This window comes from Alosa pseudoharengus, unplaced genomic scaffold (assembly GCF_046254945.1).
Source record: "Alosa pseudoharengus isolate Yale_2024_CS ecotype anadromous, Long Island Sound unplaced genomic scaffold, YU_APseudo_1.1 YU_APseudo_1.1_scf_14, whole genome shotgun sequence".
Classification (NCBI taxonomy): Eukaryota; Metazoa; Chordata; class Actinopteri; order Clupeiformes; family Clupeidae; genus Alosa; species Alosa pseudoharengus.
The window spans coordinates 30,466,828-30,537,858 of record NW_027468609.1 but is presented as its reverse complement, the minus strand read 5'-3'; the positions used below and the strand labels follow the sequence as shown (position 1 = coordinate 30,537,858).

The 71,031-nt window shown below is 43.2% G+C and overlaps 3 protein-coding genes and 3 long non-coding RNA genes across 12 annotated transcripts in view; all 6 read left to right on the top strand.

Moving 5' to 3' along the window:
• The window catches only part of LOC143122542 (bile salt-activated lipase-like), a 9,492-nt gene extending 5,057 nt beyond the window's left edge, over nucleotides 1–4,435 (top strand). The window contains exons 7-11 of the mRNA XM_076283330.1: nucleotides 1–18; nucleotides 609–795; nucleotides 904–1,107; nucleotides 3,611–3,808; nucleotides 4,032–4,435. The exon at nucleotides 1–18 is cut by the window's left edge and continues 97 nt beyond it. Of these exons, the coding sequence (XP_076139445.1) occupies nucleotides 1–18; nucleotides 609–795; nucleotides 904–1,107; nucleotides 3,611–3,808; nucleotides 4,032–4,212 (788 nt within the window). The 3' untranslated portion in view covers nucleotides 4,213–4,435. The remainder of the gene's footprint in view (nucleotides 19–608; nucleotides 796–903; nucleotides 1,108–3,610; nucleotides 3,809–4,031) is intronic.
• A 2,888-nt stretch (nucleotides 4,436–7,323) lies between these two features.
• Nucleotides 7,324–21,628, top strand: LOC143122541 (cholesterol 7-desaturase nvd). The gene is made up of 7 exons (XM_076283329.1): nucleotides 7,324–7,753; nucleotides 13,583–13,771; nucleotides 14,385–14,563; nucleotides 14,779–14,904; nucleotides 17,184–17,303; nucleotides 20,463–20,639; nucleotides 21,467–21,628. Exons 1-7 carry the CDS (start codon nucleotides 7,324–7,326, stop codon nucleotides 21,626–21,628), a joined length of 1,383 nt encoding a protein of 460 aa, XP_076139444.1.
• An 11,382-nt stretch (nucleotides 21,629–33,010) lies between these two features.
• grin1a (glutamate receptor, ionotropic, N-methyl D-aspartate 1a) lies at nucleotides 33,011–61,521 on the top strand. Of its 5 annotated transcripts, XM_076283324.1 has the most exons (23): nucleotides 33,011–33,259; nucleotides 35,892–36,026; nucleotides 36,606–36,782; nucleotides 40,481–40,543; nucleotides 41,385–41,482; nucleotides 41,890–42,011; nucleotides 43,239–43,413; nucleotides 43,806–43,950; nucleotides 44,216–44,302; nucleotides 44,755–44,890; nucleotides 45,920–46,047; nucleotides 47,129–47,293; nucleotides 47,929–48,047; nucleotides 48,808–48,920; nucleotides 49,457–49,605; nucleotides 50,070–50,227; nucleotides 50,907–51,068; nucleotides 52,352–52,461; nucleotides 52,862–53,007; nucleotides 53,363–53,419; nucleotides 57,065–57,091; nucleotides 57,876–57,986; nucleotides 61,453–61,521. In XM_076283324.1, the coding sequence occupies exons 1-23, from the start codon at nucleotides 33,011–33,013 to the stop codon at nucleotides 61,519–61,521; spliced, it is 2,901 nt and encodes a 966-aa protein (XP_076139439.1). The 5 variants fall into 5 exon arrangements, with proteins under 5 accessions (XP_076139439.1, XP_076139440.1, XP_076139441.1 ...); XM_076283325.1 differs by lacking the exon at nucleotides 53,363–53,419; XM_076283326.1 differs by lacking the exons at nucleotides 53,363–53,419; nucleotides 57,065–57,091.
• Nucleotides 61,522–65,553: 4,032 nt separating this feature from the next.
• LOC143122538 (uncharacterized) lies at nucleotides 65,554–66,624 on the top strand. Of its 3 annotated transcripts, none has more exons than XR_012986716.1 (4): nucleotides 65,554–65,597; nucleotides 65,931–66,053; nucleotides 66,169–66,249; nucleotides 66,533–66,624. It is a non-coding gene; the product is annotated as an uncharacterized LOC143122538 (long non-coding RNA). The 3 variants fall into 3 exon arrangements; XR_012986714.1 differs by having other exon boundaries at nucleotides 65,555–65,597; nucleotides 65,926–66,053; XR_012986715.1 differs by having other exon boundaries at nucleotides 65,555–65,597; nucleotides 65,926–66,053; nucleotides 66,500–66,606.
• Nucleotides 66,625–66,755: 131 nt separating this feature from the next.
• LOC143122537 (uncharacterized) lies at nucleotides 66,756–67,066 on the top strand. Its single transcript, XR_012986713.1, has 3 exons — nucleotides 66,756–66,831; nucleotides 66,878–66,919; nucleotides 67,018–67,066. It is a non-coding gene; the product is annotated as an uncharacterized LOC143122537 (long non-coding RNA).
• A 31-nt stretch (nucleotides 67,067–67,097) lies between these two features.
• Nucleotides 67,098–68,140, top strand: LOC143122536 (uncharacterized). Its single transcript, XR_012986712.1, has 4 exons — nucleotides 67,098–67,186; nucleotides 67,280–67,372; nucleotides 67,484–67,550; nucleotides 67,652–68,140. It is a non-coding gene; the product is annotated as an uncharacterized LOC143122536 (long non-coding RNA).
• Nucleotides 68,141–71,031: the final 2,891 nt, after the last annotated feature.

The window sequence follows — 71,031 nt, the reverse complement described above, 5'->3', positions numbered from 1 at the left end:
TGCACGGGTCTCCAGAAAGTGAGTTGTGATTGTGGGTAGTTGTTTTGTTTTACCATAATGTAGGCCTACATTTTCAAATTGTAAATAGTGTGTTTCTACTCTTCTGAACATTCAAAGCTCTTTACATTCTTGCATTCACTTACACATTCATACACCGATGGTGGAGACTGCTATGCAAGGCGCCAACCAGCACATCAGGAGTAATTTGAAGAACCAGTTACTGAACAACTCTTCTACCTCCTGAACCACCACCGGCCATACCGTAAATAGAGACAGTTTGGCCAACTAGGGAATCGAATGGGCGCCATGTTGAATAACAATATATCTGTAAGGGCCTTTCACATATTGACAAACGTTGATGATAACATGTTATAACGGTGAAAATAGGCGATTTATTTCAACATAGCACATTCACCCCATACGGCTACGCTGTAGTCATCTGACGTTGGTATCCAACATGGCGGAGTTGGCCAAACTGTGTGTGTGTGTGTGTGTGTGTGTGTGTGTGTGTGTGTGTGTGTGTGTGTAAGTGGATGGGTGCAGAAGGGTGTTTTCTTTTCCCTTCCATCGCTTATGGTATTTTCTGATTGGGGGTCTCTCTCCCTCAGCTCCCATTGTCAAAGCCCTGGTCCTCTCTCCTGTCATCGATGGAGACTTCCTGCCTGACGATCCTCGCAACCTGTTCGTCAATGCTGCTGACAGGGACTACATTGCTGGTGCCAACGATATGGACGGCCACATCTTCACTGGACTGGATGTGCCTTCTGTCAATCAGCCTATTCAGTCAACACCCGTGTGAGTGTACAATACTGTCTGCCTACTGTTCTGACAGTATATTTTTTAATCTAACAATTTATAATTATTTTTTGTTTTCTCTCTTTCTCACTCGCTCTTTTACCTTAGGGAGGATTTGCGGGTCCTTGTGGCTTCCTTCACCAAAGAGAAGGGACAACAGGCTGCTGACCTGGCCTACAATGAGTACACCTCTACTTGGGGGAACAGGCCTAGCAAGGAAGAGGTGAAGAGGGCTATTGTGGAAGTGGAGACCGACTACACCTTCCTGATTCCCACTCAGGCTGCTCTCTACCTGCATAACAGCGTTGCCACGTAAGGCTTCCTGATGTAGACTTTTTTGAATGAAATAGTCAAAACCCATGCAGCAAATGGCTTCACTTGCCAGGCACTCACACACTCTCACTCTCCCTCTCAGACACTCAAATACACACACACACACACACACACACACACACACACACACACAGAGAGAGAATGTGCACACAAAATCAAGTTCACCCAGAAATTCCCGTAATGGGCACTATTTTGAACACTATTTTGAGGATCTAAGTGCAATGACTGAAGCTCTTACATTATGCTCAAGTGTAGATAGAGAGACACCAACAACACACCAGAACACACCTCACTATAAGATGAACACACCCATGCGCGCTCAGATGGGTGCAATAGCATTTGCTATTTAAACAACGTGGGTGTGGGACGGGACAGAGACAAATAGGTTGGTCACAAACTTGCAAAGACATTTGTGTTGCATTTGGCACTGGCTATATAATGCACCTAGTGTGAGATAGGGTCCTTCGTCATTATACACTTATTATGACCGCTGCGCAGCGAAGCGGCTGTCATATAGGTTTAGTCAGATTTTTTTTTTTTTTTTTTTTCCGCATGGCCAAAGACCGGGGTACACGAAACTTGGTGGGCATGTAACCCGACATGGATAGCATGGAACCATCGTTTTTCGTTTTGATCTGTAGCCCCCCCCCGCTGAACTGGACCCCCGAAAGGAGGGTAGGGCAGACACAGTTTTCTGTGAATATCTCGAGAACCGTAGGGTTTAGGAGGACCACCTTTTTTTGTATGTTGATCTCAAGGGGCCATGTCAACCCATTCCATAACCACTCATTTCATGTATAGCACCACCTAGTTAAACACAAAAAAGTAAAAATGAGGTGTTGTAATCGCAGGTATCTGTGACCTAACATAGTCAAAACTGCACGAAATTGGATGTGTAGGATCATTATGACACCCTCTGAATGCACGCCAAGTTTCGTGGAATTCCGTTCATTGGGGGCCACACAATAAATTAATTTATGTTACTATACACCAACTGGCCTGTAGGTGGCCGGAGACAGTTTTCTGTGAATATCTCGAGAACCGTAGGGCCTAGGAGGACCACCTTTTTTTGTATGTTGGTCTTAAGGGGCCATGTCAACCCATCCCATTACCACTTATTTCATGTATAGCGCCACCTAGTTAAAAATTAAAAAGCAAAAAATTAGGTGTTTTCATCACAATATCTCTGGCTGACATGGTCAAAACTGCACAAAATTGAAAGTGTAGGATCATTATGACACCCTCCGAATGCATGCCAAGTTTCGTGAACTTTCGTTCATGGGGGGCCTTACAATAAAATAATTTATGTGTACATTTAGTGACCGTACACCAACAGAGTTTTCTGTGAATATCTTGAGAACCGTAGGGCCTAGGATGACCAATTGTTTGCGTATGTTTGCCTCCAGGGGTCATGTTAACCCATTCCATATGCACACATGTGCATAAACAGATACACACGCACACACATACATTCACAGTAATCATACGTATGACACATACTCACACAGTAGACATATGTACGCATGCATGCACATGCACACACACAGGCACATACGCAGGCACACACACAAGCACGCACACACATACACACACATACACACACACACACACACACACACACACCCACACACATAAACATAAACATGTACTCGCACACATGCACACAATTCAAGAATTTCTCAGAATTATGAACAGGCAAGATGGGGGTGGGGTTGTATAAAATTAATTTTACATGTGAAATCTATGAACTAAATGGCGTTATACAAACGGAAGTTCGGGAGGAGCATGACGGAATTTGCCACGCCTCCTTCTTCAATCAGTCAGGTTATTTATTTGCAGTCTACCTGCCGAAGTTACAGCATCGGTGTTACTCCGCTCGCAACCCACCACCTCCCCTTACGCCTCCCGTCTTCCATGTTTAAAGGATAAGGGGGTGTATGGCGGAATTCTGCCCGACTCCTGCCTGCGCAGTCGACTCCGGCACGATTCCGCGAAGCCCTTCAGGACCATGGCCAGAGACCTCGCCAAACATGCTTTTCTATTATGCTTTTATGTATTATGCTTTTATGTCTTTATGCAAATTCAGGAATGTGAACTAGTGAATCATGTTTTGGTACTTGTTGTCTAGCAGATACCAGTGAGAATTGAGTGTGCATAGTGCAATTTAGTGAGACAGTTAGAATCATATATGCCTTTCAGCGTGATTTATTTTTGTGGAAAAAATGTGCTGGACTGGGCGGCGGTCATATTTTTTACCGCTCTGCGGTACATCTAGTTTACTTACATTACACCTATGTATTACTCTTTATGTAGTATAACAATTTTAGGCATGCATGACCTGACCCAGCATCATCACTCTTTCAACGCTCACTTACAATGGACTTAATATCAGTGCTACTTTCTGATGTATTACTCTCCCATTCCCTCTCTCTCTCTCTCCCTCCCTCTCCCTCTCCCTCTCTATGTTTCTGTCCCTCTTCAGGACTGGACGTACCTACTCCTACCTGTTCTCTCAGGGTAATAGAAATCCCGGTTTCCCCAGCTGGATGGGGGCTGACCACGCTGACGACTTGCAGTATGTCTTCGGCAAGCCCTTCGCCACTCCTCTGGGATACTGGCCCAAGCACCGTGATGTCTCTAGATACATGATCGCCTACTGGACCAACTTTGCCAAGACCGGGTATGAGAAATTCATTTTAATCCAATCAATACGCCTCTCGAATTTACATGCAAACTGTGATCATACAATGAGAGACTATTAGGGGAAAACTTAACTTTATTTTACCTGCTAAGATTTAACATTTGAGTACATGAATATTCAGAGGAAATACTGTATATTGAATACATTTCGTTAACTGCTCTCTCTTTCTCTCTCTCTCTCTCTCTCTCTCTCTTTCCAACAGAGACCCTAACAAAGGTGAGTCTGATGTTCCCGTCAACTGGCCTCCTTTTAACAATCAGACCCACCAATATGTGGAGATCAACCACAAAATGGGCAGAAACTCTGTCAAGCAGAAGCTGAGGCTGCGCTTCGTCAACTACTGGACCAATACTTTCAGTGCCTTGCCCACCATTTCTGAGTAGAATGGCCTAGAATCATATACAGTCCATGCCAGTTAAATGGTCTAGCTTCATCAAAGTTTTACTCAAAATCATATCAGCTATTTTTCATTACTCGATTGAAGACAATGAAACAAATGAATGCAATAAAACCACTTAAAACTTTTTTATTGGTAGTTGAGCTTCTTTTGCTGTTGCCCAAAACTCCAAGATGTACTCAGGAGTAAAATGCACCTGCACACAGTGGATATTTAAATAAAAGTGAAGAGGAAGTCTTCTGATATGTCTCCTTGTTTTAATAAGTTTGGTTGGGTAAGTCTAATTATTATGGCAGTATGTACTCCCAGGTTTAACAAATTGAAAGCTAAGTGGCCGAGTAGTCTGCATTTTACTCCTGAGTATATGTGGTTAGCCCTGGATGAGCTATAGGCTTGAGCATCACTTGATCTGAATGCAATGTCTCATGCCTTCAGCAGGAGTCTGACCTCACTGTTCATCCATGGCTTCTGATTAGGGAAAGTCGTTATCCGTTTGAGGGTGATGTTGATGTTGGAGTTGATACAGTCCAGAATGGAGGAGGCATATGAATCAATGTCTGTGTGGGAGGCATGGGTGACCTGAGTTGCGAACACTCCAGTCAGCTCCCTCTGACCACACTTTGACTGTCCTAACTGTTGGTTTCACATGTTTGATGAGTGCATGATCACATGGAACCATGGTAATATAGCCACACAAAGGCATACCCAGAAAGCACATGCAGATGTTGCACAACCACGATTTTGAACATTTTCTACTTTGACCACAATATTTGGACTTATTTTCAATACCAATGCTCAGATTTATGATCATATGATTATGGTAATGGTTGTAATTTGTTCAACTCTCAATGGCACAAGATGTAATAGCACACAGAAAAAACAGCTTTATTGGACATTATTATTTAAAAGAAAACAAATAAACATATCACCTCATGTGTTTGTGAATCTGTACATATAATAATATAATGGCAGGAACTGATTTCACCCACCATATGTGCCTATACTCACTCTTCTAAAATAACCTCCCTGTTCTCTTTGACTAAAGTAGTTTTATACAGTCATAGTAAAGTTCATATTCTAGCTTTCTGTTCTACCATCTGCAGAAATCCACCGAGTTGCTGCATTTTTCCCACAGTATTCATTGGCAATACCAATGCCAGCCTAAGAGATTTCAAGGACTGGAAATCACTAATTTAACTTGGGCACTGCAGCTGATTGAACCCATATGGAATTTAGATGAATACATACACAATTATTGTAATTCATCTCATTTCATGGTAACAATTCTCAAGCACAAAGAGATTATGTTTCTGTTAATACCAGGACGTTGTAAGGTTTACTGGAGATCATATGAGAAGATGTGGTTTCTCCTTTGTTCCACATTACTTGTATTCCACCATTGCAACTATAACAGCATCTACATTACTACTACACAACTACATCTACTTTATTAAGGTATTTTTTAACATGAATAGACTGTTTGTCTAAACATGCTGACCTCTCTTGGATCCTGATCCACCAATGTGATGAGGTGTATTACTGTAACTGAGCCACCTTTTGTAGCAGCTGCAATACGCCAAAACTCCACTGGAGTGCAATAAATGCCTGCAATGCAGGAGGAGAGTGGTGAGGATGCCATTGGTACTGCACCATTTCCTAAACTTATGACATAAATGTTTAATTCTTTATCGTCATTCACAAAGTTTGAGCCATAGTAATGAGCACAAAAGGCAAAACTATGACTAATTTGCGTGGAAGCATCCTTTCCGTATCTATATCTATATTTATTTCTTCCCACTTTGTTTACTGTTGGCAAAAACGTGGATGGTACATTAGGCATAATTCCAATACAAAATGTTAATGTTATAACTAAGAAAATATAGATGGTCTTTATAAAGCCTGACTAAAAATGTGTCAGACTTATATAGCCAAGCCAACTCAATAGAAATATTAAGTAGCTTTAATTCAGTTTATGGTCAGGTAGGCCTACAGTAGAAAGCAAATGCCAGCAGCGGTTTGCATATCTCTGAATGGGGCTCTCTGTCTCTGAGGAGGCACGATATGCCCTCCCTTCGACCTCTCACCTGAGTGGGGCGTGGCGATCATTACTTCAAATGCTGGCTGTTATCCTACCGATTCACTCTCCACACGTTAACACCACATGCCTTGGCGCACATACCCGAGCATCCCCTTCGAATACACGCGACCGTCGAGGGACTGCCAAAGACGCGATCAGGAAGGTCACTGCTCTGGGAAACGTAAGGTCGTCTTCTTATTGACTAGATTTTGATATATTTCTCGTGCAATTCTCTGTCTAGTATCCAGTGTGTTAGTGATGCCTTTCCTTTACATAAGAGCTTTACTCGTTAATCCATGTAGTCTATCTGGGGTTATGTGCGACTTGGTCAGTGAATCTATATAGGAAACTGTAATACCTTCATTGGCACGATGCATCTTGAGTTCAGTCCGGAGCTATCTTGTAGGCCTATGCATAATATTGACATTTGGCACAGGTTCACAACAGCCTTGTGAAGTTCCATTGTAGTCACATCCATTTAAACGAGTTTAAAGCATATGACGATGGCCTCTGGGGTCACACCATGAAAGTTTTGAAGAAGATCCACCCTCCGATTCCGCTCTTCAATTTTTTTTTACATAATATTCAGTTGATATCCATGGGTGAAAGATGTGCCAGTAACACATAATCCAAGGTGTTATCTATGGGACGCTGATTGTAGTCAAATTGTGACTTGTATGTATTTGTCATTTCAGCACCATTTCCTAAAATTTAGATAGAAATGCAAAAGAGTGTCGACTTCTCTGTATAATAATAATAATGTTGGGCTACTAATCATTTTTAGCTTACATGTAATGCGTTATGCTACATCTCTATGTTATAATACATCTTAAAGTTATTTATTTACAATCTTTATTGAAACTGAGATTTTTCCTCTAGTGGAAGTTGCTGTGGTCTTCGGTAGCCCGCTGCTGGTGACAGCATAACACAGGGTGACACACTCTATGAACGGAGGGAACGGAGGACATCGGAGGTTGCCCTGAGCACATAAACACAGACACGCGCACTGATTATCCCGCCATGGAGAACCCCAGTAACACGCTGCTTGGTAAGGTGGCCGCAGTGGTCGTGATCAGCATCACGGCCGCCCTCGTGATGCATGTCCAAGATCCATCTGACACTATCCTCGGAGTCGGCTACCCAGAATTGTGGCGGAGGACAGGACTAGCGGGCGCGCCAGCAAGAGCCGCAACGTGCATTCTGGCAGGAGTCTTACTCCTCACATTGGGATGGCTGTACAGGCTACTATTCGCTCCTCTGGAGCTCCTGCGAACCCCCGATGAGGTGGGCTATATCGCTGAGGACGGGCGCTCCCGTGCTCAAGCCGCTAATGAGGTGAGACGGCGGCGAAAGACCGGAGAGCTGCCGCCCGTTTATCCAAACGGATGGTACAGAGTGCTGGATTCTCACATGCTAGAGAGAGGGGATGTCAAAAACGTGACTGTGCTCGGTAAGTCTTTTAGCTCTAGTACCGATATGTTACACATTCTAGTGTAATATATGTGCTACAAATAAGCATTATCCTGCAGACATTCAGTGAGACAGTGATTCATTGATGTTATTCATAGTAAAAGCATGGCCGAAAATGATGAGTGTGTTAAGACGCTCGCATCCCGCTGTGTTGTGCGACTGCCTCCCTCAGCTGAAGCTTTTGGTGCGTACAAGTACACCCAGGATAAAAATAGCATGTTTTGTAACCAGGTCAGCACAATAACGAATACTAGCTACTTTTATTCTGCTGATTCGCAAACCAACCGCAGTTAGCCAGCAGCTGGCTTTCTTGCCACAGTGATACAATAAATGTTTCATATTCTATTCCATCATGGTTATCCTCAAACTAGGCCTATGTAACTGCACCTGCCACACAGGTGTAGATGTTGCTCCATCTCCTGAAATATTTGAATGCCTCTAATAACTCACAGAAAAAAAGGTTTGAAATATGAGACAAAATAAAGTGAGCCTGTTTCTATGTGAGCATATTTTCCTTTCTGTACGTCTGCTTGGTAAACCACACATATGTATGCATTGTATTGCATTGGTTGGTAATGTTCAAAAGGCTCAAAATGCAACTACAAACTGGACTTAACTTTGATTAAATAGAATACATTCTACGATAGAATGACACATTTAATTGAAAAAACAATAGACATTATTGTTAAAAAGAAAACAAATAAGCATATTATCCCATGCGTTCATTCATTTGTAGAGAATAGCAGGAACTGATTTCCCTTCCAATACTGACTCCATGGCTACAGCCTTGGGCATTACAGTCTATTGCACATGCTAGTTCAAATCAATAGGTATACTTGGGTGTACTAAGGACTAAGGTTCCTCTGTCGGAGTACAGTCATTGCTGTCAATCACAACAGTGAGTTTTCTTCCTCGCTCACCTGCACATTGGTTCTGCTGATAGGGTAACAGAGTAACTTAACTCATGCATCGATACTGTCACAAGACTTGATAATGATAATATCATGATTCAGCAATTCTGCCAAAGATGAATCTATGATACATCATGAATACACACCAACTTGTCTCACATCATGTGGGTTGTGGCCTGATGGCCTGTGAAACTCCCATATCAGCCCCATCCCTCATCTGATGCTCCTTCATACACGATACGCATACAGGTCTGAGGGTCAGCTACCCAAGGTCTGAGCTATTCCTTGAGTTTATCAAGTACAGTTGCCACTACAGTATGTTAGAGCTGTCTACTTGCCAATGATTAGCTTTCCAATGTCACAACCCACAGTAGTTTTTTTGGTACTGTATTGTCAGAAGACTACTTTTGCTGCACCAGTCAATACAAAAAACCTAATGTTGTATTTAACAAAACCTGTTTAACAGACCTATACCGAGATTAGTAAAGCTACAATTAAGTTACCAAATAACAAGATGATTACCTTCCCAACAGCAGAAATAGCGCCACTAAATGTAGATGTTCATGCCTTCAACTTTCTGAGTTGTCACATTCATCCTTGCCACTCTCAACAAGTTCCCCATCTTTAACGTTACCAGGTCAAACGATAGCTTAGTCATCTAGCTAACTCATCCAGGGCTGGTAACAGGAGCTTAGAGTGTATGCATATAGGCAAGTTGAGTTGATAAACAGATTTGTAAGGATGTTTTTCTTGGATTTGATGTGTGTAACTGTGTATGGTAGCTGAGTCACTGGCCATTTTTAAAAATATATATTTTAGTTTATTGGAAAGAACAGTCAGTTGTAGGAAAGGAGGAGGATCGTGATATACGCCCTGAAATGATTCATAACACATCAGACATTATGATTTCTAGAAAGTTAGGGTTGTGTCTTAGAAACCATGTGAATCTTACTGAGAGATGAGAAAGGCAGAGGTGGTTGACCAGAATGACACAGTAGTCAGATTTGGCTGTGGTCAACAGATTGGTCAGTTGCAAAACTTTTTGTCAGGATTTGTATTGACTGATGACTGAATCACTGTTTCCTTTTTTACATGTAGTGCTTTCAAAATCTATTTTGTTTTGTTAATAATGTTCATTCAACAGTGTTCTCTATTTCACATTCCAACACACTATACACAGTAACAAACATAGAGATGTAAGGTTTCTGTGCATGTCAAAGAGTGTGGAAAGAGAAAATGTGCATAATCATTATGAGCTGTCTTCAACATGCACATGAGTGATGACAAAACCAGAACTTTCTCATTCAGTCCACTTGGTTCTTGTTGGAATAATTAGCTTTTTGTTGGTGCGCTTCATTCCATGTCCATTGTTCGCCTTCACTGTGGCTGTCTGTGGCCAAGTTGCCACAATGCATACGATCACCTTGCAAATCCTGTTGCCTCACTAGTGGAAGTGTCAAATAAATGGTGATTGTTGTTTGGGGAAGGGGGTGACTAGGTGATGGTTTCTTGGAAACTATTCTTTTTGGTATCCAAGACTCAGTCTCCTTGTGGATAGAGGAGTTAATTTGTGTTAGAACACTTTCAAAGCGAAATACATTACTGTAACAGTAATTACTGTAACAGGTGTTGTGTTTCATGAGTTGTGATTAGGTTAGGGTCAATGTTCTGAATAAAATATGGCAAATTATGTGATGTACACTGGTAACAACAGTAAATATGAGTTCTATAAGATAAAGTATTACATGTTATGATATATATTATATATATTGTGTATTATTTTATCATTCAAACCCTTTTGCTTTTGCATTTTGATGATGAATATCCAAACTATCAATCAGGGTGATGACATTTTGCACAATTCGTACATTGATGTTTGAATTTACCGGAATGTCTGGGTATAATTTCTTGGATATGATAAATTGCCTTCAGTCACCCAGTTTTTGACCATGTGTCTTTATAGATTGCATGTTTTTTTCCGAGTCCTTTCATATTATATGTAATGGTAATAGACAGTTCCATTCAATCTGTCAGCCTCTATACCTTCCATTCAAGCTGTCACACTTCCATTCAAGCTGTCAGCCTCTATACCTTCCATTCAGACTGTCAAGCCTGCCTGTTAGCCAAACTCTTGCCCAGTTTACAGGCTTGTTGTCACAGATTAAGGCTTCTGTCCTGTGCATACTTAGTTTCACAAAGGTTACTCTCGGTCAGATGTGAGACTTCATAACAAGAGTCACTTTCTATACAATTGGCCGATGTAAGCTCTAGCTGTTTGGCATCGCTCGCAGTGTTCACATTTCGCCCACACGTTTTCTCATATTTCATGCCCATCAGGGATTCGTCTGTGTCGGTAATAGGACCACAGCTTTCTCTGTGCAAAAAAACTGAGCACTCCCACTGTTGTTATCATGGAAGCACAAATTAGCCATGCCTGCCGCTACAATGCAACAACAACTCCGAGTTAATTATCATGGTAATAATGCACTGGCATTGTTTATTTCAGGGGTGTTTTGATGAGATTCACAAACGGGGGAAAATAAGGGCTGTTTTGTTCACCAGAGTTTGAGTAGGTAGGAGAGAAGAAGAGAAGAGGGGAGTAGGTGAAGTGGAAAAGGACAATATTAAGAAGTTTGGAAGTGGGAAAGAGATAGAATAAAGTAGATGATAAAAGGATAGAGGGAGAGGAGGTACCCAAAAGCAGAGGTAGAGGAAGGGAAAGGACACCCACACACACACAGAGGAAGAGGGGCCAAAATTCAGCACCTGCTGTTCTCGGCAATGAGTATTTATTTCCTAGTAGGTTGTGAGCCAGGTTGTAGTGAGCAGTTTATATCACCTGTGTTCAGATCCAGAAGACACATCCCTTCATTCAACGTAGAAAACATTTAACTTCAGCCTTTTTAACAGGAAGACTGTCTTTATTCAGTCCTTTACAGTGCTAACACCTCAGTGCACTTAGCACTAGATTTCATAGACAGCATCCTCGCCTCACCCTTCTTATAGTTAGGTGCCCCTGTAGCGTGTGATTTGATGATTTCATCATGTTTATTGGGGCTGCATATATTGCAGCAATGATGGCCAGACTTGTCTGCTTCATCCTCATTCATTTCATGTTACCCCCCCTCCTCCTCCTCCTTCTCCCTGTCTCCTTTCTCTGTCTATGCTTCATTGCCTGATATAAGTGTCTGTCCCAGATTTGCCTCATCCAAATCAAACTCGAGTCCAAGGGACTCAGCTTTCCCTGAAGATGACAAAGCCCAGTGGATTCCTATTGATCATCTTTGTGTGCAGGAGAACCCACTCTTCATCCCCTTGACCAAGTGCCACATTAAACCAGCAAGAGCATGAAATGCCTAATGGTCTAATGACAGAGGTCAAGTATGGAATTGGATTTGAGGGAGTAACGATTGTGTTCCATTCACATTTATGTGCCCATGTCCTGTGCTTGTCCTATTTATAGTGCCAGTGTTATACAGAGGGGTATTATAGGCCTACTGTAGCCCTACTCTCATGTGTTGTTGCATCCTTGCTAATTAATTAGTTTTTTTCTGTTTTAATGGGAGGGCAATCTCTCTTGCTTGCTTGTTTCTGCAAATGTTGGTGAGCCCAGGCCACGGTTCCTGCTAATCTGAGCCCTAATCTGGGTGTAAGCTGAGGCCTGCCGAGCTCACGCTGCCAGTGGCCAGCACAAACTTTGATCCACCTCGATCTCCCACCCGGAGTGCATGCACACCGCACGTCTCACTGCTCGTCTGTTTAATGTCCGCTGGGCACGGCTTTGCATCGGGAGGACATGCACAAACATTATGTGCCCACACAAAGACATGCATCGATGAACACACACACACATGCAGTGGTGAGACACAGGCTCGCCAAACTAACTCCCAACAGATTTGCTTAACAAATTGCCTATGTTTACCATCAGACTTGAATTTAGTTTGAGTGTAGCATTCCACTCACTGTGGCTTCCAGAGTGTCCCATGTACCACATGCTGTGATTGCCTCAAGCCAGGCAATGCAATCGAATTGCATATGAAGTTTTTCATTGTTGCCACAATGATTTAAATTTGTTGGACAACTTGTAGGCTACCATAATGGGAGTATGCCTTTTTCTATGTGACTCTAAAATCTTTGAAAGATTTTTTTATTTGGATTTTGTTTATGTGGATAGGAGAAGCAATTAAATCTGAGTGTCCTCATCTGCACTCCTGCACTTGCAACCCTGAAGTATTATATATTAGAAGGGCAGTTTAGAGGTTCTGTTGCCCACCTGTGTTTTATGACATCAAGCTCGTTCATGTACCTAAAGTGTACTTCAGGAGTGCTTTGGGCAACTGAACTGCGAGGAATTGGACACTTTGGCTCTGTCTCAAACCGCATACTTCCATCAGTACACTGCTAGAGTACACTGAGAGCGTTGTGTCCACTTTTCGATGGTTAGTATTGTCCCAATATCTGCACTATATAGTATTTGAAGTGTGCAAGTAGGTGGTTTGTCGCTTTAAATTAGTGTCTTTAATGAGTGCCGGTGCTGCCACTCGCAGGTGAATAGAGGTACTGCATAGATTGCATAAAGACAAACAGGAATGCAAAAAGGAGATGCCTCTGGGCTGACTCCAAGCACACGTCGAGTCAAGTGTCTATTTAAAATGCCTTTGTTGCAGCATATCAGACTTTCTCACAAAGAAAATGTGGTTTCACCCCCACTGGGCCTTCTTCAGGAAATGTATGTTATGTTATGTAATGTAATTTATGTTATGAGTCATTAGAAAGGGCCCTACAGACTTTATTATTGTCATACTTGCAGATAATGTGTTGTTAGTTGAATAGTTGAATGTGGAGCAATGGCATATTAATGAGAAATGTACTTTGCCTCCCCACCGTCTGTCTCACAGGAGAGCAGGTTGCTGTGTTCCGGGGTCTAGATGGGAAGGCGTATGTGGTGGACGCCTACTGCCCGCACCTGGGTGCCAACTTGGCAGTGGGAGGGCGTGTGGTGGGCGGATGCATCGAGTGCCCCTTCCATGGGTGGCAGTTTCGGGGTGAGGATGGGAAGTGTGTGAGGATCCCGTACGCTGAGAAAGGTGAGAACTAGCGCTTCTTCTCATTTCTGTAAAACAAATCCTGCTGTATGATAATATGAAGCAGATAACTTGTTGTGCAGATGTCTATGTCAGTGTGTTTATGTGAGAAAGTACCATATCAATGTCAGCAATTGTATCACCCATTTGTATCTATTTTATATAGATATCTATTTATATTCCTTTTAACCCATTTACTCCTAAAATGCCTGCTAAAAACGCCTATAGAATCCTATGGCATTCTAGACTAAATAACCTTATTTCCTGAGGGTTTTCTGAAAACATACTAAAAATTGTCAACGTTTACCAAAATTTAATATCTAAGCCTCTGTAGCACCTAGAAACATGAAATAAAAAGCATGCTGCGCTACGCAGCATCCAGCGGGAGGGTCAATGTTGCGCTACGCAGCATCCAGCAGGAGGGTCAATGTTGCGTCATGCAGCATCCAGCGCGAATGGGTTAAAGTTCTACTCATCCAAGTTTACAAAAATATCACGATTAATTCACTACACGTTGTGCCTACATTATGCATTCAACCCCTTAATTAAAACACTGCTAATCACGATATCTGTGTGCTAATTTATGTGGGTGTGTGGTGCCCTGTGCTGTCCTCAGTGCCAGAGTTTGCTAAGGTGCGCTGCTGGCCCAGCTGTGAGATTAATGGGCAGATCCTGGTGTGGTTCCACTGTGATGGGGATGAGCCCGGCTGGAGAGTGCCGGAACAGAGGGAGATCACCCGGGGCGAATGGGTCTACCGCGGTCGCACCGAGCACTTCATCAACGCACACATAGAGGTAGGATGTGTGTGCGTGTGTGCGCATGTGAATATGAGTGTGCGTGTCAGTGGTATAGCTCATAGTTTCAAACCAAGTATTCAAAATCACACATGGCCCTCGGACAGATACAACAAATCCTGAAAGAAAGAGAATTGACACGACACAATGGAATAATGAGGAACTGAGAAAATTCATTGATAACCATTGCGAGTCTTGGTTTGTGTCCACTGCAGGAGATCCCAGAGAACGCTGCGGACATCGCCCACCTGGCACACCTGCACACGCCTGGCATTGTGAGCGGGGTGGACCTGCGCTACACCAACAGCAAGACCTGGGAGTTTGTACGACATGACTGGAAGGTGAGGGAGCGGTGTGGGAGAGACATGTTCGCTCTCATCTGTGTGATGTATTCATCATATTTAGACTTTGTTGTCAGTTGCATTGCTTTAGTGTCATGCAGTTCTGAGAAGAGACTATAGCCCATAGAGTATCACAATGTAAGAATTCACCCTTTCATCAATTTTCAACATACTTGGTATCTATTTAGCACTAAGGAGGTACCCAGTTCACCAGGAACAGAGATGAAAGGGTCACATTCCAAGTCAGAACCACAAAGTAACATGTACAGTACACTGTAGAATACCATATCAGGCATTCTGGGTGCACATTGGCATGAACAGAGATGCAATTCTACCTATTATAAGTCTGCATATGGTATGGTGCAGTAGTACAGCAGAGAGCAGTATGGTGCAGTAGTACAGCAGAGAGCAGTATGTTGCAGTAACAGCAGAGAGCAGTATGGTGCAGTAGTACAGCAGAGAGCAGTATGGTGCAGTAACAGCAGAGAGCAGTATGGTGCAGTAACAGCAGAGAGCAGTATGGTGCAGTAGTACAGCAGAGAGCAGTATGGTGCAGTAGTACAGCAGATAGCAGTATGGTGCAGTAGTACAGCAGATAGCAGTATGGTGCAGTAGTACAGCAGAGAGCAGTATGGTGCAGTAACAGCAGAGAGCAGTATGGTGCAGTAGTACAGCAGAGAGCAGTATGTTGCAGTAACAGCAGAGAGCAGTATGGTGCAGTAGTACAGCAGAGAGCAGTATGGTGCAGTAGTACAGCAGAGAGCAGAATGGTGCAGTACAGAGAGCAGTATAGTGCAGTAGTACAGCAGAGAGCAGTATGGTGCAGTAGTACAGCAGAGAGCAGTATGGTGCAGTAGTACAGCAGAGAGCAGTATCGTGCAGTAGTACAGCAGAGAGCAATGTGGTGCAGTAGTACAGCAGAGAGCAGTATGACGCAGTACAGAGAGCAGTATTGTGCAGTAGTACAGCAGAGAGCAGTATTGTGCAGTAGTACAGCAGAGAGCAGTATAGTGCAGTAGTACAGCAGAGAGCAGTGTCGTGCAGTAGTACAGCAGAGAGCAGTATGGTGCAGTAGTACAGCTGAGAGCAGTATGGTGCAGTAACAGCAGAGAGCAGTATGGTGCAGTAGTACAGCAGAGAGCAGAATGGTGCAGTACAGAGAGCAGTATAGTGCAGTAGTACAGCAGAGAGCAGTATGGTGCAGTAGTACAGCAGAGAGCAGTATGGTGCAGTAGTACAGCAGAGAGCAGAATGGTGCAGTACAGAGAGCAGTATTGTGCAGTAGTACAGCAGAGAGCAATGTGGTGCAGTAGTACAGCAGAGAGCAGTATTGTGCAGTAGTACAGCAGAGAGCAGTATAGTGCAGTAGTACAGCAGAGAGCAGTGTCGTGCAGTAGTACAGCAGAGAGCAGTATGGTGCAGTAGTACAGCAGAGAGCAGTATGGTGCAGTAGTACAGCAGAGAGCAGTATGGTGCAGTAGTACAGCAGAGAGCAGTATGACGCAATACAGAGAGCAGTATTGTGCAGTAGTACAGCAGAGAGCAATGTGGTGCAGTAGTACAGCAGAGAGCAGTATGGTGCAGTAGTACAGCAGAGAGCAGATGGAGAAGTCAGACATAGTTAGTGACATAGAAAATTAAAAAAGAAAGAAAACAAATTAAAAGAGAATAGAGAGAAAGATAGAATATAAAAGCAGAGAGCAATGTGTGTGCAGTAGTACAGCAGAGAGCAGTATTGTGCAGTAGTACAGCAGAGAGCAGTATAGTGCAGTAGTACAGCAGAGAGCAGTATAGTGCAGTAGTACAGCAGAGAGCAGTATCGTGCAGTAGTACAGCAGAGAGCAATGTGGTGCAGTAGTACAGCAGAGAGCAGTATGGTGCAGTAGTACAGCAGAGAGCAGTATGGTGCAGTAGTACAGCAGAGAGCAGTATAGTGCAGTAGTACAGCAGAGAGCAATGTGGTGCAGTAGTACAGCAGAGAGCAGTATGGTGCAGTAGTACAGCAGAGAGCAGTATGGTGCAGTAGTACAGCAGAGAGCAATGTGGTGCAGTAGTACAGCAGAGAGCAGTATGGTGCAGTAGTACAGCAGAGAGCAGTATGGTGCAGTAGTACAGCAGAGAGCAGTATGGTGCAGTAGTACAGCAGAGAGCAGTATAGTGCAGTAACAGCAGAGAGCAGTATGGTGCAGTAGTACAGCAGAGAGCAGTATGGTGCCGTACAACACAAAGCAGTATGGTGCATTACAGAAGAGTGGCGGTTTGGTTTGTGTCTCTCTCAGGTGGAGTGGAAGCCCGAGCCGGAGCCCAACAAGCACTGCTCCCAGATGCTGGTGAAGCACGCACTGACCGTGTTCGGCCGCCGCTGGCCCCTGCTCGACCTGGATGTGGTGGCGAGACAGGTAAAACAAAGACAACAACAAACAAAAACAACAATATGGATATCCCCAAGGCCTCTGTACACTCATAGCCTGTACACACATACACACCATACATACGCGCACATACACACACACAAACACACACACACACACACACACACTCACACTCACACACACGTCCACACAGACGCCCATGCACCAGCATACACACATTTATTTCTGGCCAGGTGTATTGTTTTTATTTATTTTGTGTCCACACTTATTTCCACCTCAATGCACTTTACTTCTGTACTTCACATTTCGTGTCACTGGACTCGTGCCACTCTACCAGAATGAATTACTTCCTACACATAACACACCATAATAAACCATAGTAAACAGCCCTCTTGCTGGCCTCTTGCTGTGGTCCACATATGAGCTGCTTATAGCTCAATATTTTTTTTATCTGAACCATTTTTTACTAATGCTGACCTTTCAGAATGACCCCACAGGTTTTGATGTTTTGACCCGTGTGGCCTTGGACGGTTATTTTTCTGAACACCTCATCGTTTTCTGCAGATTAAGTTGGTGAAAACAAGTGTGTCAGTAACAAAAAAGAAATGGCAAATGTCTACTTGTTAAATTCTGATTCTTGTGTAGTCTTATAATAGCTTAGTCAGTGACTATGGTAAGCATTTGCTTTTGTACTGACTATATTATTTTCACTGAACAGCTGCGCTATTAAAAGATAAACTAAAATAAAGATAATTTATAGGAATGTGCTTAATATAACTGATATAACTTTCTGAAATAAATATAAAAAACCTTTAACGTTGAAGTAGTTGGATATTTGATGTGCAGCCATAATGCATGTAAAAGCCAGGGGGAGACAGTGAGCTGCTTCTTGTGGATATCCCAGATTGCTGACAGTCACTGAGGGCTGCTGCAGTTTCTTCTGCCGGTGCAGTTGCTCTGCTGTAATGAGCTGTGATTCGTTTTTGTAAATTAGATTTCTTCATTGATTGCAAATTCTAACTCTGATTTATTACCCGGAATTATCCATACATTAATATAGTCTATCATGGGAAAATATTGTGAAGTTAATCTGAGGTAACGAAGTGTGAGGTCCAGCACCACCAGTACCATAAGGCCATCTCGTCTCTACACTGAATTACAGTAAACACAGGATAAATACTATCCTGTCCTAAAGGCCAAATCCAGTTGGAATTATCCTTATAATGACGTCAGAAGCATCAGAATTTAACACGGAATACAATCTATCCTAACCCAGAAGTTCAAATGTTCTCTGTTAAAGGAACACGCCAACTTTTGGGGACTTTAGCTTATTCACTATATTCCCCAGAGTTTTCATTCATTTCATTCAGGCAAAGCTCTGCTCCTTGGGGTTTGAGGAAGTAACACCTGAGCTTTTCAGGTACTGGCTGCAAATCACTCTGCCTAAGTAGCAGTGCTTCGCCTGAATGTGAACATACTGTAGTACCAAGTATACGCTTACAAAATGGCTCTGTCTCATTTGACATTGTTATTTGTACATGTTGTAACTATACAAATCACAGCATGTAAATAGGAAAAAGTTGGAATTATTTTGTTCAGGAGATATGGTGAATAAGCTAAAGTCTCAAGAAGTCGGCGTTTTCCTTTAAGGAAACATATAAGTAGAATCAGACAATAAGTCAGACTATAATGTGTATTTATACACGTATATGTGTATAAATATGGCTGAAGTTCATTGGTTCCTCTTATAGGGTTCTACTTTTGAACCCAGTCATTAACTATACACCCTGCTGTGCCAACCATTTTATACTCATACATTTCCAGCCCACTGACAGCTGACTACTCAGTTTAGAGCTAGAGGGATGGCAGTGTTGTCACCCACCCCCCACCCCCCACACACACACACATACACACACTACCCTCCCTAGTTCCACCTGTCTGCCTCTGATTTAAGCCTGGATTCTTGGTTCAGGATTTGGGAGCTATGTCTTGCTGCAGCAACAGCAGCTAACAGCATCTTAAAGCAAGTCTACAAATCTACTGCCAAAACTAAACCCCAACACTGTTTAATAGCCATCAACAGTATTTTAAGAGCCTCCTGACAGCTCTCCTGACTCATGTGGGCACACCTCAGCCAAATGTTTCCATCCATCAGCTTAGTGCTGTCAGTACTGTCACATATACCATATGATGGAGGCCAATTTGACCTTGTCATTTCGACAGTCTGATCATATATGTTTGTCCAGTTTAGAAGTATTATGAGTAACTCGTCTACTTTACTGTGCCACTGTGGTCATCATCACCTGGACTGAATAAAAATAACATTCTTAAAAAAGCACTCACTGGGCTTCTTTGCCTGTTCTGGTACAAAACAACCCATCTGAGTGGGCTCCACATCCATAACTTCTCATCTGTGCCACCTTTGCTTGTGTCTTACTTGTCTGCCTTTACAGCAGCCATGTTTGCCAAGACCAGATCTACTACCATGTACCAACCATAAACAATTCTTTATAGTCCTGTCCTAAATGAACTGTTTATGGGCAAACGGCAGCCCAGCATTCGCATCCATCAGCTGAGCGGTTCCAGCCCTGTCCCATATATTGTGCCTTTGCTGGCTTTACCGCTTTTGTGCTTAGACATTGCGATCAGGGCCCCTTCTAATACTAGCTTCCCTCTCTATGGTGATGCCAGCCTTTCCCTCTGGTATTCTGAGATGGGCATTGCCAACTTACTGGCATATTACCTCCCAGCTGAGGAGGCTAACAAGAGAGCAGGTTACATTGCCATTTTAGTGTTGTGACTTTACTGTAAGTGGACATCCAAATGGCTGTGCTTAGAGAGAACATAACAGAAAATGTGTCAACTGAGGAACACAAGGCTCATGCTTTGGTCAGCGTGTGTTTTACTCAGTGTTTAAATGTCTAAAAGTAGTGCTGCACTCTTTGTTTTACTCCTGTACTGTTTTTAGAATAGTCATGCTCAGTTACTTTCATTCTGTGTGAACAAATGTTGCCTAAAGGCACTATGGTCTTCATCACCACATATGCTCAATTTTTTAGCTCAAGCATTTCTTATTTGTTTGTGTGTGTGTGTGTGTATGTGCGTGTGTGTGTTGTGTGTGTGTGTGTGTGTGCGTGTGTGTGTGTGTGTGTGTGTGTGTGTGTGTGTGTGTGTGTGTACTTTCAGGTGGGCCCAGGCATTGTGTTCCTGCTCTTTGACCACAGTTTCCTGGGCCACGGGGTCATCATGCACTGCGTGACCCCCGTGGAGCCGCTCCTCCAGTGTGTGTCCCACACCATCTTCTACCAGAGCAGCATCCCCCCTCTGGTCCCCAAATTCATCCTACGAGCTGAGTGCATACAGGTAAGGCACACATACAGTACACATGCACACACACACACACACACACACACACACACACACATACATACTGAGAGAAACACACACACAAACACATGAGGGAGAGAGAAAGATATATATATATATATAGAGAGAGAGAGAGAGAGAGAGAGAGAGAGATAAAAACACACACACATACAGACAATTGCACACACAAACCGAACATACATACACTAACATGATAACTCACACAAAGGCTCACAATGCCTACAGAATGCCACAGTCCAGGTCATCCATATCTGACACGCGCACACCGCCCTCACCAAATGAGGAGCCTGCTGCTATGACACCACCTCATTTATAAAGTGTCAAAGGAGGCACTACAGAGTACACACATTCAAAGGTACACGCAGACTGCAGTGCAGACAATGATAGTTGAAGAGGGAGCTGAAGGGAATCCACAGTCGCACGCTGTTTTAAGAGATCCCCAGAGGTCTTGGGCAGAAATCTCATTTTGTTTTGACAAGAAACCCTCTCCGGTCAGAACATCCATTATTCGACGCCTCATCGGGCCACATGCGCAATCGGCCTCTTGAGAAACAAGTTGCCGTGCCGGCACAAACCGAGCCTGAATCACCCACTTGGAATTGTAAGCTGTGAACGCTAGCAGGTTTTGTTCTTTGGGATTTGAGGTTATAGGTTTTCCTTGAGATAGCGTTCCATAAAGGCAGCACCTTTTTGTGTGAAAGAAAGGAATAGCTGAATTAAAGCATGAATGTACGAGAGGTGAATGGGGGTCGCCATGGGGTAAAATGTCCTTTGAAACTCATCCATTGTGCTGTGTCTGGCAGTTTGAACGAGACGTGATGATCTGGAACAATAAGACGTACATCTCCAAGCCCATGCTGGTGAAGGAGGACTCAGCCATTCAGAAGCACCGCCGCTGGTTCAGTCAGTTCTACAGTGACAACAGCCCCCGACTACGCTACCAGCACGACACAATGGACTTCTGAACATGCTCTGGAGGTATTTATGTCGATCTATCTATCTATCTATCTATTTATATATATATATATTGATCTATCTATCTATTAATCTATCTGTCTCTCTGACTGTCTGTCCATTCATCCACATGTAGATAGATAGATAGATAGATAGATAGATAGATAGATAGATAGATAGATAGATACTTTATTGATCCCCAAGAGGAAATTCAACGATCCAAGGATTTCCAAGGGGAAATTCAAGTGTCCATCCATATAATCATCAGTATCCTTGACGAAAACAATACGCTGTGGGAATGCACTGTACAGTATACTGAAGTAGATCAGTAAAAGTTTAGGTGCTTTGCCTTGAGAGACAGGAGATTTTGAATGGAGGCCCCTCAAGCACACTGTGTGGGAGAAAGTGCTTATTCAATTTCCAAAAGGAACTATAGGCCTTAGAAATTCAGTTTCTCATAAAACCTTGTGGAAGACAGTCAATTGCACTACCCATACTATGTCTATACACTCCCACAGAGAGAGACAGAGCCAGTGGCCAAGACAAATACAATTCTGACAAAAGGTGGAGAGCAGAGAGAACAAGATGAATGACATCCTAAAGAAGGCTAAATGAACTGCAATGAAAGGGGACCGACTGTGAGACTGAAAATGAGTGAAATCCCCGTTTTTATCAGCAGAGAGCATAAAGAGCCAGGCGAGATAGCTTTTCTAAACCTACATTGATTCCATCTCACCTAACACCGAGCCCATTAAAGCTAATGGCTAATTATCCGTGGATCGTGTGAATAGGTGCGTTGGGGATTACAAAGAGTCAAGAGTAATAAAGCGAACACACTCATATATTTTTTGCTGCCGTAATTAAAGCTTAATTGCAAACCCGAGCTCCACCACTGAGACACGTATCCAAAGTAAAGTTACTGTTTCTCCCCACTGCTTCCATAGGTGTGTGATGGAGCCTTCCAGTGGACTTTTGCATCCCACTGGATCCAGATGCTGTTTGGATGCATTTTTACAAAAAAAAAGACTTTTGATGACTGAGGGTGAACAAAAATTACTTGTGAAGAGGACGATCAGATATCTCTAAGGGAGATGAGGTAGGAAAGGGTGTTCACTAGGAGTGTAACAATGTGCCAATGACAAAATGCTCAAATTAGGTGATCTAAAATGAATTATACAATTGAGTTTCCCATCTTAAACACAAGAATGTAACCAAAAAGTTTAATTTTAGAATGTTGCATACCAGAGTAAAAGCACCCAGTTGTGATTGCATACTGCATTGAATTGCAAAATCATGAAGTTGTGCAATTATTATATTTCAAACCGTTGCACTCCTAGTATCAGGCATCTCCCATATTTGATACCAAGTGCAAGCTTCCCTCACAGTGGGGATTAGGAGAGGGGGTTGAGGATACTTTGAGAACCTAATAGTCCTTGTTAAAGTGCCTGAGAGGCCTAAGAATCCGTGGACTGCGATAGCATCTTGGCCTGTTTAATACAAGGACGCATCAAAGTCAGGCTCCCTTCAAGCACCATGCTACATGTTCAATCTCGAAAGCCATCCCAAAGAAACAGATGTCATGAATCAGCCTGAGAAAATCAAACAGCTTCAAAGCCAGCAGAAGATATCTGAATGCCAAGATTACCTCAACCTTCTCGCAAGCCTGAAGGACTCATTGCACAAAAATGACACTGACCCTAATAAGCTGTTTCAGCAAAAAGTGTGTGTGAGAGAGAGAGAGAGAGAGAGAGAGAGATAAGTGGTTTGACGATGAATTTGTATGTGTACGATGTTACTGTCAATGCTTTTGCTGTAGCTACAGGATCATAGGTCATGTCAGCTATGCATGTCTTGTTTATTTGTTTGATTTCGTTCGAGCCGAAGAGGAAAACAACATGCGTGCGCTTTGATCTGAGCGTGTTCACTGCACTGCTGTCATCACGCTCAGTGACCCACGACGATGGACTCTGTTCCATCCCGGTCCCCTGACGGCCACACCTCATCACAGATCTGTGAAGGGGGCTGGCGCGAAATGGGCACAGATAAGCCTTAAAACACGACGTCACTCAGTCCTGGGCCATGCCCAGCAGACTGCCCTCCCCCACTCCCCGAGTGCCCCATAAGCCAGCATTCTTTAACCACACCAGGCGTGTTTGTCCTGCAAAGTCAGACGTGTTTGCTGTCCAGCCCCTGGGGGGCATGGCATGGCACTTATCTAGAGTTAGCAGGGCGGCTGATAGCGGATTGCATTAGCCACACAGAAACCTGATAGCGCAGGGCTAGTCCAGCGCTGGAGTGGGCACCTGAATTGAATTTCAGGTTAAACATTAGTTAACTCTATTAGGCATGAGGCCCATTGCTGGTCAAGAACAAAGCCTCTGGCAGACATATTTGCACCATCTTAGATTCAGATAGATTTAGGTATATATAAATTAGATTTAGACATGCATTACATGGATAAAATATATGTATTGTTTGACATAAGACATATAGTAAGTAGGCACATCTTTCATATACAAGAATATTAATCTTTGACAATATGAATATACAGGCTTTCAATCATTACATGTAATAAGAGTTAGTATGCATAATGAAATTATAGCAACAACAAATTTGGAGGATGTAAATTTAACCCCCATATGTTGAAAGAAATACTACTATAAACTAAGAGGTCATCTTGTTGGAAAAAAGATGGCAAAAAGATGCACTAATGATGACCAGGTAATGCTTTTGTCTTTGCTTAGTCGGAACTCTCAGAGAATTCTTGTCAGCCAATGAAATAAGTTCAATAAGTGAATGTTACTTATAAAACAATGAATCAATTCATAATGCAAATCTGCTTTCGGTTGAAGTTATAGTAGTGAAAAATGACAGAGCTTTGCATAACACTTCCTATCTCTTGAGTATTAATTCTTCTGTATAGACAACTAAGGCCTCCAAATCTAATGTAGCTTCTTCTAAGACCTGGATCACCTGTCATTTGTCTTCAGCTAACACGCTGCCTGCATCCAAATCCCCAGCATTTGGAGCAGGCTGGGCTAATGGGCTAACATAACTCACTTTGCTGCACAGGCTTCATGCCAATGAATATAATCAAGTGGGTTGAAGAAAGGAGGGAAGAGGGGTGGAAATCTCTTTGCCTGCTCAGCATTCATAGCAATCCTTGAACTGCACTTTTATTTCTGGATGATGAACACTGGTTGGAAGAGATATAGATGACCATTTACTGTTTTGAGATTTTTAAAAAATGGTGCTCTGTCATCATAATTGTACAGGTGTCTTTGAAATGACTTGAGTCATTATGAAAATGAGTTTCAAATAGGATGGGCCAACCTGCTGATCAGGCCTATATAGAGGAGATAGCCATGACGTTTGTCAAAATGCAGTAACATATAACATTGTTGTATCTTGCTAAATAGTTCTGTGTCCCACACATTGTCATGTTACAGTAATTTCCAAAGTTTGTCCTTCACCTTTCAGCCACAAAAATAAGTTGTAAGGGTGCCATTGTTTTATTTCTATGAAGTTTCCAGTCATATTGGCTTCTTAGCTGCAACGTTACTCAGAAACGCATACATGATAATACCACAGTGAGTGATTTAGAGATGTTTGAAAGACTAATAGTTGATGGGAAAAACAAATGCAGCTTGACTGATAAGAAGTTTAAGTCACTGAGGCTGTTTCTTGATTTTTGTGCTGTTGACTGTCTGTTTGATTTTCATCTAATTAAATCTGTGAAAAACTTTGTTCATGTGAAGACTGGGTGATGCTGTACAAATCAATGATCTAAGGCTTTAAGCTGTAACTGCATTTCTGTAAAGTGCATTTCCAATGTATATGTCTGCATGTGTCTCTACCGAAGCAACCAGAGCACAAAACACGACTGCTCAAATTCTCTTTAACAGCAGCCACTATGTAGTGGCTAATTAAGCTTGATGGTGCAATGGGAAGAGCATGTTCAACACAAGTCTACATCATTTATGCTGCCCTCATAGCAATATTTAAAACATTTCTCTGAAAGCCTATTATTATTGCAGATTATTTTTGTAAAAGCCTAGACATAACATACTAATGCTATCATTAAAACAATCTCCTCACAATGTATTCTGTATTTAATATTATATCTGTATTAGGATCATTTCTGAATAAAAGTTCCTATGTACATTTCTGTCTAACTGCCAGAAATGCTGCATGCTGCTAACCATTCTAACAAGGCCGTATGTGTGTTAGAAAGGCTCACATACTCCTGTGCTGTTTCTAACAACCACTGCCATAACTGCTGTTGTTGGTTGCAAGTGCCAGTATGATGATAATGTTGTTAGTGGGAGCTGCCAGCTCTTCTCAGTGGCGGGCCTAAGGGCTTATCACACCTTATCACTGTGAGTAGCGGAGGGCCAGGAGGAGGCTTTTAATGAGCGAGGCCCCTCCTTACGGCTGATAAGCCAGAGAGAGTGCCGGCATCCCCGCCAGCTCGCCTGCTTCATTAAGTTTGGGACACGTTTTAATTAAAGCATGCGCTTCGCCGAAGTGCTGGTGCAAAGTGTCCGGAATATTTCCACGCGGGAGGGCCAGCAGTTCAGCGGAAATCTCCTGAGGAGGTGAGAACTTTTTTTTTTTGCCGTGGTGGTGGAGTTTTAATCGGACACAGGAAATGAGAAACGGCAGTGACCTTGACACAGGTGACCAGGAGAGTGGTATGTCGGAAAAGGAGACTGCTTGTGTCTCAGTGGGAGAGTCACCTGCTGCAGAGGTCTGTCTAACAGGTCACCCCCCACCACCTGATAGGCAATCACACTGCGGACTGCAAGCACCATGGTTGTCCTCCAGAAGAAGTCTGCCTGACCTGGATAGCCGGCCAAAAGAGGACACCTCTGATCAGGGAAGCATGCGGCAAGAAGCTGTCCCTGGCCCGGAGTGTCCTCTTTCAGTGGGCAAACTGGGACACCCAGACATGAGCTCGAAATCGCTGCAGCGCTTAGTCACGGCCAGCCTACTTCTAGAAGGCCATGTCTTGACAGAAGACGCCGAACCAGTGGACTCAGCAATTAGGCTAACAGATGACGTCCAGCAGAGTCCTACAGCTCTTGTGTCAGACATGTCTAGGAATGAAGATTTGATTGGCGGTTGTGATGATAGTGCCCAGACAGATGAGTGTCCAGTCTGCAACGAGCTGTACAGGTCTGTGGGCACACACCGGGCGGCTTTGCTCAACTGTGACCATACGCTGTGCGAGGACTGCCTCTCCAAGATGGTGCGTCGCACGGCTGACCCGAGCCGCGTCCAGTGCCCGCTCTGTCGCCAGCGGACGCCGCTGCTCTGCTGGGAAATCCGCCAAATGCAGGAGGAAACCGTGCCCTGCGGAGCCGTCATGGTCGACATGGACCTCGCTGACCCCTTCCTCGACTCAACAGTGTCGTCGTCGTCGCCATCGTTGTCGTCTCGCGCGGCGCCCAGCTCCCGGTTCTGCGCGGCTCTGGAGCGGCGGCTGCGCGCCCGCGCTGAGTCGGAGGTGGTGTGCGGCTGCTTCCGGCGGCCCCGCTGGCTGGCGTGGGCCTTAGGGCGAGCACGCCGACGCTGCCGCTGCTGCCACGTGGCACTGCTCCTGGCACTGGGCGCTGCCGAGCTCGGCCTTCTCCTGCTGGTCTTCCTCCCGGTCGCCATACTCGTGCTTCTCTTCACACTTGTGGGCAGATAGAGGCCGGCCCGGGTCATGGCCAAAAGGGACATCCAGATGAAAACAAAACTCAGACGAAAAGTGAAATTAATTGTGCATTCTGAGAGTTAATGTGGACACACCACAGGCAGAGTGGAGGGAGACATTTTCTATCATTACATATTTTGTTTTGTGAAAACACATAGCTGAATGCAGAAAAGAGAAGAATTTCATTATATCTGGGTGACATTCCCAAACTCCCGATTCCCAAATGGTTCCAAAATACACCTATGTCCAAAATGATCCAGACTGAGAATGAATGTAGTTGCTCATCTGTCTTCATTCGTATTAATGTATGGCCATCACATTTACATATGTGCATTTCGTGAGTCTGACACGGTCATGTCACATCAAATGTAAAACATCTAGGCCCATGTGGGGCTATGCAGGGCCAAAAGCCCATAAAATAGTCCACAATATTTTGCCCCAGCCAGAGAAAACATGTGAACTGCTTTGGCAGCTGCTTTTATTGTGCCACTCTCATGCATTCTCCTCTTGGTGCAATATTTTGCAGATCCTCAGATCTCTGCCTGCTTTTCTTTTTTTCTCTCTTTCCTTTTGCTGTGGCCTAGTTTGAGGCAGAGTTGTTGCAGCTTTATAAATATCCAGTGCAACCTTAAGAAATTATCTAGTTATTTCTGTGTGGATGACGTGGGCTTGGGCTGAAAAAAAAAAAGTGAAGCCACTGCCCTCTGAGTCAGTTGGCCTTGTTTGAACACAGTAGTTTCTTTTCTCTCTCCCAGCTTTGAGCTGGCCTGCACGAAACCAACATCCTGTGGTGCCAGTCTGAATTTCACCCCACGGGGGGAAAAAATTATCTTTTTTTTTTCATTCAAATGATTATCTCACTTTCTGCCGACTAACTGAGAGATTTGCTGCAGGACTGTTAGCATGCCATCTAAACCACTGTGTTAGTGGTGATGACCAAGGCACTGATGGGATGTATGGACTGGGCCATCAATAATGCATGTCCACTTCATACACTACATGGGAGACATCAGCCCACACACGCAGCCATGGGAAAGGCTCTCATCCATGCCTTCATTACTTATGTTGCATTGCAATAACTCGTCCCCCTCCCCCGCAATCAGACCCATACTATTTCAGACATGCACTACTTCCAGGAGGCTTCTAAACTGGCAAATAGTGTAGTGATGGGTCTTCTCTTGCCTTCTTAAGCCTGCCTGCAAGGGAAGGTACACAGGGTACACAGTCTCAGTTTCAGACCACCTCTCGTAGGTTTTTCTATTTTCATACGACACTATTCTCTCATGCCAATAGTTTTGTTATACAGTGAACTGTAGTGTAGGTCGATAGTCATTGCCCTCAGGGGCTTGTGCATGTATTGTGTATCTGTGACCCATCTCTCTCTCTCTCTCTCTCTCTCTCTCTCTCTCTCTCTCTCTCTCTCTCTCTCTCTCTCTCTGTGTGTGTGTGTGTGTTAGTGTGTGACGGTGTATTAGTGTGTGTGTGTGTGTGTTTGACTGATTGCTCTCTATGTATAATTGTGCCTGTGACCATATGTTTATCACCATTCAACATTACTCACTCCCAGTGTGACAGTATTCACTGTTTTGGCTTCTCTCTGCCTGTTTTCACCACTTCTACACTTTAAGTGTTTTGTTGTGATGGAGAGCTTCTTCTTGGCCGGGGACTGTGTTACATAATGGCTGCATTGCAGGCAACCCCAGCTATATTGATGTGTGGAGTGTTTGGGGAGGCGGAGTGCAGTTGAAGCAAGCGCAACTGAGGCCAGTGAGAGCCTTGATGCGCGGCCAGCCCTTTGTGTGGCTCGCACAACAGGCAGGGCTCTGTCCACTTAGTCACAACAATTTATATGAGCAGTGAGAGAGCCCGCCTCGGCTCAGCAATGACCCTGACCCAGACTCAGCTCAAATGCAGGAGATAGCTCGGCTTGAATGGTCTCTGTGTGGCAGTTTGGGGGTTGTGGAAATGTAACATTGCGTTTAAAATCACAGCCATAACAATCACTGATATTCCCTTTGGTCTTTACCACTAGACTTTAAGTGTGGTGGCCTACTGGATAAACATCGACCCGTACAACCCCAAATCAGAAAAAGTTGGGACGTTGTGTAAAATGCAAATAAAAACAGAATGTGATTATATACAAGTCTTATAAAACCATAGTTAGCAGAAAAAAGGACATAGACAACATATTTTGACTATTTTATGGAAAATATATGATCATTTTGAATTTCATGCCAGCAGCATGTTTAAAAAAAAAGTTGGGACAGGGAATGTCCACTGTGCTGCTTCACCTCTTCATTTAACACAATTCTGTAAATATTTTGGAACTGAGAAGACCAGTTGCTAGAGTTTTGAGAATTAAATTCCTGCCCGGTATAGGATTTCAGTTGTTCAATAGTATGAGGTATTCTTAATCATGTTTTTCATTTCATGATGCACCTAATTTGACAGGTCTGGAATGCAGACAGGCACCTGGACTCTGGAGAAATATTGTTTAAATATGTGCAAAATGCATTTTGGCATTGTTTTCCTGAAATGTTCAAGGTCTTCCCTGGGAAAAGAAACATTGCCTGGATGGCAGTATATGTTGCTCAAAACCTGTATACATCATTCAGAATTGATTGTACCTTGCCAGATGTGCAAGATGCCCATGCTGTAGGCACTAATGCACCTCCACACCGTCATAGATGTTGGGTTTCGAACTGACCACTAAAACAAGTTTGATAGGTTGGATACTTGGATAGGCCCTCTTTTTAGCCCAGATGAGTCCATGATTTCCAAAAAAAATTGCAAATTTTGATTGGTCTAACCACAGGACCTTTTTCCATATTACCTCAGTCCATTTTATAGAAGCTCAGGCCCAGATAAGACGGTGGTATTTCTGTTATGTCTAAATACAATGTTGGCTGTTGGCTGCATGCAAGTTTACACTAGCATTTCTTGAATATCAAACTGTGCTCATAGACAATGGTTATCAGAGGTTTTCCTGAGCCCATACAATGATTTTCTTTACAGAAACATTGATGCAGTGCCATCTGATGTCCAAAAGACCACAGCCATACAATATTGTTTTTCAGCTCTATCCCTTGTTTGCAAAGATTACTCTGGGTTTTCTGAGTGTTTTAATTATATTACGTCCTGTAGATGATGATATTTCACAATTTCGTGTTAAGAAGCATTAAAATTACATTGTTTCATTTGTGCACACAGGTTTACACAGAGTGATGCATACCCCTACATCTTTACTACTAAGAAACTTCTTAAACCTCTTAGCCTCTCTGGGATGCTGCCAGTTACCCTAATTAGTTATGAAACATTCTTCCTTTTGTTTTCTTTATCATTACACAACTTTTCCAGCATTTTGTTACCCCCATCCCAACTTTTTTGAAACATGTTACTGGTATCAAAATTAATATTTTCCATAAAATAGTCAAATTTGTCATATAATGTATGAGATCACATAGCTTTAGTAAACCATATCTTTGCCCTGTAAATATATGGCTTATTTCATGTGGGGGTTAATTTATAATTTAACAGGCTGTAGATGAATTGTGACCTAAATTTCCAAATCCTCTTTCATTTCGATTTCAATGCGGTCCTGACATTCACATAATCGCCCGCCCATGAGTCGGTGGCAGGGGGTTTATTTCCCGCTAAATGAAATATTCATCAGGTATTGATTAGCCTACACGTGTATAATGCGAGTATATCGCATGTGTGTGTGTGTTTGCACAGGGTGAGATTAAATCCATAGGATTCAAAGGTTCTTCTAATATAAAGTGCAATTTTGTGTGGGAGGATGAGCGTTTTAGCGCGCGCGCCTGTGTGTGTGTTTGAGGGGGTTGAGTGGGTGGCATAACCCACACTCTGGCGCTGTCACTCAGAGCTGTGGTTGTTCTATCACCTTATGTGTGTTTATTTTGGCAGCTGATATGTGCTGCCTTTAACGGAGGCATTTCACACGTCAACAGGAATGTCAGATTATCTTATTAATATTCCCTGTCGCCGATAGCCACAGATTCAGATTTCTCTGAAACTTCACACTCACGGCAGAGATGCTTGTTTCCTTGGTAACCACTGCTTTTTTGCCACCGCTACTGATTTTTTATTTATATGTTAAACTTTGACTCTCACCTGAGTCATCAGTCAACTCAAAATGATTTTCCATGGATATTTTCACATAGATACTGTCAACATCTAAATATATGAAAACTCAGTTTTCTCTGAGAATGTTCAACAAGGCGTGAGCAAATGCTTTAAAAGGAAACGCTGCGAAATTATTCAAGCGTTTCCGCTCTCTTCTTTTGCTCTATATAATTGATTTTGTCAGTCTAGAGAGAAGACATTCACTGGAGTAAGGACTTGCAAGTTTGTGCATGATTGAGAAGTTTTAAATATGGATGACGTGGTTGCATAATTGATCTGCCTTGAGGATGTGGAGACGCCTCCCACCAATGACAGCTACAGCGGGTTGGAGGTGTTTAGCCTTTGCTCGTGCATGCGCACGCGTGTGTAAAGATGTAGACCATGTAGTCAGAGGTCTATACACTGTTCGACTGGTATTCAAACAATTTACTCTACGTTTTGCTCATGAATATAAATAAAGGAAAATATTTCTCTGCCTGTCTCTCTCTCTCTCTCTCACAGACACACACACACACATAGAGAGAGAGAGAGAGATAGAGAGAAGAGAAGAGAGAGAGAGCTACTACGGATTTATACTAGTTTCCAAGGCTGGGTATGCATTCCAGTGGAAGGAACAGATAGCCTACCGTCCATCTGCTGTTTTATGGGAATGCTGTGGGGGGGGGGGGGGGGGGGGGGGGGGTAAATCACACACAATCACCAGTGGCAAATATGGTTGATCTGTGAATTGGGCTATGTTGATGTAATTCACTATAAAGACATCATATAATATCAAGTGTTCTCCAGTTACAGTCTAAAATGTTCATGATTTTATAGAACGAGAGTATACTTTCATGTATTTCTTTACACTTTATTGGCAAATCAGTCCTTGATGCTGAAGGCATTGGACCTCCCTCGCCTCGCATGTAAATAAAACGACACTCGTCCTTTTTCAATGATATGCTTCATTTACTGAATATAATGAGCATTCCAGCAGAACGCCAACGCGTAAAAACAGGAGGAGGTGAGGGGTGGTTCGAACACGGGTACGCGCATTTTCTGGCGCGGGCACAGCTGTCAGCACCAAGGACAGCAGCTGAGCCCGGAGCACCGCATCAGTTGATGTGATCACCTCTCTGCTGCCAACGGACAGAGAAACCGGCGATACACCGCCGGCCAGAGGCGCATTCCATGCGAAGACACTGACTTGAAATAGCATATAACTTGCCTCAGCAACAAGAAGGGATACAGGATGAAACAAAGGACAGAGTCTATCAGGATGTTGAAAGGGAGCGAAGATGCAGCCAGCTTGTGCATGGAGAGACAGTGGTTTGAAGTCTAGAGCCATGCACATTCCATCGCAAACGGAATAGCTTAATTTCTTACAAACTCTATTGGTGTCTTTTTTAATTTCCTTTTTCTTCGTTCTTTGTGTGAGCATAGGGGACGGCTTGCAATTGCGGTTTACTAAGGATAAACCGTGCCGTCTAAAGGCTATTCTCATATACCCACCGACAGTAGTGGGCGAAGCAACCGGGGTGCTCTCTGCGCGCTACTCGCTCACACAATGCGTCTGTTTTTGCTAGCCGTTTTCTTCTCGTGCTCCTGTGTGCGGGGCGGCTGCGAACCAAAGATTGTGAACATCGGGGCCGTCCTCAGCCAGAAGCGGTATGAGCAGGTGTTCAAGGATGCGGTCACGCAAGCTAACCAGGTCTACGGCAGGGACAAATTCAAACTGACTGCAATCTCTGTCACCCACAAACCCAATGCGATTCAAATGGCGCTTTCCGTCTGTGAGGATCTCATATCAAGCCAGGTGAGAATGTGACTAGTGTTGGTTTCGGCTTACCCCACAATATTTTTTATAGACTGCTCTGTTCTTATACACATCAACTCGTCATACTTGACGATACATACAGTGATGATGACACTGGAAAGTAATAGTCAATTAGTTTTTGTGATAGGCTAATGTGGTATCCTAGTTACCGTCCTGAAAGCATTGGAACAATGTCCTCACTCATGCATAATCTAGCTGTGAGAAGAAAAGACCAGTTTGGAGTGAAATAACTACGACAGAGAGGTTTGAGATTCATTACGCGTTGTCGTGTTGAATACTAGTGAAGGGCAGTTGAGGTCGGTGCCGTTCCAGAAGCGCCAATAAAACAAATACACACGCACACGTCTTCGAATCTCTCTCTCTCTCTCTCTGACAGTGAGAGGGGGTAAGCCGTTAAACAGTCTTATATTTTATTACAAGGGTGGTTAAGACAAAGACTGCGAAAATACGCATCAGAATTAACTATATAATATAATAATCTTTGGGAGATTAGATACTCTCGTTGAAATAGACAGAAATGCTATACTGTAGCCTACTTAAAGAAAATTAGTAGATGATAATTCTTTATACAGTATATAAGGAAAATCCTGAAGGATGTAGGAGTGGGTCTGATCAGTTAAATAGCCTACTGATAGGGCTTTGCAAGTAGATTCGCACAAATATGCTTATATCATTACTGATACATCAGTTACGTAGTAGGCTACAGAATAAGACCATGAAGATACAGTTCAGAGCAAGGGAATCAGTGGTAATAGTCCCATACTGAGCAGGACGCTTGAGGCGGCTTGCCACATGTCACCCAGCTATACTTCTTACCGAGCAGCTGTAGACTCGATGGAGCGCGAGGAGCAAGCTAACTGTGAAGTGATTGACGCATTCGCAATTATAGCTTTACGCCGCAGTTGCTACCTCCACAGCCCGTGCCATACTATATTGCGACGCAAAAAAAGAGGCCAACATGGCCGCATCTGCAGTGGTAGGTTTGTGAGAGGTAGGAATGAGTTGGGGAATACAAGATGAGGTACCTCTTAAATGCGAGGCAGGCGACAGCAGTTCCAACGTGATATTGTTCCTCACAGCAAGTCTGGTGACAGCTTGTGTAACACAATCAGACAAGACGTTGGAGTCAAGATGTAATCTACACTTTTCACTGAGCTTAGCAGCATACTACATTTTAATTGACCAGATGCTTTGCTAACACCGTCTTAAAAATCTATCTGAGTCACTGTCTCTAGGTCTATTTAGCCACAGAACCATGAGGAGAGCACATATGTGTAGGGAGCATCTCTTGCAGAGTCTGTTCAGACAAAGCATTCCTTCATTAAAAGCTTGCCTCCACCAAATCAAATTAAGTGCTGTATTTTAAGTGTTCTTTACAGCAGTGATCTCATTTAAAAGAGCTGAGGGAAGCATTTCTCTCCCTCTCTCCCCATCTCTCTCCCCATCTCTCTTTCTCTCCCCACAGTTTTTGTGTGGTGCATGGTAGTAGTTAGTCATGGTTTAGTTATATTTTCTGTTCTGTGTGTGTGTGTGTGTGTGTGTGTGTGTGTGTGTGTGTGTGTGTGTGTGTGTGTGTTAGAGAGAGAGAGAGAGAGAGAAAGACAGAGAGACCGGTGATGAGGCGCAAGAGTGTGTGTGTCTGTGTGTGGTGTGTGTGTGTGTGTGTGTGTGCGTGTGTGTGTGTGTGTGTGTATGTGTCTGTGTGTCTGTGTGTGCGTGTGTGTGTGTGTGTGTGTGTGTGCGTGTGTGTGTGTGTGTGTGTGTGTGTATGTGTCTGTGTGTCTGTGTGTGCGTGTGTGTGTGTGTGTGTGCGTGCGTGTGTGTGTGTGTGTGTGTGTGTGTTTGTGCGTGTGTGTGTGTGTGTGTGTGCGCGCGTGTGTGTGTGTGTGTGCGTGCGTGTGTGTGTGTGTGTGTGTGCGCGCGTGTGTGTGTGTGTGCGTGCGTGTGTGTGTGTGTGTGTGTGTGCGCGCGTGTGTGTGTGTGTGTGCGTGCGTGTGTGTGTGTGGGGCGCTATCTCTTGGCTCAGCGGAGGGGTTTGCTGGGCTGTATGTGTTGGGATGGCTTCTTCATGGCAGATGGTAGATGCCCGTAAGCTCCCTCTGGATGAGGAACTGTGTTTGAGGCCCAACCATACGGCCCAGCTTGCCTACAATGCCATCATGGCTTTGCACTATGCCAGTGCATTCCACCCCCACACAACCTTTCTGTTCTTGTTTTTCAACTTTGTGCTATGACTGAGATTGCCTTTCTCCAGATTCCCCCATTTCCTAAATGTTGATCCATTGGTTCATCTTTAACATCTGTAACTCAGTCTAGGAGAAACCCAATGCAATTGTCAGCTATGTTCTTTATAGCTTTTGGTCTTGTTTGTTGGTCAGATTGCCACTATTTACTAAGAGCCTGTAAACAGAAAAACAGTCAAACAGTCAAAAGCTGTCATTTCTGTCGGTCTACGCTCGGCGGGTGGCTGGTATTGAGTGGTTTCCCGCTGAAGCGTTCTCATTTGTCTGCGTCAGTCCTGGCCCGAGGTGGCCCTGGCGCGATGCCGACACAGTGGCTCCACAGAGGTCGTGTCGGAAGGTGTTTATGTCTGTCTGACCGGTGTACGCAGGTGTACGCCATCCTGGTGAGTCATCCTCCACAGTCCAATGATCACCTCACCCCAACACCCGTCTCCTACACGGCCGGCTTCTACCGCATCCCCGTGGTGGGCCTAACCACCCGCATGTCCATCTACTCCGACAAGGTGAGTCACAATGGAAAGGAGGAGAGGAGAGCGGGGGAGGGTGAGGAGAGGAGTGGGAAAAAGGGATACTAAGGACAAGAAAAAAATGAGACTTGATAGAACTGGAGAGGGGTGAGGAATTAAATGGGAATTAGCAAAAGCGGCAAAGAAATGAATAAAAATGTTACTCACTGGGAAGGCTGGGTTGGACTGACAGTGAGAATTATAATTGTGGAGAAAAGAGGAGAACGAAACTGTGGATAGCTGAAGGACAGAGACAAATTAAAGCAATTTATTAAGAAGAATGGACAAAAGAATGGACAAATTCAAAAAAAGTCTGCTTGAGAGTTTCAAGCAGAGATTCCTCTCAGGCATAATATTGTTCAAGGACATCTTTGTCTGTGAAATAGAAATGCTCTCTACCCAGAATTCTAATGTCCATGTCTCTCTGGTACCCTTTGCTATTCTCTATTGTCTTTCGGAATTAAGTTACCAGAAAATTCTCTCTCTCTCTCTCTCGCTTTCTCTCTCTTTCTCTCACTCTCTGTCTTGCACTATTTCTCTCGGTCTTTCTCTCTCTGTCATTGTTTCTCTCATCAGAGCATCCATCTGTCCTTCTTGCGAACTGTCCCCCCCTATTCACATCAAGCCCACGTTTGGTTCGACATGATGCGCGAGTTCCACTGGAATCACATCATCCTGATCGTCAGCGATGACCACGAGGGTCGAGCCGCCCAGAAGAGACTCGAGACGCTGCTCGAGGAGCGTGAGACCAAGGTGAGACATACCTGCGAACACGGGCCGAACATACGCGTGTTTGGGCGTACACGCCAGTGTGTGCGTGTGTGCATTAACGTAACTATCTCAAAGGTCTTCTCTGTTACGTAGTTATTTTCTTTTCTGTTGTGTGGCCACATCTTTCTTCTTGTTCTCCTATTCTCTCTCCCATCGTTTTTGTAACTGTTGGCTAACCCTCTATTGCTAGAGGCATCAACAGCGTCTTAATGTGGTCCTAATCTGAGGAGAGTCTGTACATTTTTACCCATTTCACATTGCTTTCTGCCATAGTCAAATTCTCCTGTGTCTTTCCACTACGGGAGCAGAATGAAAGAGTTACTTAAACTGGGGCTCTGCAAACCATCAGTGACTCCCGACAGTTTCAAAAACATCTCAGTCTCTCTTACAACAATCTTATATGGCATTTAGGGACAGTTGTTAATGGGCAGCATATTGTGTCATACCATTCTTCACAGCAAAATATAATGCGAGCTATCAGCAACTTATGCAGTCAGCTAATTTCTGTATGAAACAGCTGCTGTTGTTCACGTGGAGTAGCTGTCATGAGAAGGATGTGTGTGTGTGTGTGTGTGTGTGTGTGTGTGTGTGTGTGTGTGTGTGTGTGTGTGTGTGTGTGTGTGTGTGTGTGTGTGTGTGTGTGTGTGTGTGTGTGAGCGTGCTAAGGGAGGGGGTGGTGGTGGTGGTGGTGGTGGTGGTACAGAAGCAATGTTTTGTCTCAGGGCTGAGCCGACAGTCATGACTTGAGGTTATCTGACATCATGTCAGCTCCTAGCTCCCTCAGGATAAGCTTGAAAACGTTTAATCAAGACAGGGACCTTCGTTAATTACAGTGGGCCAACCAGCCCCCCACCCCACCCCAACTCTGATGGTTATTTATGTCATTAATAGGATGACGTGTTGGGTTTTATTCAGTCGATGCGCCTCTCCCCGGGGATGTTTTCAGACAGAGCGTGGCCTGGTTGAGATGTGAAGCAGAGATGAAGGGCCATCTCATGAAATATGAAGAGCTGCTTTCGGAAAAGCAGTACTCTCTCTCTGCCTAGATGCAGGGTGCTGCGCGGAAGCAAAGTACAAACATTTTTGGTGCATTTCTTTTTGTTTCTGGGGCATCTTCCCATTTCATATCGTACATGGAAGAAGAGGAGGTATACAGCTCTGGAAAAAATGAAGAGACCACTGCACATTTTTTTTTTATGTCATCCTACGGTTGTTGAGTGACATTCGAATAAGTTGACGGTCATATTCAAAATTAAGAGACCACTGCAAATTTGAATATGACCGTCAACTCATTCAAATGTCGCTCAGCAACCATAGGATGACATCAGAAAAATTGTACAGTGGTCTTTTCATTTTTCCAGAGCAGTATATCAGTGTTCACTTCCCAGTGATCTGAGAATAAAAAATAAGCCATGCTATTTCTGGAGCAGAGTGGGTATGTATATGGCCAGAATACAGTGTACCGTGGCAGCTATAAAAAGATGGGAGATACACGCAGTAGGAATATGAAAATATCTTATTTCAACTCTATACTACAGTATGTATTTGTTCTTCACACAGGAGCTTCCTAAATCATTTTTGACTGAGTGCTCTCTCCATGTTGTGTAAGGCATTGTGCCATTTCGCTTATATGACTCATGGTCTGTCAGTCAAGGAAGGTTTGCCCCCAGATCTTATCCACCTACCCTGACACTGATAGACAGCAAGAGCAACCCCAGATCAGATGGGTGATTCAGGTATTATGTAAGGGAATGGTGAAAACACTGTGTGTGTGTTTATATAAACAGTGACCTTTTATAATGCCACAACGAGGGGTTTTGGACAAATATCTTGCTACTAGATGCTTAGGAAGAGTAGACAGATAATTGTAGGTTCAGGGGTTCATTTTTTGAAGAAAACTATGTATATTTAATATTGACTTTGCTGTAATATGTAGGTTAGCTTTAATCTTTAGCAAATGACTGTAAGGCAGACATTTAAACACCATATGTGTTCCCTGGGGCTTTGAGCCATAACAGTGGCGCTGAAGAGAAGAACAGATCCCATTGATAGACATTCTGGCTTGATAGCCTGTGTTTTGCTTGTCGTTCTTGTACAGGTTGTGGACGTCACATTCAGCGTTGGAATCTGCATAAACTGCGTTTTGTGTGGACGCAGAGGAATTCTGCGACATGATTTATTCAGGGCCGTTTAAGCTGTGTATATGCAAGCTCTCCATTCCTCTGGGACTTTAGCCCCCTCTTAACCGAATACTATTCATTGCTGTCTGGTAGCTGCACTCTTTGCATCTCTTTAGATTGTCAAGGAGTCCCAAAAATGTCTCATCTAGGCTGACAGCCAATGGGTTAGCTGCAGTGCGTGGCCTTAATATAGATTTCAGTGTTTACATGAGATGTCAAGTTGAATAGCTACTTGCACCTTCAGGAAATTGTTGGAATACGTAACTAAACCTAGGAAAATGAAGTGCAGCTCTGTTAAATTATTCTAATCAGCAGGATTAGAGAAGCAAAGCCACCCAGCCATCAATGCAGTCAAAAATAGATCCCACATTAATAGATCCTATTTAATATTGATTTCAGAGAAAACAGCATATATTATATTCTCATTGCAGTAGTCAATGACTATAAGGCAATAGGTAATGTTTAGTTATATCCATTCTATTTTGGAAAAAACAGTGCAGTATCTGATGAAACAGAAACTGACTATTTTTAGTTCACATACAAAAAAATTTTTGTTTCAAGTGATGGGCGCTCATGTTTCCTGACAGTGCAGCTCCACCCCCCCCCCTCCCTAAAAACTGTTTTGTGGTCCAGCATCAAAGAGCCTCTGGCAGGTATCATGTCAGGCTACCACAGCCATATGCATGGCATTTGTTTCTGAAAATAGAGCCACGTACAAAAGTGTACAGTAAGCTATGGCACGGGTGGAGGTGTCTGGGAGCAGAACAGATGTTTTGATATATATCCCATCCACAAAATGGTCACTGTTTGGCCTTTGAGATTCCCATGACGTCAAAGTGTTCTCAGGATGGGACAAGATGGTGGCGCATTCGTGCTCTGTCTCCTCCTAGTCATGGAGACTGTGCTGTAGGAAAGCCACGCACACACACACACACACCCACACACATACACACACAAGTATGCAGGCACACACACACCCACCCACATACAGCTACATGCGGACATTTTTGGTGGTCTGCCGACTAGTGACAGGCCATTACTTTGTTGATTCATCTCTGCGTATCCAGACCTTAACGTGCACCGTATTGATAAAGCTGCGGTTGAACCAAGGCCTCCTTAATCAATTTCCCTTTGATATTTTATTACTGTCATCACGAATGACAAATGCACTACTCAAGAGCTTTTCACCTTGGGACACTTTTCGCTTCCAGTCCACGTTATCTGCACAGTACTCTGCAGCAGACATTGTCAGTTTCATAAAGATCGCAGGCCTGACAACCCCCCCACCCCCCAACACCATAACTCAGACCTGGCATCATATCAAAGGGTATCTGTGAACCTGTGGCAGTCTTTGATGTCTTTTGCAAGCCCCAGTGTTAGGAATTCCAATTTGGCACAGAACAATGGGAGATTTTGTTGGATGCTTTGCTGCTCTTCATTTCAACTGTTTATAATACTCTTCTGTGTCTGCATATTTTCTCTGTGCACATTACTCATCAGAATAAAAAAAGGAACTATGAAAACCTCGACCAACTGTCCTATGACAACAAGCGAGGACCTAAGGTATATTTGCATGGTCAATGCACGCCGCCCACCAACTTTGTAAAAGTAGCAACTAGAATCCAGCCCAAACCAGTCACTGGCCAACCCACAACTGCCCTTATCACTGCCCTTATCTTGGTAGCACGTTTTTTTTTCTTTTTTTCGTTGAGACATTTTTTTCCAACCCTTATGATTTCAATGAAGAATGGGTTTGTTTTGAGCGATGATTATGATTTCGATTATGAAGGAAAAAAAAGGAAGCTACACTCCGCTTTGATCATTATCATTTTTTTGTTCCTTTAATGAAGGAATGCATGTCCTCAAGTTCACCCAGAGAACAAAAAAGTTTGCAAGCCTTATGGAGATCCGGTAGTGTTAGGATCCAGTATTTTCCCAGATACTACCGCCTCCCCCGTTTTTTTGTAGCACTTCCTGATTTTTTTTTAGTTTGGGGAAATGCAGTCCCCTCACTTCCTCCTCTCTCACCACCCTTTCACCTGGTTTCCTTTCCGATTGCATCGGTCTTATTTTGATTCCTGGCCTCTAACTTGCACGTCCTTCTCTGGAGCCTTGACAACCTTCAGTTTGCATGCAAACAGAAAAATAAAATTGCAGATTTTTTTCTCTCTCTCCCCCCTCCAAGGCTTTTATTTTATTTCATTTTTCCGTTTTTTTTTTGTTTTTGTTTTCCGTTGAACCGATTCCCTTGGAACTCTGTCCCTTTTTTCTCTCCCCTCCTTTTTCCAACACCAAAAAAAAAAAAAAAAAATCGAATCAAGCAAAAGTGGTTCAGAGGTCTCGGTTCAGAGGTGGTGGGTAAGTAGACCTGCTTGACTGATTCTGTGCCCCAATCACCAAACAGGCAGAGAAAGTCCTCCAATTCAGCCAGGAGACTAACTTAACCGCTCTGCTGCTGGAGGCCAAAGAACTGGAGGCACGTGTCATCATCCTGTCGGCCAGGTGAGCACCATGTGTAGTGAGGACCATAAGACACTGCACTGCCCTTGTGGTTTTATGAGGACCCAATAAATCAGGTCACTTTTCATACACACCTACCTGACACCAATGAAACAGATCACTCTTTCTGAGGTCCACACACACACACGCATGCACACGCAAACACACACAGACACACATCGTCGTTTGATGACAACTCCTATAAAACACATAGCTTCACACTCCATACACACATGTCTTTTGAGGACTATAAAGCATATTCATTGATGTGTCGATCTTGTGAGGACATATCATATGAGTGGATATATCAGTGGACATATGTAGCTCTCATAGAGACATACATTCACAAACTAGTCCCACATGGTTTCTAACTTGTTCTGCTTCTTAAATACATGCCTGTCTGCTTCCAGCGAAGAGGATGCTGCTTCAGTATACAAGGCTGCACGCTTCCTGAACATGACCGGTTCTGGCTACGTGTGGCTGGTGGGAGAGCGAGAGATGTCCGGTAAAGCACTGAGCGAAGCCCCAGACGGTACGTATGGCCTTCTCTCTTGAAACAGTCCACAACGACATCAGAAAAATAAGCCCGGAGAGAGAAAAAAAACACAAAAAAAGAAAACAAATGGTGGCCTTTTTCTGATGTCCCTTCATTGTCAGCATCATACAGAGAGACATCATGCCAGGGAGCATAATCGTCCATATGGTGTGAGTGGGTGTCTGTTGTGTGTGTTAAACGTTTAAACGTTTAAACATTGGATATGTTTAAAGGTTTTAAACGAGCCACCGTTGAAGACACTGTAGAAGCTCTGGCTGAGTGTATCTGATGGAGTGTGTTGTGTGTGTGTGTGAGGTTTTTCAAAGAACTGTTCTTTGACTCAGCATCCTTGCTGGTTAAAATAACCTCCCATATGTTTTATTTCAATTCAAAACATATGCACGGGGAGATCTGTCTGTCTGAGTTTTGAGTAGAATACTGTGTGTGTATGAAATATTAATAGACTGGCTCTCATGAATTTATGAAGGGTCTTTGTCAGTCCCCTACTTTGAAGTTCTGTGGTAAGCGATAACTGTCCTTTCTCTGTCCTTGAATACTACACTAGTCTGTGTGAAGTCTGCACTTTTTTGTGGTCACTGTCTCTCCTTTAAGCACCCAGTCACTCAAAAAACCCTTCTTTCCGAGTCTCACGTCACGTCCTTGTCTAAGCACTAATGGTATTTAACCGTTCACTGTGCAGATTTTTATTGTAAATGTTTATGAAAATGTGTTGATGGTGTAGGTGTTGATATATTGAGACACTACTGGGGCCATTTGCAATAAAAAACTCAGCTGAAGTTGGATTTGAATATGAAGTATATATCGCTTTGGATATATTTCATAGATAAATGTGTGCTGGTCTTTCACTGATGCACTGAGGTGTCGACCCTCCAGATATATCTGGTCCTGTGATGAAATCCAACCTCAAGGGTCTGTGGTAGCCATTCTGGACAAAACACTTACAAACGAAACCTTTGTCTGATGGTCTAGCGAGCTTTCATCTGGTTGTCTTTCCAATCCCCCATGAATTAGAAAAACAACCGATAAAAAGACTCACCAAATCACAAAATGGAGGTCAACCCTTTGTCCTGTAATGGTTGTACAAGAGACCCTATGAGTTTTTTTCTTTCCACTTCCCCCCATGTCATTGCAAAGGGGTGCCTGAAGGTCAGCCCACGGGAATTGTGGGTAATTTGCTTGTTTTCTGGTGTGGGCGTATGGCAGGTCTCATTGGCCTGCAGCTGATCAACGGGAAGAACGAGTCGGCGCACATCAACGACGCAGTCGCTGTGGTAGCACAGTCCATCCAGGAGTTGTTTGAGAAGGAGAACATCACGGAGCCCCCGCGGGGCTGTGTGGGCAACACCAACATCTGGAAGACCGGGCCGCTCTTCAAAAGGTCAGGCCACGAGCATGGAGAAATGTCCGCCTTATTAGGAGCACATATGAACCTGTCTATCACAAGTCAACCGTGATGAAGTTGCACTATTTTTAAACCCTGTACAGCACGGGTCATAGCTGTACATTACTGTATGTCACACATATTGTTTGTGTTTGTGTATGTGTTTCTGTGTTTGCGGTAAAAAGATGAAGCAACTGTTTGTTTGTCTGTCTCTGTGTGTGTAGCCTTCTTGTTACTTGTGATTTATAACCTACTATCAGGTCTGTGGCTGATAGGTGAAGGTCATTCATTAATCTCACTCTGTTATGTCCTCACAACCCCTCCCCACACACAGACACACACATACATACACACACACTTACAGACATTGGGTAATTCTTTTCTGTCAGGGTGCTGATGTCATCAAAATACCCAGAAGGCCTCACGGGACGTGTGGAATTTAATGATGATGGTGACAGGAAGTTTGCTCACTACAGCATCCTCAACTACCAGAAGAGCAGACTTATTCAAGTCGGCATTTACAACGGGACACAGGTAAGGAGCACCAGAAGTTTTGCCAATATGCCCTACTCCACATTTATCTAAAATATTATTGATCGTCTTAATTTGTTATTGCACAGTCTCTTCCAGCCTCCAGCTTCCCTCTTCCAGCTTTACATTCTGAAAGCATGTGGACCAGACAAAGGACATTTAGTAATGTCCTTAACACTAAAAACATTGGCGACATAGAAAAGAGATGTTGATCGAATCATAATAACCTTGGTTAAAGTAGGCTAATATGGTTCTTCTTGGTCTTTAGGTGGTGTTGAACAAGCAGAGGAAGATCATTTGGCCCGGAGGACAGACAGACACACCAAGGGGTTTTCAAATGTCAACTCGACTAAAGGTAGCTAGAATATTTTTACTGCAGGACCTTACCAGCATTCAGTCATGATTACACAAATGCTATGCTACTTATGTTTAGCACATTTAAACATGTTATGTTGGGGATGGTGACACTTTTTGACGGTTTTGATTATTGCTGTGATATCCTGTGTCAACGATACATTTATTGAATCCAACTAATAATGATAATAATACATTCCTGTCACACCTTCCAAGAAGCAAAGACCAGTATTTCTGGTCATCTCTCACAGAGCTATGGCTGTACACTTGGACTGCTGTTAGTGGCTCGTATGATGTATTGCACATGCAGCAGAGAGTGGATATCTGAAGGTCAACTGACATCGAACTGCCGCTGTGCAAAACAAGTACTGCCAATCTCACTGCCTTGTTCTCTCTTTCTCTCACATCTCTCTCTCTCTCTCTGTCTGTCTGTCTCTCTCTCTTTCTGAGTAGATAGTGACTATACACCAGGAGCCTTTTGTGTATGTGAAACCGACAAGTCTGGAAGGAACATGCAATGAGGAGTATACACCTAATGGAGTCTTAATAAAAAAGGTGATCTGCACTGGGCCGAATGAGACCATCCCAGGTAACATCACAGGGACGTTTATGATATCACTGTGCTTTTACTACGCCCGCCATTCCAACTGGAGATGCATACATATATATGCAGTAGGTATTTATATATGTATGCATGCAGCAGCGTGTGCCATGTGCTGTGTGTGTGTATGTGTGTGTGTGTGTGTGTGTGTGTGTGTGTGTGTGTGTGTAAGTGACCATGGTGGTGGTGGTGGTGGTGGTGCGCATGTTGTGTGTACATGGGTGCATCTGGGATTTTTCATCAGGGGAGGTGGGGCTCTGACCTTGTGTGAGTGTGTGTGTGTGTTTGTGTGTGTGTGTGTCTGTGTCTGTGTGTGTGTGTGTGTGTGTGTGTGTGTGTGTGTGTGTGTGTGTGTGTGTGTGTGTGTGTGTGTGTGTGTGTGTATGTGTGTGTGTGAGAGAGAGAGAGAGAGAGGGTGTGAATGTGTGTGACATCTTGTTTGCTCTCCTGCAAACCGCGTGCTCATTTGCTTTGCTGTGTTTGCCATCGATCATAGGTTTGTATAGGTATGTAATGTGTGTGTGTGTGTGTGTGTGTGTGTGTGTGTGTGTGTGTGTGCGTGCGTGTGTGTTGGTTGTGTGTGGGTGTGTGTGTGGATTTAATCATGTTAAGTATTTGTAGAACCAGTGTGGTGTGTCTGTGTGTGTGTGTGTATGTGTGGTAAGGCAAGGTAAGCACTTATGTAAGCTGTGTGGGTTGTATCTTAAAGATAGAGACAAGATTAATTTCTCAATTTGCCCCCCGAGGCAGAATGTGAATTTGAGAAAAACAATTGCCTCTATTTATGAAGAGTGTGCGCCTGCTTAAACCTATCTGCACGATTGTATATCTGGTTGGATTTGGGTATATGGTTGAATGTGTGTGTGTGTGTGTGTGTGTGTGTGTGTGTGTGTATGTGTGTGTGTGAGAGAGTGTGTGCACCATGTGTGTGTGTGTGTGGTCATCCAATCATTAAACCATCCCAATTTGAACCTTCAGTTTGATGTAAACTGCAATCCCTTTCTGGTTTGATTATAGGACGCCCAATTGTACCTCAGTGTTGCTATGGTTTCTGCGTTGACCTTCTGATTAAGCTGGCAATGACCATGAACTTTACCTATGAGGTGCACCTAGTAGCAGATGGTAAATTTGGAACACAGGAGCGGGTGAGTCACCATGAAGGACCGGATATGAAGGATTTAAACAATTTTGACAAGGCTGTTAGGCTGTGAAATTAAATTTTCATGGTTAATATTGAGCAGATGATTAAAATCGTATTTGACAACCTGTACAGTAAACATGCCGATGGTCTTGACACTCCAATATCAACCATGAGCTTTAATGAATTGTTGTAGAGTAACATGACAGCTGTTTGTCTTTGACTTTCAAACGCTACGGAAAATCAATACCCTTTTTGTGGTAGCTGCTAACTGCCTGCTGTTTTAAAGTGTTACTCCATCTTTGAGAGAGGACTCTCCTAGCACATAAGCATGAAGCATGTATACCTTGAGAGCCATGGAAAAGTAGTGATCTGATCAGTGCTCCTGCCATGGTGTGGAAAGGAAGTAAAAAGAGATATGATCCATCCCTCTATCCTGGAGTGGCTTGGTGGTGAGATCCAAGCGTGTGTTGACATGCCAAGATCCTTTAGATCTTTCAAACAAGCAAGATGGGTTGCATGCCGCTTTTCCTGAAACAATTCCACAGATAGAGCCCATACTGAGAAACGCGCATTCAGCCCATTTGTGCTTGTTTGAATCTTGAGAAGCTGAAAAAAAGATTTTGTAAAAAATGCTGAAGACTCATCAAATTTCATCATGTATCACTTGACATCTCATACATTAACATTGTAATTAATATCTTTAGTATACTAAGTGCAACAGAAAATGATAGGGCAATAATAGTTTAAAAACAGTTTCAGAAATTACAGTTAAAATTCGGAGCCTTCCCTTGGTGTGGGAGCCTAATAGACCTCTGAAGTTAGCCTACAAAAATGACCCAAAAGCTGCCATCTTTGCCCATATAAGCAGATCTGAGTATCATCTTTGCCCATATAAGGAGATCCGGATCTCCTTGTATGGACAAAGATGGCACCTTTGGGTCCTATTTGTAGGCAAACTTCAGAGGTCTATGGGAGGTCAATCTGACTTGAAAAGTTTTAACTTCCTTTTTTATATCTCCCCACCAAAATAGAAGGCCAAGTGTAGCAATTTGATAGGTGACTGTAAATCCTCTGTTTCTGTGTAGGTGAACAACAGCAACAAGAAAGAGTGGAATGGAATGATGGGTGAGCTCCTGGGTGGTCTGGCAGACATGATTGTTGCTCCGCTCACAATAAACAATGAACGAGCCCAGTACATAGAATTCTCCAAGCCATTTAAGTACCAGGGCCTTACCATCCTTGTCAAAAAGGTATCAAGGTTTAATTCTCTTCATTCATGATTTCTGTGTGTTTTTGTTTGGTGTTGTACATATTTTAAAGGGATAGGACCAAAAACCAGCAATGAAGCATCACTTTAATCTAGTTTGTTTCAAAGGATGGATTTCAAAGATTATACTGGATTAACAATATACAAAAATGCTATTATTTTACCAATAATACTGTAAAATACGGATGCAATTGATTGTATAACTTGTAGAAATCTACTGTCCTTCTGCCAGTGTTCAGACAAAGAAACCTTGAACATTCCATATAAATGACTCTGGTGCACTGCACTGTGGCAAGCCAACTGGCACATATATGGGATGAGCCAACTTTTTTATGAACAACTTCACACAATTTTTTTTTTTATCTGATCAGAAGTATGTGTGTGATGAAATTGGTCTGAACAGCACTTGCCACTGCCCGATCGTGCTCTTTGTAAACAGCAGAAGGAGTCTCCAGTGGTTTACTCAACTCCTACCACTGGTCCCTCCATCCATGTCCTATTCTGTGTGTGTGTGTGTGTGTGTGTGTGTGTGTGTGTGTGTGTGTGTGTGTGTGTGTGTGTGCACTAGGGGGCGCTATGCATGGGAGGGGGCCTAACTTTGTGTGCTGTGTGTTGCAGGAAATCCCTCGCAGTACGCTGGACTCGTTCATGCAGCCCTTTCAGAGCACACTGTGGCTGTTGGTGGGTCTGTCGGTGCATGTGGTGGCGGTGATGCTTTACCTACTAGACCGGTTCAGGTACAAGGGGGAGATTATGTGTGTGGACGTATGTGTGTGCGTGTGGATGTTTGTCTGTCTGTCTGAGTTTGTGTGTGTGTGTGTGTGTGTGTGAGAGAGAGAGATAAGAGAAAGAGAGAGATAGAGAGAAAGAGAGAGAGAGAGAGAAAGAGAGTGGATAGAAGCCTGTGAGACAAGCTCGACACACATGGCACATTGGTCTGTGTGTGTTTGTGTATGCTTGTATAAGTGTGAATGTGTTTGTATGAGGGTTTGTGAGTGTATGGTACACATGTGTGTGTGTGTGTGTGTGTGTGTATGTGTGTGTGTATGTGTGTGTGTGTGTGTGCGCGTGCGTGCGTGCTTGCGTGTCTGTGCTTAGGGGGGGTGAAAAAAATGTCTTTTTTTTGCTAAGCCTCAGGACCAACGCTGGCCATGCATCATTGTCACTGTCGGCGTGGAAATGGGGGTGTTGGTTGACTGCGCTCTGTGAGGCCATTCACTTTATTTCCTCTTCCCCTGGCACTTATATCTGTCCCCTTTGTCTGTCTTTTATTCGACTTCTTCCCCTCTTTCTAACTCTCTTTTGACCTCTGTCTGTTCATCTGTGTCGTTTCTCCTTCTGCCTCTCTGCTTTAAGGGTCAAAGGTCGTGATGTCTGGAGTCTGACAATCTCTTGTCTAGTTTGTTAATCTATCATTTTTTTCTTTCTTGAGTCGTTTTTCAAGAGTTGTTCTCACGCGATGTCACTTGTGTTCTTTTAACTCCAATCCCCCTCCAGCCCATTTGGAAGGTTTAAAGTGAATAGTGAAGAGGAAGAAGAAGATGCCCTCACGTTATCGTCAGCCATGTGGTTCTCATGGGGAGTACTACTGAATTCTGGGATTGGAGAAGGTAGCCAACCAGAAATGGCACCCAAGTCTGTTGCCTGATCATTCTCTTTTGCTCTCTTGGTTTTGCCATTAAGGAGACCATCTCCTCAAATATCATATATCAGAGGCCACTGCATATTTTTCCTACGGTTGCCGAGTGACATTCAAATGAGTTGGCAGTCATATAAAAATTTAGAGACCACTGCAAATTTGAGTATGACCGTCAATTCATTCGAATGTCACTTAGCAATAGCAAGATGTGCAGTGGTCTCTTTTTTTCCAGAGCTGTAGATGATTGCCATATAGCCAACAAATTTCACAAACTCTGTCATTACCTTCAGTGACCTTCAGAGTTCTTTGATGAGGTTTCTAGTTAAATGGGGCAGACAGGTGTGAAGATAGAGCACTTTGCAAAAGGACAGACAGCCCATATGTCACAAGTAACAGCTTAAATGTCCTATTCGCTTGGGTAACCCTCTCTAATGTGCGTCTGTGCATTGGCTGAGCTTTCTCCCAGGCATCCGCAGGTCTCTCAGTGTGCCCCTTGTCTGTGCCCAGGTGCACCCCGCAGCTTCTCCGCGCGAATCCTGGGCATGGTGTGGGCAGGCTTCGCCATGATCATCGTAGCATCGTACACTGCCAACCTGGCTGCCTTCCTAGTGCTGGATCGGCCTGAGGAGCGCATCACCGGCATCAATGACCCAAGGGTGCGCATTCCCCGCTGTCTGGCCCATTATCCACTTTATCATCTGCACCTTCAGCACACTAGCACACACTAGCACCTCCTGATTATCACAATCATCACAATTAGCAAATCGGATCTTGACAACTGAGCCGCATGTGGTGATCTGGGTGCAGCTCCTTATCACTGAAGTGAGAAGGAAGATGACAGTATAATTGCTACAGTTCCAAGTCTACCCCAAGTCAATCAAATCAGATTGTTACTCCTCATTAAAAATACAGTCATTACAATTACATACTCTAGCATAGCACTCTAGCCAATGCTATTATAATTATGTAGTATAGACTGGACTCACTAATCATTTTCACAATATATCTACTGTAAGTTACCAGGAGCTAGCCATAGTTTTGAATCCTAAATAATTGTTTCTTGCTGTCTTTTCCCCTATTATTTCAAACAAATACCATCCAAAACAATTCCGAACCGCAGCTGAGGAACCCGTCGGACAAGTTCATCTACGCCACAGTGAAACAGAGCTCGGTGGACATCTACTTTCGGCGGCAGGTGGAGCTTAGCACCATGTACCGCCACATGGAGAAGCACAACTATGAGAGCGCCGCCGAAGCCATCCAGGCTGTGCGGGACAAGTGAGTCACCGCTGGGTCGACACGTGGCAGTCTGGCCGCACCGCCTGGCCCGGTCAGTCGGTCAGTCGAGGGGTCCTGGGCCTCGCTGGGATCGCAGGGCACAGCGGCAGCACTTACTGCCAGCTAACCTGCGCTCCAGGCTCAAGACTCAGCCCAGGAGAGGCCTACCTATGTCTCACTCATACTAACCCCAAATTTAGCAAAAGGAAAAAAGCTGGGAGATTACCCCGATTTTTCAGGGTTTTCACAGTCCCAGCCAAAAAAAAAATATATGAAATAGCAATTGGCATGGAGTCCAATGGGGGACGACACTTGGACGACGTGTCATTTCTCGTCCATCGTTGGGTTTTTACTCTAAATTTCTTTCATTTGAAATTGAAACCAAATGTAAACAAAAACGCATCCTATTGAGACGGTGGAGGCGGACCCCAAATTGGGTAGCACACACTCATGCACATACACACAAACAACAACATCATCGGCGTGCCAACCCAAGGCGGCGGTGACAGGGTGGGGAGCGGGGGTAAGCCGCGAGGCCGTAAGTGTGTCTTCTTCTTCTATTTCCTTGTTACTCACTGTACTGTTGCATCGTAACTCCCCCTCCTCCTCCTCCTCCCTCCTCCCATGCCCTCCAACTCCCCCCACCCCCAACCCCCAACCCAACCCCCCTGCCCCACAGCAAGCTGCATGCTTTCATCTGGGACTCTGCGGTGCTGGAGTTTGAAGCCTCGCAGAAGTGCGACCTGGTGACCACGGGAGAGCTGTTTTTCCGTTCGGGCTTTGGCATAGGCATGCGCAAGGACAGCCCTTGGAAACAGAATGTGTCCCTGGCAATCCTCAGGTCTGTCCCAGCCGAAGCTGCAAAAAAGTACAACATCGCAAAAAAAAAAAGTTCCCACTCTTGTAATCCATTTTTTTGTTTCTCTCTCCTTTGTGTTATTTTCTTCTCTTCCTCTTCTTCTTTGTTTCAGAGGTGAGAGACTCGAGTTACATAACTTGACTCGAGTCTGATTTAAGTCGCAAGCATTGATAAAAGACATGACTTTACTTTGACTTGACACCTGCCTTAGACTTGAAACAAATGACTCAAAAGGACTTGACTTTCTAAATGAAATGTTTGCATTGCTTTAGACATTGAGACGATATGTTTTCTTCTTGAAAAATTATTGAGTGATGATTAGTGCAATGTATGCAACCCTGGCAACTTGCCAGTATGCAGTAGAGACACAAAGGGAAGCCCTGCACTTTAAGACTCATCCAAAGAGAATCTAGATTCATAATGTAACCCTGTGGTACTTGGCGGTGTGTGTTGAAGTAAAAACACTGACTGAGTAGAGAGTGTGAAATTTTAATTATTTCATAATTCAGTTTTCTCTGCTTTCTGTCATGCCTAACAATGCCCCTTATCTGTTCTAAAAACACCAACCCACAGCCTCTTGGGACGTATTGCTTAACAAAATACTGTATGCATTCAGGCAAACTGGAAATACCAACGGCTTCAATGTTTCCAAACACTGCAAAGCAAAATTGAGATAAATGACGTGCATGAATATATTAGTTAGTTTTAGAATATTCGTTTTAGAATCTGTGTAGATCGTCCATGTGTTACATGACTTGACTTGTGCCTTGACTTGAGTAATGACTTGACTTGACTTACTTGACGAACTCGACTTGTTTAATTTTCAGCTCAGTGATTTGGGACTTACTTTAGACACGTGTGTGACTTACTCCCACCTCTGCCTTTTAACCCCTCCCCTCCCCACCCCTCCATCCTCACCTCTTTATCTCTTTCTCATCGTCTTTCTCTTTTTTTACACCCCCCTTCCCCCCTTCTCCCACCCCACTCTGTCTGCCTATGAATGTTATTTTTGTGCATTGGTATGTGTGGCTAAGTGTCTCAGCTGTCATGTTAGCATTGTGTGTGTGTGCGCGTGTGTGTGTGCGCGTGTGTGTGGGTGGGTGTGCGCGTGTGTGTGTGTGTGTGTGTGTGCGTGCGTGTGTTTTCGTGGCTTTGATCGTGGGTGAAAGAGCATCTCATGGCTGCTCAAGCGGGTATATTTCTGGATCTTGAAAGTAACCTCTGACTCTTCTCCCCTCACCCCCCACCCCCCCCACCCCCTACAGTTCCCATGAAAACGGCTTCATGGAGGACCTAGATAAAACCTGGGTGAGATACCAGGAGTGTGACTCTCGGAGCAATGCACCAGCCACACTCACCTTTGAGAATATGGCAGGTATGGTCGTCCTCTCGCGAGACAGAGTAATCTAAAAGAGATTGGACAAAAACTGCAGTGGTAAGGTACTGTAGCCATTTTTTGTCCAATTCCTTTTCCCCTTTTGCTGTTGTTTTTCTTTATTTCTTTGTCGCCGTGGGTGTTGTAACATTCCGTGATCTACTTTGAGTCGTATTTTCATGTCAGTGCGAAAATATGCCGAACTTGCATGGCTTTACAGCAGTCGCTGTTACTGGATTGTGACCGTGGCAATCGATAAAGACGCTCCCTGTGCCCGGGTGGCACAAAACAACAGTTGTTCTCTCGATGTGTGCTTGTGCGCCGTGCCCACGTCGGTGTGTCTGTGTGTGGTGTGCTGCTGTCTGACAGTGTCACCTCCCTCACTCTCTCCCCCATCCAGGCGTATTCATGTTGGTGGCTGGTGGCATTGCGGCGGGGATCTTCCTCATCTTCATAGAGATCGCTTACAAGCGCCACAAAGACGCCCGCAGGAAGCAGATGCAGCTGGCCTTCGCGGCCGTCAATGTGTGGAGGAAGAACCTGCAGGTAGGGCGCTCTCCCTCTCAACCCCCTCAGGAGGGAAGCCTCTCTCCCACCACCGCTCGCTCTAACAGGGGGCCCTCAATGCCTCCCTTTCTTCCTGTCCTTTCCTGCGGTCCGGGGGTCCACGAGTTTCGCTGTTCGTTCCAACTCCTGTTGGCTAGCCCAGTGTGGAAAAAGCGTTTTTTTTATAAATTCCCACTGGGCCATGGCCAGTTCTTGGAACAGTCGTGTGGTCAAGGCTGCTCTGTTCTGGTGAAAGACCAAACTGTGGCAGTTGCAAAGCCTGAGGCAACCTCGGAATTATTTAGGCTCCAGTCCTGTCCAAAACTGGAGCACTGTCTTTTGTTTGTCCCAACAGGACAGTAAGGAACCTTCTGGAAGTCAAGTTTTGGGCGCAGCTGCAACGCCATCTTTAGTACGTAATACACAATAAGCTAAGCAATTCTGTTGCCATATCACTTGAGGCGGAAAAAAATTCATCAAGAAGTGAATTAAGCTATTCTAACTGTAAATGTCTGATGAAATTGCATCTTCAAAATCATGGCTGTTCATTTTGTTTTTGCTATTCTCATTTTGAAAGATTGGGCTACAAAACAGACATGTGATGACACATCGCACATCGTTAACACCACATTAACACTGCATAAATATAACAGTTGTCATCATAAGTCACCAAAACGATTAGCTAAGATATTCCCTCACTGTTTGGAACGAAATCACATAAGAGTCAAACAAACAAGACTACACACATTGGCTGTTAGAGAGAAAGTAACTGTCGAGTTTTTTTCAAGGCAACATAGCACATAACGTATCAACATAACACAGCTGATGAAGGCTGTTATCAGTGGTAATCCACAGACTGTTTTGGCCTGATAAGTCAGATTCTTTGGAGCGAAGTGAATAAACCTCAGCCCCGTATGTAATTACTGCTTTAGCTCAAGTCCCGCAAGCGCCTCAGGTAGGCTGCCATCAGAGAGGTTAAAAATAGAAAACCAGGCAGGGAGAGCATTTCAAACACAGTGGCAACGTTGTGAAAGCCCATCTATATTTTACAGAAAATCCATTAAAATCGCACATCGCTTCTGGCTCATCAAGCATGTAGAAAGAAACGGAGAATAAAGATGCTATAGCCACCACTGATGTATGTGCCCAGCGACTTCTGCTTTATCTATCCGCTCTCCCCGACCCCAATCTCTCCGGCGGGGCAGGGAGGGATCGGAGGTCTCTCCCCTCCTCTCCATCCTTGTGCTATTTCTGGCCTCTCCCACTGCTGTTCTCTGAAGCAGCAGGAGAAGAGAGAGGGGGTGTGCAGGGATGGCGGTGGAGGCAGAAGGTGGGGGTGGTGGTGGGGTTGTCTGAGAGGAAGCAAGTCAAATAGCGTGCACTTCGACACTGTGCTATCAGTGGGCGGGTGGGTGGCGGGAGTCAACCAGCCGCACGCTGGGTCTTTTGTGCATGTCTGACAAAAGGGCTCCCCTGCCGCTACTGTTGAGCGGGCAGTGGGGCCCGAGACAGGTAAGGAAATCACAGTCTCTTGGCTGCCTCAGGGCAGCGCGAGGTCTCCACTGGATAGCGTCTGTCTGTCTGCTGCCTCCAGTCCAGCACATACTCTACGTGTGTGTCTCTGTGTGTATTTTATCTATGTGTAGGCAGGCACACATTTGTCAATTAACAAATGCATGTAGCCTCCCTACCTGGAGGACAACCGCGCACAAACTGCTGACCTGTGTGACACTGCATGCTCCTGAGGTAGTTGAACAAATCCCTTCTAGTATGTTGGAACTGGATCTCAGGTAGCGGAGACATCAGTGTGGCTACAACTGCAGATGCATCTGGAGTTGGGATGCAGTGTAGCGAGCAGATCAGCAGTATGCATGGTCTCTTTGTGTCTCTGGGAACTCCCCAGTCAGTCTAAACCATCTATTTGACTGCTTGTGTCTCAGTGTCTGTGTATTTACGTGTATATATCTGTCGGTATGCTTGTGCAAATGGAAGCTCATTTGCACTTGTGTACAATGAATTATACGTAATTCTATAGGACTGGGTACACTTCTGAATAACCTGTCTCTTTTCCTGTCTAACTGTCAGCACCAGGCTTTGTCAGCTTCGCTTTACTGTGGAGAGGTCTCAAAGTGCATGTGTGTTTCTCAGCTGTTGTCGTCCCCTGTGTCAATAGCACCCTTGCAAATAACTAGCATTTTGTCCTGAGCAGCAGTTATTCAGAAGTGTACCACTTGAAGGAGTGGGCATGGGCAAATTGGAAACAAGCCTGCTGAAGTGATGACATTTCAACTTCATTGAATCGAAAGGGTCCAGAGAGCTACAGCCCAGTTAGCATTACACAATGCTTCCTTTTGCATTTGTACATGCTAATGTGAAAGGCAGAGAGCAGTCATCAACTGCTGATGCCTATGACTGGCTATTCCAAGTCCACAGTAGCTTGCCTGTTGGACTCTAATGGCTCCCCATAACTAAGCTAACATCACAGCTAATGGCTACCTTACACCAAACAACTTTGACAAGATTTGGGAAAGATTCTTGAAAGATTGTAGTCTTTCAACTAATGCCCCCCCAAATCTTGTCAAAGTTGTTTGGTGTAAGGAGGCCATAAGACGCACACTTGAGGCTATTTTCTAAATTCTCTACATTTGCTAATTAGTTTCCTGTGGTTTCTTCTTCCTTTGAATAGCTTCAGCTACACATTAGCTGTATCACTTCAAGCTATATGGACCACATCCACATTATGACTCATCATTTTACTAAGATGATGAAAGGAAGACAGTTGGTGGAAGGAGGAAAGCAAAGAAGGAAGCTAATTTAGAGGATTGGAACTAAAGCCTAGAGTTCTAATGGATCTTAATTAGTGTACATGTGTCACAGCGTGCAGCTTCCAATTGGTGTAGCATGCGTGGCAGAGCCAGGACTGTGCTGAAGCAGCACTTCGCCATTGGTCAGGGTTACACATCAATCAAGTTAGCAGATGTCTTCAAGAAATCAGAACAATAAAAGGTTTAAAGATTGTCGGGTAAAGTAACATTCATCTTTTCAATAAAAGGTAGCCTAAATGTGAATGTCAGTTATCTAGGCCTACAATTCACTTGTAGTTTTTAATTTTTTCCATTCACATTTCTTACAGATATTCCATTTATTTCTCTTTTTTTACTCACCATACATTTTTTCAACCATAGGAGATAATTTATTTACATACCCATGAGTGCAGTAGAGTGGTGTGTCTGCGCCACTACTGTCCATATAATTTGCCACCATCTACAGTAGATTGCGCTTTGCCCCTACTTCCTTGAGCCACACCTCATGGCATTCCCTCCCTAAAAACAACTAAAGAGAGATGAGAACACTGACCATATGACCTGACGTAAGGGGATGTCCTGCTGGTCCAGTGCTGGCCTGGGTTGAAGTATATACAATGTTCTTTTTTCGCCTCTATTCCTTTCCCCCTTTTGCTGCATGTGCTAACCAGAAATTCACATCACACTGCTAGCTAGTTGTTAGCTATTACCACAGACAGTAAAGAAATGGATGAACAGTATTACATGCAGTACTCTATCTTTCAGGCTTAGATTCTGTTATTTAGTCCCCCTAGTGGCCACCATACTTAGCTTATTTTGTACTTTATTGAAATAGTGTAGTGATACAGATACACAGATATGATTACAGATATTCAAACCTGTATCCTACAGGAGGTAGGCTGTAATTATAACACCAGTCTGGTGTAACGTGTGTGAGGTGAATTTCCGTTATACCCAACTAGTGGTATAATGAATATCGGGGGCTTTTATAGTTCTCCATTTTGATATGAATCTCTTTATTTGTCTTTTTTCATTCCTATTGCTTGCCATGCTATATATATCTGCCAGTATGGTTTTCAAGTGTTTGGCTTTTGATGTTGTCATTTCTGCAGCAAGCTGCTTTCTTTTCTTTTTTTATTATTACAATTTTTTTCCGTTCCTTCAGCTTTCGCTTCTAAATCTTAGAGTATAACGATCTTATAGTAAATAAGATGATTATTCATTTATTTTTTCTTTTCTCCCCCCCAATGCAGCCCTCTTCCTCTGTAGAGACACAGGATGTAAGGATACCTTAATATGACCTTTATTTCACACAAACACACCACAGTCTTGGTCTGTCTCATGCGCATCATAAGGAGAGGTCTGAGAGTAGCCGAGGGCCACGTTTACGCTTGAAGGGAGAGAGGGGTCCAAATAGCCAAACCTCTTGGAGCATGTTTCTTTTCCCTTATTTTAATCATTGTTATACTGTTGTGAATGGAAAGTGCCATAGCTGCAGAGGAATAGCTGGGTGAGACAGTTAAGAGGAGATCGTCCCTCCCAGCTGATGTGAAGCCTTGTTTATTTTGTCTTTGTGTTGATCTTGGGTAAGGTTGACTCAATTAGGGATATAGATGCCTTAGCAGTGGCATTATAGTGATTGGTTGTTCGTGGCCAAACACACACCCAACAATCAAACACTCTTCCCTGATAAGACAAGCTGGAGACAGACAGCGTCCCATTCATCATAATATCAGATGGTGTCTGTCCATCTTTTGAGTGGGAGCGTCCCAGTCCCAGAGGATGGAAGGGTGAGCGCTAATGCGTCCCTTCAGAGACTGGTCAGAGTGGCATCAGTCATGCTATGGTCCCCATCTGAAGGTCACCTCTGTGAGATAACAGAACAGTGAGTGCATGTGCACTTTGAATGCGTTAACGCAATAAATGGGGAATGAGCCCACAAGGGTAGGGATGCTGGCTAAAGGGGGTTGATGGGATGGGGTCAGAAGGATGTAGGTAGACTGACACTAGCTGTGTGGCATAGCCCGAGACCATGAATAATTGTTGTGCGTATATTTATTTTAGGATAGAAAAAGTGGTAGAGCAGAGCCCGACCCCAAACAGAAAGCCTCTTTTAGGTCCATCAGTACGTCCCTGGCCTCCAGCATCAAGAGACGTAGGGCCTCCAAAGACACGGTAAGGAGAAGACAAAACGGCACCTTCCCCTTTACTCTATCACTCAACCTCTCCCTCTGTCTCTGTTTTCTCTTCATCCCTCTCTTCTTTCTTTCTTTCACTTTACCTCCCTCTCTCTCTCTCGCTCTCTCTCTCCGTCTTCTCTTCCTGTCGCATCTCCACTGGGGCGTTGTCCTTCACGCATCACACATGGCGACTGTTGCCATGGCCACGTGTCTGTCAGTCAGCCATCGTTCTGCCATTCAGACACCATCTCTCAGGACACGCCCCCCTGAGGATCCTAGACAGGCAGGCAGGAGGGATAGGATTCAGGGTTCGACAGGTCTAAGGATTCAGCTGGGGGATTCTGGAATACTGGAGGGTTTGTGGAGCAGGGTAGGGGGGGCGAACACATGAACTACAGTGTTGTTTTAAGTGGTATTTCTTATCTTTTATTTACTTCTCCCAATTCTTTTTTTTTTATTGAGGAAGGGGCAGCCAGAGGGATGTTTGGGCTGCTGTTTACCCCAGCGCTGTGTTCATTTCAGTGATTTTTATGTTGTGGTTTGTTTTTACTATTTTTGTCATGTGTTGTTTTGTATTCTTTTGATTGTGGTTGTTATGTTGTTTCCTTGAATCTGCTTGACCCTGGTATATATGAACTAGTTTCTATGTCACTCGAATCTTGCATTTAGTTTTGTGGTGCATTTGTTGTTTGGAAATGCATGCTTCGATGTTGTGGCATTTTGCCTGATTTCAACACACCGTCCCTGACATTATCCAAGATGGAAGTCAACATACCGGGTGAAACTAACCTCCTTGCTTCAACAGGAGATCATCATTTCCAGAACTTTGTATTCAATTATATTATTTTGCATGTGTTGAAATTAGGAATAATCTATTTTGAGGATCCAAAATCATCATTTTTAGTTTGTCTTCTATCTTGTTGTCAATTTCCCATGGTACCAGGTACAAATTGGTTTACTGGGACCCAAATAGATTATATATTGTATGCTATTCTTTGGCCATATTATTCAATATTCATTTATAGTTTTATAGTTGCCAAAGAATAAAAGGTCTCCAAATTTAGTTCCAAGCTAGTCTATGGGAAGATATGGAATTAATTTAGTGTTATCTCAAAAATAGGACACTTTTGGAGCCCTTCGTTTCTTCTGCAACCATATATAGTTGACCCAGAGTGTTTTTACATAACTTCCCTAATTACCACTTGCTATTAGGAAAGCATGGTTAGCTGCTGCTGCAAGAAAACACCAGGGGAGCACGCAACAGTATTTCTTCCTCACTTCTCTTTCTTTTCTCCCTGGCCTTGGTTTCGAAACCACAGAGGTTTCATCACTGCGATTTCTCTCTCTTTTGGTTGTACAGTTCTGTGTAGACATCTTGTGTTATTTCTCCCCTGATGTGACGCAGGTGTGTGAGCCTCCGGCCGCGGGCAGGAGTCAGTTGTATGAGTGTGGGAGATTTGTGGATGCTGGGTGGGAGGGAGGTAGAGGGAGACAAAACCCAAATCAAACCACAGGGAGAGGAGGCGCCCAAACCAGGTGACATATGACAGCAGAAGACAAACGACAACAACAAACAACATCAGCAACAACAACAACCAAACAAGCACTAACCCCTGTTGCAGCCATCCGTTTCTCCTGACCCATCGTTTTTCTTTTGATATCAATGTTGTTTCTTTTCTATATGAATGGATATCTATGGATCTGTTGAGTCTCAGTGTCCCTACCCCCTTCCACTCACATGCCACACAGCTCCTCTCCTCCTCTGCAAGCATGCAAACTCTGTTCTTTTATCTGTCCGTAGAAGTAGTTGATTGTCGTTGGTCATTAGTAACAGTAGTAGAAGCGATGTGTGCTGGTGGTAGTGGTGGTAGTCTTAAGTGTTGTGTCTTCTCTTGATCCACTGTCTCTCGGCAGGGGGGCACTGTGGTCAATGAGCATTGGGAATGCTAGCAGCGAACCTCCGCAGTGATAATGAGCACTTTTATTGACAGCGGTATTGAAAAGCATTCGGATGACGATGATGCAACTCCACGGGCCCTGTGTGAGGCGAGCCATTTGGCGCCTGCCAGTATTGCTGACAAACGCGCCAGAGAAGTGGTTTCTCGGCAATATAGGAATGGCGCTGAACGCCAGGCTCAGAGCGTAGCAGTTGCATCATAAGTTTTATTTTTTTTTCTTAAAAAGTGAATGCAGTGTAAGCTTGTCCTGTGGGCAATGCACTGCCCTGATGGAGCACTCCATCACCGATTCAAACATAGAACAAAAATAATTATACAACATGCAAAAGATTATGTGCAATACAAAAAAATAGTAGATTCTGCTTCTAAAAAAAGAGAATCACTTTTAGAATAAAAATTAATTTCATTAGAAATTATATTTTGGATTTTTGTGAAGGAAGAAATCTATTAGTAGTATCTGCTTTAAACAGATCATTTTAGTATGAGGAATGGTTTTAGATTTATTTTATTACGGATAATATATTTCCAGCATATGTTTCATCATTCACTCAGTAATCAAAGTCCATTGAAACATTTGATTAACATGCTGGAAACATCTGAAAAACAGACCTCTAATATGGAGAGACATGAATAGCAATGTGGTAAATTAATACCATTCAGGACAATTTGATCAGCTTCACAAAAAACTGTTGTGATAAAGTGCTTAAAGGTTTTGTACCACATTTACAATAGATAAGGAATTAATCACTACCCACAAGATGTGTTTCACTGTGGAGGAAGTATCCTTACTATTGTAATCTGTGGTCACTGCCATAACTGGTATCCAATTTTATGGCTCACTGCGTCAGTTGAATTTCTCACAGCACTTTCTGAGATACCCACCCGGTGAACAGATTCTCTGCATGCATCTGGGTGTTCAGAACACCCAGCATTGCAGAGACCCTTGAGTGAGAATTTACTGTCGTCCTTCAGAGTCGTTCACTTCAGGAACAGAAAAAGGACTCCATCTGTAAAGCTTGTGTCAAACTTAATAACGGTAACCTCATGTACAAGTCTTTGTTGATAACTTATTACATAACTTTAGAATGATGAGGTGGACAAACCCTTAAATATCAAATTTGCTTTACACAATGGACTTCACTTTTCCCTTCCTGGTTGTGATTCTGCCAACCCACTTCAGGTATAATTGCCATCAAATGTGGGCCAAGATTTTAAAAAGATTAAAAACTCAGATATATCCACCATAAGGTTGTGCGACTGAATATTTCTTCATGTGCACCATTACTAAACACATAATTGAATTACCAAATTTGTAATAAATTTTATTTTAAGACTCACTATTTGAGCAGTTTTCCAAATGGCATTACCTCTGGTGGGATTTGAAGGAACCATTGGTTTGTCTGTTGAAGTATGTGGTCACTGGTTACCCTGCATAGCAAGTGAACTGACAGCCCCCTCTCCTGTTGTTTCTTTTCCTCCCTTCTCTATGCCCCCTGTTCGCAGCAGTACCCACCCACAGACATCACTGGGCAGCTCAACCTGTCCGACCCGTCTGTGAGCACGGTGGTGTAAGAAGCGAGAGCGAAAGACAGAGAGAGAGAAGAGGGAGGAGACGTTCACTCCGAACCGACAGAGAGAGCGATAGAGAGAGAGAGAGCGACAGGAAGGGGAAGGGGTGAGAGATGTGGGCCCACTCCCAGCTCCCCCTTGTCGACTCATGGATCAATCACAGCTTGAACACTGACGCTGAACTTCAATCCCCAAACTTGACATTCCCCCCTAACCCACCCCCCGGCACTTTCCAGTGGAGCCGAGAGAAGAATCACCCCCCCTGCAGGGAAGGAATGTCTCATCAGAACACTGAAGCTGTCAGAACCCATGCTTGACATTGCACTAGCCTCTGAGTCTGCATAGATTAGAGCCTAATCAAAGCCACACAAACACACGTGTACACACACACACACACACACACACACAGACAGGGATCATTTATACAGTGCACTTTCAATCTCAGTTTATTTAGTCTGTAGATATTTTTTCTCTTATTTTTTCTTAATATGTACAATGGATTTAATTAGTTAAATATGTTATGTTAATACAGTTAATACATAGACTTACAATACTGTACATATCAAACCCATATTGTAGGGATTCAGATATGTGACTCATTTAAAGCCATTATTGTTCTTATTTCTCCAAGTCAGTATAATCTGTATGATCTTAGGTGTAGTATTTATTGTATTTTTGCAGACAGTATTATTTCTCAGATTAATCTATCTTCATTTCAACATCTGAACCATATTTGCATTTATTAAGCACTAGACAAGTTTTAATTTCACCATATACACACTTGCTATCTTAATATGTAATCAGTCAATATAGCAGATAGGATTGCATGTAAACACATCCATGGTGCAAATTACGTTTTGTGCATTCTTTGTTGACAATACCTGATATTTGAACAGCTATTAACAGTACTTAATAACATCCTCTGACAAGTTTTGAGCCCATAAGAATGACTTTCACTAACTCTTCCCTTTGCAAAGACACTTCATATCTTATTGGGATGTTTTTGCACTGCACAGACTTGCACAGAATGCATGGTTCCCCAGTTAAGACCAATGATTTTGACCCCATCAAAACTAACTTGCGGATTTCAACAAAGGGGATTGTTTGGCAGGACCTAGTGATGCGTGTTTGCATGACGACATACGTCACTACACATTTCCCTCTTTTTATGTTACTGCCAGTTTAATGGTAGACTTCCACTACTTATATAAATATGTATCCATCTACACACTCTCTCTATACGTCAAGTCACTGTGTGCGCCGTTGTGTGTAAATATAACCTCTCTCTCTGCCTGTGATCTTCTGCACAGTATTTCTAGGCCTCACTCTCTTCTGGGGTGCATCAAAGGGCCGGGTTTAGCATCCAACCAGCTCTTGGTCCTTCATGCGAAACCCTAACCATGTGCGGTCATTCCCAGTGGTGGTTTGCCCCCAGGTTGGCTTTTGCATGAGCTCTACCAAGTGTCTCCACCTTTGGAGAGAAAAACCCAGGACCGTTGCTTTTTAAAGAGGAATTTGCCGGTCCGCTTTGGTTTGGTGTTGAAACAGGCCGTTTCCCGAAGACTGAGGCAGAGAAAAAACCCTGCTGTGTCAGAACACACAGATTACATGCACACAGATAACCCCCCAAAAAGATGTGCAATTTGCAACACAGCACTTTAATTATGGGAAGTCTTTTTTCTATACCATCCCCTCACATGACTCTGAGAAAATATGTACAGACATGCATTTGCATATACATTTTATGGAATTGGTTCAAAGCCTATTAATCTTCATGTCACATTGAATTTTGAAATACTGTAAGAAACACCTGTCTGAACCATGTAAATGGTTAAGCTGTTATTTTGCTGTTCATACTTACTTATACTTTTGGCTGTTTTTTTATTATTTCAAATGTGTTGTCCTTGAGCCACCACTGATTAGTTGTAAACAGGACAATCGTTTGACTTGTCATCACATCTATGAATTTGTGTTAGAATTTCTGTTTGTTTTGGCCATTTTTCTCATACAGGCCTATGCATGAGTGTTTTGAGAAAGTTTTCTATGGTTTGTGGATATGTAATGATGATGCACGTGATCAATTAATACGCAGTGTTACACTACCAACCCTGCTATCCAAACAAATGTATTCTGAATGCATTGTACATAGCATTTAACTTGATCATGCTATTGAGGCAAAATGTCCGTATTGAGGAGCTGGCAGTATGTTTAGAAGCTACATGCATTCACAAAAGCTCCCCCATACCATGCAATACTGGCAAAGGGATTCTTTATTTATGAAAAAAATGCATAGGTCAAACAAGAAATTGATTTTCTTTGTAGTTTGGATAAGACAGATCTTCTAATGGAACACATATGGTTTGTAACAATACAATTGTAAATAAAATATATTTCTATGTGCCAAATTAAAAAGCGATTTACCTCACTCAGATGTCCACAGTGTAATTTTGATGGTCTCTATGCCACAAAGAAAAGATCTGGATTCATAGAAGGCATATTTGGCACCAACACTGTAGCATCTATTAGAAGTCAATCAGGTTTAAATGTGTAAGAATATATATTTTGTGATTTGAAGCATTTTATAATGGCTGTGAGCCCATGGTACTTTCTTGCAAACCATTCCCTACATACCAACTCACTGGCAGGCAGAGATGCTTGGCTCTTCATGGATCATATGCAACTTTTAATCATATTTAGATTATTATTACATGCAATGGCAACTATAACAAATTAGGGCACCATTTTGAAAGCTGAAAACAGAAACTTCTTCTAGATTATCACGGGTGTTTATTTACCGTCATCAGTCATAAAGTAGTGTTACGGCCCTGCTGGTCATTCCCAGTAGCACATCTTCTCTAATGCCTGTTGGGGCTCTGCCCCTTTGGTCTGTGCTGCCTTGTATCAATCTGCAGATCATGGTGTGCCCATTGGTGCTGGGAGTAATGGGTGGTCCTATAAAGAAGACCTCATGGGTAATGGACGCGCTCTGCTCTCTGCTCTGACGCTCTGGCCTGGTTCCTGGTCACTCCGTGGCTGCTCCGCTGGGGAGAGCCTTAGCCCATCGCTCCTCACACCGACGTCGCGTTTTACACTTTTGTTTGATCACCCCTAGACATACTTTGCATTACACTATCCTTTTTCATACACTATACTGACCTTATCTTCTAATGGCGGCCTTACATTGTACGATTTTGGTCTGTTTTCACAGTCGGCGACTAAATTTCCAAAGTCGGACAGAAATCATGGGAGTTGTACTGGAATCGCGGCGCGCTCCCGTCAACTAGATCGTTAAGTGTAAGGTGCCAATCTTAGCGGTTTTAAGTCAGTCGGAGTCAGTCCTTTTCTAGTTTTGCCGTTACCGCAAGTCTTTCTAGTCGTGGCTCATGCAAATAGTGACGTGAACTATAAAAACCAATAGTGACCTCCTCTCTCCAACACCAAACAGGAAGGGGCAAAGTAGGCGACAGCTGTACACTGTAAAAATTGGATAGTTCCTTGAAGAACCTCAATGTTACTCCAAGAACCCAGGGGCTCTTCTGAGAGCTCAAACGTGCCTTGATGCTCTTAGAGGTCTCTGCAAGACCCTTAACAATTTTTCAGTATGAAAGGAGGTTCCTCAAAGAACCAAATTTAATCAAGGTTCCTGGAGGATCTCCAGCTGAGAAAGAATAATTTTCTTGAATTTATCTTTTACAGGCCTATATTGCTGTGTAGCCTAGGCCTAACTGATTCAAAACATAACCTAATCAGATAATATGATGGCTAGGCCTGTGATAGGCTATGACAACAAAATAACAGTTTTGAATAGTAATCGCCTATAGTTTGACTAGTGTTTCATTGCGCAAAAGATCTGAAGCATTCAGCTACTTGTGTGGTGTTTTGTTAATTGTGTGTAATTAACTATTTTGAAAAACTAGACGAGCATAGGCTAGGCCTACTGCCTATGCCAAAATAGCAGCAGAACACGGTCGGATAACTCGATGGGCGCACAGGTGTTGCTCGAGGCGATGACGCGCGTGTGGAATCTTCTTTTAAAATGGCAACAGAATTTGACAGTTGAGTCAACGTTACTACAGGAGGTGAGTGCAACATTTTGACAGCCCTATCTCAAGCTTTTTTAATGTTGACGTTTGTCAGAAACTATACCTTAAATGATACATATTCTACATATTAAATGGAAACGAGACGTTTTAACCAGCATACAACTAAAGGTAAGGTCAACGTGTCATCGTTCGTGAACGTTAACCTTAGAGCTAACTTTTTGTTTAACATAACGTTAGAGCTTAGCCTTATTTAGCCTACCGTTAGTTTGTTAAGTTATAAGATACCGTTAGCATTATGCCTTGGCTTGTATGCTATGCTTAAACTGAATGTTAGCCAAATATTCTGTCTATTTTACTCCTTCAGCACAGACTTTTCAACTTCCCGTGTTTCCAACTCTCCTGAAATGAAAGCTAACATTAATGGAGGAAGTCCTGACGTTCATACTGCTGCACACAGATTATACAGGTCCTATTTGATTCAATTTCTATGTGGTAAGTGTATAGCATGAGGTACAGCTTTACTTAGTGTTCTTCATTTGCATTCATGCAAAACAACAACCAGTCATTTAAAATATAGGCTACTCCATCTCTATGTTTAATTTCAAAGGTATCCAGTATCATGACATTTGTGCTGCTGCTGTATCTAAGCACCCTTTCCTCCGGGATCGCACAGGACCAGGATATGCATGTAAGTAAATTATTAAAGTAATAAACATACAGTTAGGCCTACTGGCTGTAGTGAGGGTCCTTTTTTAGTGCACCTAACAAGTAGGGATAATGGGATGGGATATTCCTGTCAGGGGTATTCAGGTTGTTGTAGTCTGCTCACTTACAGATGCAATTGAATCATGTATGCCTACTATGACACTCTTCAATTCTGTTGGTATGTTGCTTAACACCTGTATAAACCAGGCCATTGCATTTGAATTTTACTTTAGGCTAATTGGTTTATATAACCTTTCATATTATAGTTGGTTGGGAATGCTAAAAACAAATTCAAGAAGGAGAGAATCCCACTGAGCCTTCCTGAAATTGGATAGCAAAGCATGGGAAAAGGCAAAATTCATCACAGGCAAGTCACCTTTTCATCACAAAGCAAAATGCATCTGTATCTCAAGCAGAAGCTTTCAGAATTACACTTCACTGTGATCCTTGTTGAGGTTTACTTTGATTCCAGGACAAAACTCAATCCAATGTGAGGGAAACCACACATTTTTTTTTTCTATTCACACAGATACCTGCTACCCAGGATGCAAACACTGTAGTTCAGGTATGGTGTGTGTGTGTGTGCACTGATGATCTTTTTACACTGACAGGTTGTAGATGTTCTCGGTGATGAAAGCATATCCAAATCCAATGTAAGTTTTCAGATGATGATTAAACACCATATATTACTACTTATTACATTTCTTTAACCAAATTGACCTTTACTTTAAATTGAATGTAACATTTACAGGACAATGAGACAAAAATGAAGGAGGAGTGTTGAAAAGTAAACCCTGATCGATCTAAATACGATTGAAAACAGAATGAGGAGAACAATCAGTGACAGAGTGGCATTTATTCAACGCCACTCCACACAGGAAATCCTTACTGAATACCCAGCTTTACACCACATTTGAACTGTGAGTTAACATTTGGCATTTAGTTCACTGCAAATTATTTTTCAGATGTTCTTCTGCCAAGCAAACATGTAATTTGTTCTTATCTTTTTAAAGGTTTTCTCTGAAATTCAGCACATGCATAACATTGACCTAAGTACCAATCTGCACTAAATCAGGCCTGTGAGGAGACAACCTACAAATACAAAGGTATTAAGAAGTTTGATTTACACTTCATGTCATTACTGCTATAAAACTGTATGGAATTACAAGTATGTTATTACTGCAATAAGACTTATCCAGTGTATTGTTCAAATTTAGGACTCTTTGCAGCAGAGCGGCCATATGTTTGGGGACAATCCTGACAGGCTCATACGTTGTGGATAAGGTAAGAGTACCAGTCATTTAACACTGTTAGAAACTTCCCCTGCCAATGGGCTTGAATATCACCAATCACCATTCTAAATACTGTTATTCTGTACTTTTCAGATATCCAAGACACCCACACCTACCCTGTGCATGAGAGGCAACCCCTTTGAGGAAGACACCACCATTACACTTTGCATGGACGGACAAGATGTCGTAACACCAGAAGATGTGTTGATGGGCATTGGAGCATTGCTAGCAGTTTATTTAATTTTCAATATGGAATACCCGAAGGCCGTGAACAAGACATTGTTGTTTTTACAGTCTATGTGTGATATTAAGACAAAAGAAAAAATCCCCATTGCCGTATTTCGGATGTCAAATTTCATACTCTAAATTAAATACTGTAGTTCAATCAATCATTTATTGACTATTTCATTTAGATTAGGAAGTTAAATTGTGTTCTTGTTAATAGCATTGTTTAATAGATGTTTTCATTCATGCCTTCATCTATGTAGCCTGTGTATTATTTGTTTATTTATATATTTATTTATGTATCTATCTGTCCATCCTTTCATGTACAGTATTCCTAATATTTTGCCATTGACATGCTTTGACACTTTTGATTAAATTCTTGCTTAAATACATCTGTTGTTTCATGTACATTTATCCCACATTATAATAATAAAAATAATAATAACAATAAAGGTTAATACATTCTAATAATAATAATAATAATAATAAAGGTTAATAATAATGAAGGTTCTGTAATGAACTTCAAAAGGTTCCTCAAGCAACCTTTGAAAAAGTTCTTCAAAGAACCTTTCTTTAAAGGTTCTTCGAAGAACCTTTTGAGGTTCCCCCACAGTTTCAAATTGAAGAACCCCTAAAAGTTCCTCCAGGATCTTTTAATTTTTACAGTGTAGCCTATATCAGGGGTCCCCAACCTTTTATGTTTGATTCCTATTTTTTTTTCACGGACCGGCGGGGGGGTTCGGGGGTTCCATGTTCCATATGTGTTGTGCATGCATTACTTGAAAAGAACTAGCTTTAGTTATGTATGAACAGTGAAGGTAACGATCTCTTGTGAAAAACGTGAACTTGAAGAAGTGAAAATTGAACAATATGAACTATGAATATTGAACAACTTGAAGCTACATCTATAAGTGTGAACATGCTTAACAAAATATGGGAACAAAACATGGGAACTAAACGTGCATTACGAATATAATCAGTGGGAGCCCTGCTTGTTTCCCTACAACAAATAAGAAGCTTCCATCTGGGGGTGATGGAAGACAGTGACACCCTCAGTGTGTTTGAAATGTCCAGTCGATTGCGTAATTTGGTCTTAGTTGCAGTCATTGCCGAAAACCCGGCCTCGCATAGATACGTGGTGGGAAACGTTTTCAGCGCTTTTACGGCTATCTCGGGATATTCTGCTTTGGTTTTGATCCAAAAACCCGCCAGAGAGGTTTCCTTATACACACTCTTAACACCACCGTCATTTGCAATTTCGATCAACTGCTCTTCCTCCTGCGCTGACAAGTTAGGACTGGGATATTGACAAATGGTTTGCTGACCCACTCATTGGTTTTTCCGTGGATCTTTGGAGGATGGGAAGTAACGCTCAAACTCATTTGAAAGCGCAACAAGGTGATCGCGCACCAGCTGCGAGAGAAAGGGCCCTGCCTCAGTCTCTCCCAAAACCCCCAATACTGTTTGGAACTTATCTGGTCCACTCGTCGTCCCCACAAATCAAGCTTGGCTTTAAATGCAGCGACTTTATCTGCCAGTTTAAAGACAGTCGTCATTCTCTCCTGGAGTGACAGGTTGAGGTCATTAAGTAACCCGAATATGTCACACAGGTAAGCGAGTTTTGACACCTAGTCCTCATCACTAAAATGCGCAGCTAATGGTGACTTTTTTTCTGTACGAAATATCTTCAGCGGCTCTCGCAACTCAAACACTGGCCAGTGACCTGCTAAAGATGCTTGTTTTTTGTTGCTGTTTTTGTTCGCCAAGAACTGATCAAGTGAAGTGAGCTGACCTGAGGCTGCGCAGCGCTGAAGGCAATATGTAAAAGTGTTGAAGGCGGGACAGACAGACGTAAGAAAATAGACCTTGCAAAATGCAAACATGCGTGCAATCAAACAACTGCATATAGGCCTATGCCATGTAAAAACGTGACATTATTGCGAATTAAATTTAGTTTAGTTTGCATGCATTTTTTTTAAACTCATGTCGTAGTCTACGGCCAGGTTAGGAATGTCCTGCGGCCCGGTGGTTGGGGACCGCTGGCCTAGGTCGAATTTTGTTTAACTGATACTGTGCCCTGGTAGTTTGAATGGAGGTTAGTGCTTTCTTGGCTGCTCCTTCAATAGTCGGTCTCAAAACTTTAAAGAAAGATCAACTTTTTAAAGTAGCTGAGCACTATAATATTAACTCTGATATTCCAAAAGGCATTAAAAAAGACAACCTGGTGAGGTTCATTATGGAGCGCTTGGGTGAAAGAGAAATCATTTCTTTCGATCCAGTACCAGAGATAGAGGGTCCAACTAAGTCCTCAACACCTCTTGGCACAGCATTAGATAGTAAAAGTCCCTTGGAGAGAGGGTTACGAGCACCGGACGATAATCCTGGAGGTTTCCCTCCACAGTCGCAAATGTCACATATGGCTAAACTTTTACCTAAGTTTGATGAACGTGACCCTGACTTGTTTTTTCCTCTTTCTGAAAGACTGGCAAAAGACCATCAGTGGAGTGATTCCGATTGTGTTCTACTATTACAAAGTGTAATTACGGGAAAAGCACAACAGGCATATTTAGCATTAGATGATTCAGAATGTAAAGAATATAAGACCGTGAAACAGGCTATTCTCAAAGCATATGAATTAATTCCTGAAGCCTATAGGCAGAAGTTCCGAAACTTCCGAAACATGATAAACAGACACACTTGGAGCTAGTGCGTGAATTGTCTCTTTAATCGCTGGCGCGCAGCTGAGTGCGCGGAGACCTTTGCAGAATTGTGTGAGTTGATGATATTGGAACAATTGAAAAACATCTTACCAGAACGTATCACCACTTACATAAATGAGCATGATGTTAGAACTGCAGCGGCTGCTGCTGTGTTGGCAGATAAGTATATTTTGACTAATAAGCAGTGTCCGTGCAAATAATGAAGATGATCGCCCCCGTCGTTTCAATTCCTTTAGATATGATTCCAGAAAATCTACACATGAGTCTAGTGCAGTGAAAAATTATTCCACTGCAACTAAACATGATTCTAATGCACAGGCATGATTCTGGTGACAAACAAATTGCTTCACAGGATCTCTGTAACTACTGTGGGGAGTCTGGGCATTGGAAATTGTCCTGCCCCAAGTTAAAGGAGAAGCGACGAAACCCAAGAGTGCCGGTTGTGCTGCCAGAATTATGCCTCCGGTTAGTCAAGTGTGTGTACAATCGAACTGTAAGGCTGTGGAGGATACCTATTTGAGTCCAGTG

Coding starts and splice junctions, on each gene's coding strand:
- LOC143122541 (XM_076283329.1), top strand. CDS start 7,324: ATGGAGAACCCCAGTAACACGCTGCTTGGTAAGGTGGCCGCAGTGGTC. Junction 7,754..13,582: donor CAAAAACGTGACTGTGCTCG/GTAAGTCTTTTA, acceptor TCTGTCTCACAG/GAGAGCAGGTTGCTGTGTTC. Junction 20,640..21,466: donor TACGAGCTGAGTGCATACAG/GTAAGGCACACA, acceptor TGTGTCTGGCAG/TTTGAACGAGACGTGATGAT.
- grin1a (XM_076283324.1), top strand. CDS start 33,011: ATGCGTCTGTTTTTGCTAGCCGTTTTCTTCTCGTGCTCCTGTGTGCGG. Junction 43,414..43,805: donor ACCGGGCCGCTCTTCAAAAG/GTCAGGCCACGA, acceptor CTTTTCTGTCAG/GGTGCTGATGTCATCAAAAT. Junction 44,891..45,919: donor GCCGAATGAGACCATCCCAG/GTAACATCACAG, acceptor GTTTGATTATAG/GACGCCCAATTGTACCTCAG.